Here is a 72,089-nt window from a genome sequence, read left to right as displayed (position 1 = left end):
TTTTTTTATGATAGTAAAAAAATAAAAAAAAAATAAAATTTTATTATTTTGTAATTATAAAATTAGTAATAACATTTTTATTATTATAATTATTATTGTAGATAATTTTTTAATTAAAAATTATATGTTTTAGAAAATGGTCAAACTGAGAAAAACACTTAAATTTAAAAAGTAAGAGTTAATTGAAAGGTAAAATTATAAAATAATGATTTTAATTTAAAAAACAATTATTTAAAGAGTAAAATTAAAAAAAAAATTGTGAACACAAAAAAATATCTTCTTTATATCTTTATTAGCGTAAACACAAACGCTAGTAAAGATATTAAGTTAAAAGTATGCATGATATTATATTAGTAAGTGATGATAATGTAATGGTATTTAGTTAATGTATATAAATTAAATTATAAAATTATAGAGAAAAAGAGAAAAAACATATATAAATGGTGTTATAAAAAGTTTGTAAAAGTAATGGTTAATTTTTAGAAATTTAATAAATAATTATATTTCAAAGGGCAAAATTGATATTTTGAAATGTGAAAAAAAAAGGAATTTCTTTATATATTGTTATAGATATATAGATATAGATTATTATTATTATTATTTATTGTTACACAAATGGTTTGATTCAATTTACGATTTATTTATTTCTTTATCTTTTGTTAAGAAAAATTTCATTTATATATAAATATAGATTATTATTATTATTATTATTATTATTATTATTATTATTATTATTATTATTATTATTATTATTATTATTATTTATACGAATTACTTGATTCAATTAATTTATTTCTTTCTTTCTTTATCTTTTTCTAACCACTAGATGGAGAAAAAAGAAAAACTAAATATCCACATTTAAAAGACAGATGAAACAATAGATTAAGAAGGATACATAGTAAAGATTTATAATATTTTATAGTAATGGATATGATGGAATGTTTTTAGCATGTTTTCCTTTACCTCACGTTTTTTCCATGTTTAACATTAATAAAGTTAGACTGACGCATTAACATGCCAAACATAAGAAGAATTGAAGAATGTTTGTCTGTAAGATTTTAATTATTAATAGTAAATGTATGAGAGGATTTATCAACAAGAGGAAAGGAACTTCTAGTGTTGGAAGAAAATATTTAATGTTTGTTATTATAATAATAATAATAATAATAATAATAATAATAATAATAATTATTATTATTATTATTATTATTATTATTATACATAAACTGGATTCATCATTTTAGTATACATATGTTTTTTTTTCTAAGTTTACCCTTCATTAAATAACCCCTTACCAATTTTAGTGATTTTTTTTAATTCTAATGTTTTTCAAATTCCAACCTTTTTCTAATTTGATATTTTTAAATTAAAATAATTATTTATGATAAAATATTATTTACAAAATAATAAAAATTAAATTATAAAAATTATTTATATTTATTTTCATATTAAAAAAATTGTTATTTTCTATTATCATAAGAAAAATAAACGTGTTTTCACTGGCAATAATATAAAAAACAATAATAGTAAACATGGAATCAAATACCACTGATCAAATTTTAGGAATATTAAGAAAAGGAACTATACTTTCAATTACAGATTAAAAAGTTCCATCAGGTGTTTTTTATTTTTTAACTAGTGTTATACCCGTGCGTACGCACGGGTGATGTGTTTTTTTTTTTTTTAATTTTATATTTATAAAGTAACAAATATTAATTATCTTTTGTAATTAATATTATATATATATATATATATATATATATATATATATATATATATATATATATATATATATATATATATATATATCATTGTACAATATTATTGTTTATACGAATAATAATAATAAATATTGTACTTAGATATTGTTAGAATTAGTATTGGTTACATACCAAGTTTAGATATTTTTTAATATAAATAAATTTATATTATATTTTTTAGTGGATTGTTTTAAAATTGTTTAGAAATAATCATAAATATCTTATCAGTTGAATAACAAAATATTATGTTTTGTAATTACTTACTAATAAATAAATTGGTTATAGCTATGATTATTTTGATTATGTTATTTATGTATTAAAATGTCATATGATTATAGGTTATTATAATCTTTGGACAAATATATTAATTAAAAGTTTAAATATAGTTTAAATATATTAATTATAATCTTTGGACAGATATATTAATTAAAAGTAATAGATGGAAAAGGATGTTTAAAGAGGGAAAAAACTCTTTGGTAGATTTATTTGTGTTCTAAGAGAAAGTTTCACCTTAGGAAAAAAAAAAAAAGAACTTCATGACTATATAAAAAAATTGTGCACTAAATAATACCAAAATTTGTAACCTTGTTTTAATCCTATTTAAATAAGTTTGTTTGTATATAATATGAAAATGTGATGGATCATAAGAGTAATAATAATAACCGTATAAAAATAATTAAATATCTCATACAAGTACGGTTAATAATAATAATAATAATAATAATAATAATACGATAGTGTAAACATATTATAGATTATGGATCTCGTACAAAATAATAATAATATAAAAAATTTAAATAATTATTCACAGGTATCTTTTGCAACAAAATAATTAAAAATAATAATATTATTTTATACTAACATTTTAAATAAAAATAATACAAGGGTAATAAATATTTCTAATTTTCAAAAAATATAAATTCAACTTCCAATTAGTAATAAAATATTAACATTAATAAATCAATAAATAAAGAAATATAATATAAAAATTGATTACATTTATAATAACAAATAGTAGTAAAAATAACACTAATAATCAAATAAAAGTATTAAAATAAAAGATAATTATTGAATAAAATTATAATATCAATGATAAATATATTACAACTTAGGGAAGATAATGTGAATTGAATTCTTGATTTTTTATATATGCATGTTATTTTTAAAATCAAATATAGACATATTATATATTATATTATGTATTATGAATCCTTTACAAAACAACATCAATAATAATAATAATAATAATAATAATAATAATAATAATAATAATAGAATCACAATAACATTAAAATAATATTAAATATTTGTTAATCCTAATAATATTAATAATATTACAAATAATAATAAAATAATAATAATAATAATAATAATAATAATTCGAAAAGATTAAATTTTTAATCGCTCGTATTTTCGGTTACGAATTAATTAAAAATAAAAAATATTATTTTACACTCATTCTAATTTGAATACCAATACTTGTAATAATAACACTAATAGTTTGTTATACCAATACTAATAAGAATAAGAATAATAATAATAGAACAGTATATGCATATTGTGGTTGACATCAATATAATAGTGTAAACATATTGTAGTTTATGAATCCCGTACAAAATAATAATAATAATATTATGAAATAATTAAATAATTAATCACATGTATTTTTTGTAATAAATTAAATAAAAAATAATAATAATATTTTACACTAATAATAATTTCAATACCAATCCTAATAATAATATTAATATTGATATATTGTGTGTTATACCAATACGTAATAATAATAATAATAATAATAATAATAATAATAATAATAATAATAATAATAATAATAATAATAATAATAATAATAATAATAATAATAATAATAATAATAATAATGATAATGATGTAAGGATATTGTGCATTATAGATCTCATAAAACATAAATACAAAACAATTGAAATTGAGCTTAAAATTTATTGATAGAAACACATAGAGTATGTATCCATTGCTAAACTAAAATGTAAACATAATAATAACAATAATAATATAATAATGATAATAGTGTAGAAATAATAATAATAATAATAATAATAATAATACAAAGTAATATTAATATTAATAATAATAGTGATATAATAATGATAATAGTGTAGAAATATAATAATAATAATAATAATACAAAGTAATATTAATATTAATAATAATATTTATAGTAGTAGTTGAATAATATCAATACTAATAACAATAATAAATATTCATTAATACTAATAATAGTAATATATTATTAGTTACGTGAAGAAAAAAATATTATTGTATGATTAAAATTTATAATTAAACTTTTGAGTTATACATTACATATGTTGTATTAAAATGAGATGCATATTCACTTTTGTTGTTAGAGTAAAATGTATATATTTTATATTATGGATCCCTCACAAGTAAAACTGCAATGGTCAATGCTGGTCATGTGTACTCTGAATATGCGACCAACTTCCTACAAGATGCGGACTCCAAGTCAAACACGCACCATGTCCTTGAATTTGATAGAAATACCACAAGATTCAGAGTGGAGGAGATGGTCAATCCTAGAGAAGTACGTCCTGTAGGAAAATTTGTAGTCAGATTAGATGAAAGGTGGTGCGATTGTGGAAAGTTTCAAAAAATACATCTACCATGTTCACATTTTATTGCAGCTTGCAAGCATGCACATCACGACTTCAGCGTGTACATAAGTCCCCATTATAGGCTGGATGTCATCATGAAAGTATATGACAATTTATTTGGTGAGTTAAGACATGAAGAATATTGGCCACCATACCATGGGCCACAGGTTTAGCCTCATCCTGCCACAAAAAGGAGCGAGAGGGGTCCTCCTAAATTAAGTAGAATTAGGACTGAGATGGACATTAAGGAAGGAAGGCAATCAAAAAAGTGTTCCTATTGTAGAACTGAAGGACACACAAGAAATCATTGTCCTAATAACCCTGCACTTAGATGATCCACATTAAACCACTTAGTTTATGTTGTACTTTTAATTGTGTTCAATAAATTTGTACTTGATTCAATTCAATGGTACATCTTTTCTTATTATCTTTTATTGTTACTTATTTTACATAAATTAAAAACAAATAACAAAATTATTTAAAATACAATAATGAAATGCTTTCAAATTATTTTACTTATTTCCATCATTTTTAAAATATTTTTTACAAATTTTCAAAGTTTATAATATACAATTTTTTAAAATTATCAAAAATTAAAAGATAACTGTAATTTCAATATTTATAAACATCTATTAAAACAATTAATACTACACAAATTATAAAAACAAATAAATTAAATTGATGTTTATATTTTCAAATTGCACATAAAAAACTTACTACACAATACAAAATCTATTTTTAAATCAACAAATACAAAAAAAAAATATTTTTTTTCTTCTTTCAAATAATACCTAAAATAATTAAAAACACAATACTATATCTATTTAAAAAAATATATATTTAACCTTTAATGTAACATTTTTTACAAAAAAAAAAAACAAAAAATAACTCTTATATATATTCTATTAAAAAATTTTAAAAATATTAATTCTAATTTATTTAAAAAAAAACCAAGTTCAGAATTCGGATCCCTGGAGATCGAATTCTGACTTGGAATTGAAAAAAAAAAGCTTAACGATTGGAATTTGGCTCCCAGAGGACCGAATTTCCAACTACAATCAAAACAATGCTACGTATGTAAATATAAGGCACAGTGTGCTATGCTGGTAAATAAAGGAGCAAACAGTGCTCTTTTGGAAAAAAAATCATTTTTTTTTATATTGATTTCTTAAAATTAATGTAGTACATCATATAATCTTTGTAGTCATTTATAGTATTTTGTTGATTTACTTGTGATTGATGTAAAGAATGACATTAATTAATGGATGGGTAGAAGTTCTACTATTAAGATATTTTTAGTTTATTAGATTACTTTTAATTAATTGTTATTGTGTAGTTAGGCTTGGATTATTATTCTTTATTTATTATTGTTTAGTAAACCAATATTAAATAAAAAATGTGTTTCCTAAGGTATTATTGATTATTTTTTGATAGACCAATATTAAATAAAAAATGTGTTTGCTAAGATATTATTGCACTGGTCAATTTATTTGTTTTCTTTTAACTTAAGATTAAGAAAATTGTTATTTTTAAATGAAATGTATATATATTTCATAATGAAATGTATATATATTTTAAAATGCAATGTAGATATATTTCTTATTATGAATATCGTACAAAATGATAATACATAATATTAAAATATTAAAATAATTAATCATAGGTATTTTTGGTAATAAAATACTTTAAAAAAAATTATTTTATACTACTCTTTTAAATGAAAATAATAAAGTGTATATTATTATTTTTTTCTGAATGATTAAGATTAAAAAATAACATTTGAATATGACTTTGTTTAAATTTTAAAATTGACATATATGATCAAATTTTTAAATTAAATTTTTTAGTTAAATATTATATTAAATGAAATACTTTAGTTTTTTATTTATTTGTAAATTTATGACAAAAAAAATAATGGTACTATATTCATTTAGTTTGTAAATATATTACAAAAAGATATTTAGAAATAGAGAAAAAAAACAAAAAATACTTTTAAAAATGAAAAGATAAGACAAGACAAATAAATGTAAGTAACATATGATCTAATAATACAAAATTTAAACTATTTAAAATATTGGTGCATCATAATGACTTAATGACTTTGTTTGTTTTAAGTGATGAATACTACAAATAGATAAGACTATAGATCAATACTACAAATAATAAATAATGATATGACTAATATTTGACAATGACTTTGTTTGTTTGTTTTAAATTATAAATTTGACACTATAATTGATTAGTGTTATGTAGTAAAATAATATTATTATATAATTAAAATTTACAATTAAACTTTTCAGTTATATATTATATTAAAATAAAATATGTGCGTGTGAGTTATCGTTAAAATAAGATGTAGGTATGCAATATGATTTTTTGCAAAACAGATACAGCACAAAAAGTTAATAGTCAAAATTTTAAAATAGAGAATAATTAAAAATGTATTGACATATGGATTCAGAAAAAAGTAAAATTAAACTTAAAATATTTTAAATAAAATAACATGTAAACATAATAAAATGTAAATATATCGTGAAATGATGTGATTCCTAATAAAAAAGTTAGAGTATCATGATTTTGATACTTCTTTACATTTAGAGGCCTTTGCTGTTGTTTTTTTATAATTTTTGTTTCGAGAAAATTGTATTATTGTTATTACATTTATATAAATACATTTTATTTATATATATATATATATATATTATATATATATATATATATATATATATATATATATATATATAATTATATATAATATGAAGGTGTAATATAGAAATAAAAAGTTGAATAGTATAAAATAGATTTAAATAATTGTATTATTATATGCATTTTTAAATGTAAACATTTTGCATATTACAATATATAATAATAATAATTAAGTAGATGTATAATTATGAATTTAAGAAATTATTTTATATAATGTTGACATAAATAAATAATTGAAATGATTATTTCTTGTGATTAAAAGTTAAAAATAATAATTAAATATTTGTATTGTATTCTAAAAGCTAATTACATGTTTGACTAAGGAATTTTGAATATTATTTTAAAATTATTTGAATTCAATAGTTATATTACAATTGTTTTTAAAATTTGTAATTATTTTTTATATATTTGGGCAACTATTTGTACATCAATGTTCACGATCCTAACTGCTTCTGCTTTGCCACTGATTCTTACTTAGTTGTACATTTGGCACCCCACATAAATTTGGCAAGCTACTTTCCCTTTGATAATAATAATAACAATAATAAAAATAATAATAATAACTTTACTAAAACTACAAATATTAATAATATTACTAATACTATGATTAATTGAAATAATATACTAATACAAATGGTAAAACACACATTAAATAATTATTTATCATCTAATTAAACAAACACATAAAACACACATATAAAGGAATTATAAACATGATTGTTTGTATTATTAATCATCACTCATTATTAAGTTCACCAACAACTTGATCAAACCACATACTCATTCATTCAAATTTGATAACTTGAAAGAAGAAGAAAAACTTAAGTGCTACTAAATAGGTAGAGGGTTCTATGGACATTTATATTTGTTGCCATAAGTCAAAGGATCCATGTATCATTTGACACACTTTTCTTTATTTATATAAGTTCCAAGAGGAACACATATACAAGCACAACTTCATCCTTGAGTGCAATTGGCACCTACTCAACAATGGAAGGAAATCTGAAAAAAAATGCAGAGAAAAGTTTTCAATAATTACTTCAGTTTATTTCAGTTAGCATTTAAAAAGAATGCCATTAATAAACATAGGTTCTCTCACATGCATCATGAGATGTTTGAATGACTAACATTGTTAAACGTGCTTTAGATCAAGGTTTTCATTGACCACAAACAAATTTGATAAGTACTTCTGACTAATATATAATTTCAAACATAAGGTAGCTTGTGTCTTTATTCTTAAACATAATTAACCAATTCTAATCCATGTCATTTGAAAGTACACCGACCAAAATACATTAAAAAAAGGTGACAAAAGTCCTGCCATTCAATAACAATAGGCCCTGCAGAGGTTGTCTGAGAGACATACCCTTAATTGACTTCATTCTATTACCCCCCACACTGATTCCAAATTCTCCTATCAAGACATTCATCATGCTGAACATCTTCTTGGAGCTTTAGATTGATTGCCAAGTCAATGTCAGCTACCCCTTCCAATATTTCTTGCACCAAGAAACATAAGCTAAAATTTGAGTACTCTATAATTTAGAGTCTTACATTGCTTCTGTGAAGCAAGAATCACAAAATAGAACAGTTGTAACTTAAACACATAAGGTGAAAAGGCAGAAGGCAAGAGAATTAAAGCCTTCAAAAAGTCTACAAAGTGCTTTATTCACAACAATCATGAAGAGAAAAAGCATCAAGTTAGTTCCCGATTTTAATCAAAAAGTAATCAATTGGGGAGACGTCATTCCTCACCTAGAACAGGGAGCCATTCAACTTACTTTCCTGAATTCATGTATGTACATCTTCATTGAAATTCCATTTTTTCCAGCTGCGATAGAGGTTGTATGACTGCCACATGAAGATGCACAACACCATCATCCTTTCCTCACACCGCAATCTGCACCATAATCTGCACCATAGAAATGACCAACTTTTAGTCATGATGAGAAGAACCCTTTTGAAATAAACTATATTAGAAATGACCAATCTTTAGTCATTATGAGAAGAACTCATTCAACAGAAACTATGATGCACCACAAAAATAATGAACAAATTGGTTTATTTTAACCCCTACATAATGCACAAACTGAAAAACACTAATCATTATCAGAGGTAGAAAAGCTCGAATTAACGCACAGTAAGACTAAATTTGAGGTAGAAAAGTTAGGAGCGCAAAAAAAAAGTGCAATAAAATTTTAAAATAAAAAATTAGTAATAGAGGTGCATAAAACTTTGGATTAATAAGAGAAATAGAAATAAAACTAACAGTATATTTAAAAAATATGCCTACATTGGAACCTAATCTAGGATGAATCATTCCACAATATTGAGGAATCTTTTGCATTTTGATATTTAACCACTGAGAGTTTGTCAAGAGTTTATATATACTTCTAGAATCAGTTGTAATTGTAATAATTAGTTACAACTGATTAGAAACATAAACACAACAAAAGTAGTACCAAATGCATAAAACCTATGCATAACTATTGGCTTGTAAAACTAACAATAAACCAAATTATAGTCCATGAGTAGTACCAAATGCTTCCAGTATTTTAAATATCTCAAATGATCACTTTTGTAGGAATACACTACATTAAAAGCATTAAACGAAGTAGCAATACAACCAACACACAAAGCCTGCAACATTTCAATATTGAAATATACTGATGTTGTTATAGTGAAAAAGTCAAGATTTAAAGTAAGTTCATGCCCACTAATACCCTTGCATTAAACAACACGTGGAATTGAAGTATAATATCATCCTTTCCTCTGAGACTTGTCAATAGATGATGTAGAATTGCCAACATTCAGCTGCTTCTTCCATGGGATTTTAGTAGTTTCTAAACACCACATGACCATGCATTTGATGTTGCACCATCATAACCCCTATTATTAACAAATTGAAGAGCAATTGAGATGTATAAAAAGATATATAAGGAACCATTAAATATCGCAAATATATTGAGATGTATAAGGAACCATTACTAAAATGTCTTATTCATATGATTGATATACTGCTGCTATACACAGTTAGTGAGAAAATGCGCCACAACTTATTCATACGAAATCAACAAAACTACTTATTTCTTGTTAAGCTTGCTCTTCACTTTATTCGAACACATCCTGTGTTTCCTCCAATACCAGTTTCTACTTGGAACTTTACAACTAATCTTGAAACATCCTCTGAATCTACCATCCAACTAAGTTTTAACTAAACCAAATGAAACCTTAAATTCAATTAAAACATTAGAACCAAATCATTAGCTTATATGAAACTCAAGTGGTTTCAAGTCCAAACAAATGCACGAATCACATAACTTCTCAAGCAATTACATTTCTAAAATAATAGTTACAGATTACAAAATCACATTCAATAATTATACACTAACTCCCAATTAAATCACTAAAGCTAATTCAATACCTCCAGCACATAGAAACTCCAAAATCCAATATCCCATTGGCTAACAAAATGCATCAATATCGAATGTCATGAATCAAACTTCAAGAAACAACTATACAATTGACATCCCAATCACGAATTGAAACACCCACAATTTGGTCTCAACAGCTTATGACAAAAACCAATAGATTTAAATAACTAAAACATTTCTCCCAAATTTTCACAGTTCCATCCCTACCCTGGCTACACATATACAAAATAATGAATATCGATAAAGCAAAAATATACTTAGATACTAAAACAGAACCAGGGGAGATCAAGTAGAAATGATGCACCTGGCAAATTTATTGGTTCCGAGGGAAAAACACAACCAACAACAACAATACCATGTGCAACACTATGTAACCTGCAGTATAAAATTAATTTGTATCATGGATCATAATTTCTGAAAATGAATGATATTCTTCACAAATATGAATGCCCAAAAATCATAAGAACCAAGCACCATGCAGATGACATAATAAAATGCATATAAGATGAAAGTTACCACTTTAAAGCTTCCTCCACAAACTCTAATTTCCAGAAAATTCAAATCTGCAGCACAAGACAAACAGGAACGTGAGTAGTACACTTAACCTAGGCCATCAATCCATTGCATTAATCAAAAGCTAATAAAAAAAAGGAATACATAAATTATGCTCTCCATTCAACATCAGAAACTCATATTTCAATTTCAAACTAATTAGTAGCCTTACCATCAATTAAATCAAACATACATTCAATAAATTTCCAGGATCTCTTTTCAAACATCTCGAAACATTCAACCCTTCAATTGCATAAATCCATTAGCCTCAATCAATTTAAATTTAGCATCCAAAATACCCAAAAATTAAACAAAATCATCAATTTTCACTAAATGTATTATAAAACCTAAAACACTTACCATTAAACTCAAGATGAACACCAATGTAACCATAAAAAATAGCTGCAAAAAACATTAGCACATACAGAAAAATGAAACAAAATCACAAACCCTAAAAAAATACCTTTTGGGGAAAAGTTATAGCTAGTATTCCACCTTTCTTAACAAAGTCCTGTAACAATAATAGAAAGAGAAAAATCATAAGAAAAATGTAGAAGTAGAATCCATAAATCTCTACACCAATGTAAATTCACACACATACGAACAAAAATAAACACTAAAAATTATAACCATAATCAAACATAGCTCTCGAAAAAAAATGTACCCTTTTTACTAAAAGAAAACATTGTCTTTATTTCTGATCAAGAAAACTGTAGAACAAAAATACAAACACCAATTAATAATACACAATAAAAAGGATTTTTAGAGAAGCCAGCTTAATAAACGATTTTCTGTAGCCAAAAATAAATCTTGTTGGATCCAAAACTTCAAAAATGAAAAAGAAAATAATCGTACGCACCAACTTGATAGTAGTTGACGATCTTGATTGTTGATGATCTTCTTGGCATCGATTAAGGCATCATAGTAGTTTTGAAGGGAATCAAACTCATGATAAAACCCTACACCATCAAAGAAGAAGTACCCAAGTTTAGTAGAAAACAAAAAAACACAAAACAGTGAAGTGAGGGTGAGTGAAGCAAAACCCTAAATAGTGAAGTGAGGGTAGTTAAAACCAGACGAATAGAAACCTCGTCAATGCACCACCGAAATCGGCGAACAAAACATCGCTAATGCACCACCAAAATCGAAAATCCACACCATTGCCCTTTCTTCCAAGTGCACGAACCACACCAGACACAATTTTAGTGCACTCTATTGGCTTCAATGACAATTTGAAATGGAGAAATGCAGCAGATAAATCCATAATCTTCCATTTTGAAAAAAGGTAGATATACGTCAATCAATCATAAAAGAATTGAGTAGCATAGATGAGCGGGAAACAAAATTTTACAATAAACCCATCGATTAGAATGAAATTATGGGGGTAAAATCGGAACTGAATCCATGGGCTGAAAAAGGGCAGAAACCAACTTTTAGCACAGGTAAAAAGACAATAAAACCAAAGAATGGAACACGTGTCAGATAATTAGATAGGGGTGTTAGGGTAATATCCCTAGTAGTTTCTTTTCTTAGTTTTTAAGTAGATACGTTATGGATCAGTCCTGTAGAGTGCCGGTAAAGATCTTGCTGGATTCAAAACATCAACCTTTTATTTTAAATTACAAATTCGTTGACATGGTTTGTTAATACAGATTTTCTTAAAATCTGAATTTATTTGAAGCATTTAGGATTAAGATTCATAATTCTCAAAAATTAAAAATTTGATTTTGTTGACATTTTAAAATAATGTTAATACTAAATTTACTCTTATTACGTATGCTTTAAAATCATTTTATCATTATTTAGTAATTAAAAGACACATCTATATAGTACTTAAGGGGTATAAACAAGAAAAGAAATTCAAAGATAGGTCTTATACATATTTAAATAACTAATGAAATAAGAGCACAAAAAATAATCCATTTATAAAATTAGATATTAATATCACAGCAAATTTGTAGTTTATTGATAAACATGTCATTAGTTAATGAATTTTCTTATTAACAAAGACTTAAAAATAAATTTTATTTAAGATGTAACTCGCCTAAATATTTATATATCTTTCTTTATATGTTTGCTTCTCTCAACTTATTGTTGTTGAGGAAGGAAAAGTGTTGTACCGTCTATAATTCTTATAGATCGGATTACGATAATTTTAAGGTTGGACAAAAAATCTAATTTTTATGATCCAATCTATTATTTTTATGATCCAATCCATTTAATATCCATTCTATTAAAAATCCAATCCATTTTATTTGATTTGGATATCAATCTAATCTACATTTTATATATTTTATGGATTGGATATCCATTCTTGAAATCTAGATTTTCAAAATGGATAATCCAAAATATCCAATCCAAATTTTCACTTTATATTTTTTGTTAGGTTAGGCTAAAGGTTGAGACGGACTAGCCCAAATTTAGTCGTATTTGATTAAGTTGGCGTTACCTTATACAAAATTTGGTCGAATTAGGTCAAATTCTGTCAAGTTGGTCCCGATCGTGATTTGACCCAATTGGTCCTGGAAAAAATTTGGAAGTATTTGGCCAAATCTGTCAAATTCTTTGGTGTCAGCCCTATGAACACAAATTTGGATCCACATCCATTATTTGGATCCAAAATGGATGTGGATTAGATTTTCGATAGAGCTGACACCATAGAATTTGGCAGATTTTTTGTCGAGGCCAACGAGGCCAAATTTCAGCATGGGATGAAGTTGGATGACTTTAGAACGAATTTCGGTCGGGGGCGACGTGACCAAATTTGGGCTAAGGTCGACTCGACAAAATTTCAGGCGAGATTGACTTGACTGGATTCAACTGAATTTTGGCCAGGGTGTATTTTGCCTAATACGACCAAATTTTGGCCAGAGTCGACTTGGCCAAATATGGCCACATTTGGATCAGGGCCTGATCAATCAAATTTCGGTTAGAGTTGACTCCACTAAATTCGTCGGTCGGGACCGACTCGACTAAATATGGCCAATTTTCAATCACAGCCGACTAAGTTGAATATAGTCAAATTTCATTCGGGACTTAGTCGACCAAATACGGCTGAATTTGGGCAAGTGTCGACTTGACCAAATTTTGGTCATGACCAACTCGACTGAATTTGGCCAAATTTAGGTTAGGATCGACTCGCCTAAATATGACCAAATTTCAGGCGCGATCAACTCTGCCGAATATGACCAAATTAAGTCAGGACCAACTCGGTTAAATTTTGGTCGAGGCCAACACGACCGAATTTTGACCGGAGCCGACTCGACTGAATTTGACCGAATTTCGGTCGTGGCTGATTCAGTTGAATACGGCCAAATTTCGATCGTGACCAACTCATTTGAATACGACCAAATTTCACACTAGGCGTCTCAGCCAAATATGACCAAATTTGGGTCAGAGCCAACTCGGCCAAATCTCAATCGGGGCCAACTCGATTGAATTCGACCAAATTTTGACTGAAGCCAACTAGGCTAAATACAGCCAAATTTTGGTCGTGGTTGTCTCAGCCGAATACGATCAAATTTTGTCTAGGTCGACTCAGCCCAATGCCGTCAAATTTGGGTCAAAGTGAACTCAACCGAATACTTTCAAATTTTGTCTAGGACCAACTGGGCCAAATTTCGATCGAGACCAACTTGACATAATTAAGCCAAATTTTGTATAGGGTCACGCTAACTCAATCAAATACGACTAAATTTGGACTAGTCGGTCCCAACTTTTAGCCTAACCTAACCAAAAATATAAACTGAAAATTTGGATTGGATATTTTGGATTATCCACTTTGAAAATCTAGATTTAGAGAATAGATATCCAATTCATAAAATATATGAAATATATATCAAATTGATATCCATATCCAATAAAATGGATTTTAAGTGGATTGAATTTTTAATAAAATAAATATTAAATGGATTAGATCATAAAAAAAATAGATTGGACGTGCGACGTGAAACATGTGACGTAGGACGTGAGACGTGAGACGTAAGACGTGGGTTGTGAGACGTGGGACGTGAGACGTAAGACGTGGGTTGTGAGACGTGGGACGTGAGACGTGGGACATGAAACGTGGGACGTGGGACGCGAAACGTAGGACATGAGACGTGAGAAGTCAGACGTGAGAGGTGAGACGTGGGACGTGGGACGTGGGACGTGGGACGTGGGACGTGAGACGTGACACGTGAGACATGAGACATGAAAAGTGAGACATGAAAAGTGAGACGTGAGACGTGGGACGTGAAACGTGGGACGTGGAACGTGAGACGTGGAACGTGAGACGTGGAACGTGAGACATGGGACGTGGAACGTGTGACGTGAGACGTGTGACGTGAGACTTAAGATGTGACACATGACTCGTGAGATGTGAGACGTGAAACTGTGACGTGAGACTTACGACATGACACGTGACACGTGAGTCGTGAGATGTGAGACGTGAGACGTGACACGTGGGACGTGGGGCGTGCGACATGACACGTGGGACAAGGGACGTGAGACGTGAGAGACGTGTGACGTGCGATGTTTGACGTGCGACGTGCGACGTAAGACATGTGACGTGAGACGTGCGACATGCGACGTGGGACGTAGGACGTGGGACGTGGGACATGGAACGTGGGACAAGAGACGTGTGATGTGAGACGTGAGAGACGTGCAATGTGCAATGTTCGACATGCGACGTGCGACGTGAGACGTGAGAAGTGAGACATGAGACATTAAACGTGGAACGTGAGACGTGAGAAGTCAGATGTGAGACGTGAGACATGAGATGTGAGCCGAGAGACGTGAGAAGTCAGATGTGAGACGTGAGACATGAGATGCGAGCCGAGAGACGTGAGACGTGAAACAAGTGACGTGACACGTGAGACGTGTGACGTAAGAGAAGATACGTGTGACATGGGACATGAAACGTGAGATGTAGGACGTAGGACGTTGCACGTGAGACATGAGACATGAGACATGGGACATAAAACGTGAGACTTGAGACGTGAGATGTGAGACGTGGAACATTAAAGGTGGGACGTGAGACGTGGAACATGGAACGTGGGACGTAAAACATGAGATGTAGGACGTCGGACGTAAGACGTGAGACATGAAACGTGGGACGTGGAACATGGGACCTGGGACGTGAGACATGGGACGTGGAATGTGAGACGTGAGACATAACAAGTGAGAAGTGAGACGCGAGACGTGACACATGACACGTGGAATATAAAACGTGAGACGTGGGATGTCAGACGTGAGAAGTGAGACGTGAGACATGAGACGTGTGACGTAGAACGAGAGACGTGAGACGTAGGACGTGGGACGTGACACATGAAACGTGAGACGTGGGACATGGGACGTGAAAAAAAGACGTGAAATGTGAAACGTGAAAGGTGACAGGTAGGACGTGACACGTGAGACGTGGGACGTGGGACGTGAGACGTGCGACATGGAATGTAGGTCGTGAGACATGAAACATGGAACGTGGGACGTGGTACGTGGAACGTGAGACGGGAGACGTGGAATGTAAGACATGAGACGTCGAACATGAAACGTGGGACGTTAAACGTTGCACGTGGAACGTGAAACATGAGACGTGGAACTTGGGATGTGAGACGTGAGACCTGGAACGTGGGACATAAGACGTGAAAAGTGATACGTGAGACGTGGGACGTAGGACATGAGACGTGACACGTGAGTCGTGCAATGTGCGACGTGACCCGTGGGACTTTGGACGTGAGACGTGGGACGTCTGACGTAAGAGACAAGAGACATGTGACGTATGACGTGAGACGTGGGACGTGAGACATGGAACGTGAGACAAGAAACATGAAACGTGAGACATTTGACGTGACACGTGAGAAGTGAGACGTGAGACATGTGACGTAAGAGATGACATGTGTGACGTGAGACGTGCAACGTGCAATGTGGGACGTGAGACATAAGAGGTAAGACGTGAAACGTGAGACGTGAGACATGAGACATGAAAAGTGATACGTGAGACGTGACACATGGGACATGAAACGTGAACGTGGAACATGAAACGTGAGACGTGGAACGTGGGACATGAAAAGTGAGACGTGAGACGTGAGAATTGGGACGTTAGACGTGGTAACGTGAGACGTGAAACGTGAGACATGAGACATGAAAAGTGAGATGCGAGACATGATACATGGAACGTGGGACGTGAAATGTGAAACCTGAGACGCGGGACATGGGACATAAAACGTGGGACGTAGAACGTCAGACGTGAAAATTGAGACGTAAGACGTTAGACATTAAACATGAGACGTGTGACGTGTGACGAGTGACGTGAGACGTAGGACGTCGGACCTGAGACGTGGAACATGAAACGTGTGACATGAAACGTGAAACGTGAGATGTGAGACGTGACTCGTGAAACGTGACTCATGAGACGTGAAACATGAGAAGTGAGACGTAGGATGTGAGACGTGAGACGTGGGACGTGGGACGTCAGACATGAGAGGTGAGACGCGAGACGTGAGACATGAGACATGGGACGTGTGACGTGGGACATGAAACGTGAGACGTGGAACGTGAAGCATGAAACGTAGTACGTGGGATATAAGACGTGAAAAGTCAGATGTGTGACGTGGGACGTGAGATGTGGGACGTAAAACGTGAGACGTGAAACATAAGACATGAGAAGTAAGACACGAGACGTGAGACGTGAGACGTGAGACGTGAGACGTGGTACGTGAAATGTAGGACATAGGATGTCAGATGTGAGAAGTGAGACATGAGACGTGAAACGTGAGACGTGGAACATGACACGAGACGTATGACGTAGGACGAGAGATGTAAGACGTAGGACGTGGGACATGAAACGTGAGACATGAGACATGAACGTGGGGCGTGGGAGCTGAACGTGACCCTGAGAAGTTAGACGTGAGACTTGAAAAATCAGACGTGAGACGTGGGACGTGAGACGTGGGACGTGAGACGTGAGACGTGGGACGTGAGACGTGAGACGAGATATGTGGGATGTGAGACGTGATATGTGGGATGTGGGACGTGAGACGCGAAACGTGGAACGTGAAAGGTGATAGGGGAACGTGGGACGTGAGACGTGAGACATAAAACGTGAAACGTGAACGTGCGATGTAGGACGTAGGACGTAGGATTTGAGACGTGAGACGTGAGACGTTAGACGTGGGACGTGGGACGTGGGACGTGGGACGCGGAACGTGAAACGTGGGACGTGAGACGTGAGACGTGAGATGTTAAACGTGAGATGTGAAACGTGAGACGTGAGATGTGAGACGTGAGACGTGGGACGTGAGACATGAAAAGTGATACGTGAGAAGTGAGACGTGGGACGTGTGGCGTGAGTCGTGTGACATGAGACGTGACCCGTGACACATGCGACGTGCGTCGTGTGACGTTAAACATGACAGGTGGGACGTGTGACGTAGAACATGGGACGTGACACATGAAACGTGAGACAAGAGACGTGAGACGTGAGAGACGTGCGACGTGCGACATGAGACTAGAGACGTGAAACGTGAGACATGTGACGTGACACGTGACACGTGAGAAGTGATACATCTAGCGTGAGACGTGTGACGTAAGACATAAGACGTGAGATGTGTGACGTAAAACATGAGACGTGCGACGTGAGACGTAAGACGTGATACGTGTGACGTGAGACGAAAGACGTGAGACGCGAGACATGCGACGTGACACGTGAGACGCGATACGTGTGACGTAAAACGTGGGACGTGACACATGAAACGTGGGACAAGGAACTTGAAATGTGAGACGAGAAACGTGAGACATGTGATGTGACTTGTGAGAAGTGAGACGCGATTCGTGTCACGTAAGAGATGACACGTGTGACGTGAAACGTGAAACGTGCGACGTGCGACGAGGCACGTGAGACTTTGGACGTAGAACGTGTGACCTGAAACGTAAAACGTGAGATGTTAAACGTGAGAAATGAGACGTTGGACATAAAACGTGATACGTGAGACATGAAAAGTGGGACGTGAGACGTGGGATGTAGAAAGTCGAACGTGAGACGTGTGACGTGGGACGTGGTAACGTGAGACGTAAGACGTGAGACGTGATACATCAAACGTGAGACGTTAAACGTGGGACGTGAAATGTGAAATGTGAAACGTGAGACGCGAGACGTGGGACATAAAACGTGGAACGTAAAACGTCAGACGTGAGAAGTGAGACGTAAGACGTAAGACGTAAGACATGAGACATGGAACGTGTGACGTAGAACGAGAGACGTGAGACGTAGGACGTGGCATCTGAAACGTAGGACATGAGAAGTGAGACGTGAGTCGTGAGACGTGGGACGTGAGACGTGAGACGTAGGACGTGAGACTTGAGACGGAACGTGGGACGTGGGACGTGACATGTGAGACGTGCGACGTAGGACATGGGACATAAAACGTGGGACGTGGGACATAAAACGTGGGACTTGAGACGTGAGACGTAGCATGTGGGACGTGAGAAATAAGACGTGAGACGTGAGACGTGAGAAGTGAGACGTGAGACGTGAGACGTGAGACGTGGGACATGAGACATGGGACGTGTGACGTAGGACGTGGGACTTGAGACGTGAGACGTGAGACGTGGAACATGAAACGTGAGACATGGGACGTGAAACCTGGGACGTGGGACGTGAGACGTGAGACGTGAGAAGTCAGACGTGAGACGTGAGAAGTTAGATGTGAGACATGAGACGTGAGACGTGGGAGATGAGACGTGGGACGTGGAACGTGAGACGTGGGACGTGAGACGTGAGACGTGAGACGTGGGACGTGGGACATCAGACGTGCGACGTGGAACGTAGGACGTGGAACTTGAGACGTGGGACATAAAACGTGGGACGTGGGACGTGAAACGTGTGATGTAAGATGTGGGACGTGAGACATGAGACGTGAGAAGTGAGACGCGAGATGTGAGACGTGAGACGTGAATCTCTAAATCTAGATTTTCTAAATCTACACTGCCTATGTTGGGTCTTCTCCAGATTTCACACATCATCACCAAACCTTTTTCGGACAGTCCCCTGTGGGTCAGGGTCAAATGTTTGGACATTCACATCCTCAATTTGGCAACCCATCAAACACCTCATTCAACACGTCCCTTCCTCATATGGTTTCTTCCCGCATCAATCAAGTTATGGTGATGGTCCATCACAAATGTTTGGCACCACAACCATGACACCACCATCTGCCTATTATCCAAGATCTTCATCATCAATGTCATTCTATCCTCCGCCAATGCCTTTCTAATCACCACAAATTCCGCAAAATGTCCAAAGTCATCAAGATAAAGATGATGATGATGATGATGATGATGAACCATAACAACAACAACCACCAAGACGTTCCAACAGACCCAGAAGAAGACCAATATGTAGAATTGGAGGACATAGATGACTGTTTTATTATTTTCAAGTAACTAAATTATTGTATTTTATTTTTTAATCAATTTAAAAATATATTAATGTTTATTTTTATTTTTATTTAAATTTATTATCATTTATTGTTCAAAAAAAAATCTTAAAATGAAGTCGTCATCTACAAAGACGACTTCACGAGCGCAACACCAGAAACCGACCTCCTGCTTGACGACTTTGATTTTTAAATTTGAAAAAAAAATGAAATCGTCATGATGGAAGACGACTTCACTCTCAAAATCGTCTTCCATCCTAGCGACTTAACCCAGTTTCGCAAAAAAAAAATTGAGAGACCCTTTTTTACAAGTTCGAGTAAAAAGGGACCCAAAATACAAAAAAGCCACGATTTTGGCTATATGGAGTCGTTTTTTTCTCATCGATGCTTCTAACATACTAATTATATCATTTTTGGAAATATGACAAAAATAAAGTAATTATCATATTATACCAAAAATTAAATGACAAAATCCTTAAAAAAAAAGTATTTTAAACACTTGATTAAACAAATTATTTAAAAAAATCAATTAAAAATATTAAAAATTTTGAAATAAATACATTTTTATTCAAATAAAGAAATAGTTTTGTAGTGAAGGTTTTTTATTAAAACTTTAGAACCATATCAACAAAATTAGTTCAAAATGTTATAAAATTGTAAATAAATTAGTTAGACTTTTTTTTAAATATATGGCTCGGGATAAAAACTTAGTTATTAGAATTATAAACAAGGGTAATGCTATTTTAATTCTACACTTATTCTCTAAATCCTAAATTCTAAACCCTAAATCCTACACTTATTCAACTTCATATTTTAATTCTAGACTTTCAAAGGAATATTTTTTATTTTAAAATATAAAACAAATTAAGATAAATCAAGTAAAATAATTAAAGTATTAATATTTTGTTAAGTATTAAATAAGTGTAAAAAGATTAAAAGGTGTATTTTTATAATTTTCTATAAAAATTCCCGTTAGCTGTATATTATCACTCTATCTATTGTCACATCAAAATTTGAAAAGGTAATAGAAAAGGCATTTAGATAAAAAAGCATTTGCTTTTTCCGTGATTGGAGGAGATGTACTCTTCCAAGTCAATAATAAAACGATGAATGGCATTGTTCAGCCAACAAATTTTGACTTCTTTTATTAATAATTTTAAGGTTAAAATACTCCCTTATTCATATTTTTAAAAAAAATCTTAAATAGATTTTAAGAATTTTTTTGGGTTAAGTATGTTTTTAGTCCCTAAAGTTTGACTCAAAATTGGAATTTGTCCCTGGTCAAAACTTTGATAAATTTTGGTCCCTAAACTTTAAAAATGAATGAATATAGTCCTTTTAACCCAATTTTGTTAATTTTTTTTTACGTTTTGAACGCATTTCTCAGTAAATATTGAGTCGAGAATGTGTCAAACGGCGTAAACAACTCCAATATTTACTGAGAAATGCGTTTAAAACTTAAAAAAGAGTTAACAAAATTGGGTTAAAAGGACTATATTCATTCATTTTTAAAGTTTAAGGACCAAAATTTATCAAAGTTTCGACGAGGGACGAATTTCAATTTTGGACCAAAGTTCAGGGACTTAAAACATACTTAACCCAATTTTTTTAGTCTCAATTAGGTTTATATTTTTTAAAATGTGTCATAATTAGGTTCATCCCGTTAGGATGAAGTTAACGGTGTTAAGGATGTGTCACGTGTTAGCTCCACATTTTTTTGAATTTTTTGAATTTTTTTGAATTTTTTTGAATTTTTTTTTGAAAATTATTCATGCCACGTGTCATGTCAATATTGTGTCAAGTGTCAAGTTAGTAAGGTAACACATGTCAAATCATTGTTTGAATATCAATGTGGTCCATATATTTGTTATTTTTATTACATTTCAGTCCATTTTTTAAAATTTTTTTAAATATATTTATTTTAGCTTTTTACAAAATTGTTTTAAAATTGTATATTTAAATTCATAAAATTGTTATTTTTAAACCAACTCTAACATTTGTATATAAATTATTTAAAACAATTTTGTAACAAGTTAAAATAAATATTTTAAAATTTAAAAAAAAAAATAAAATAAACTTAATATTGTTAAAATGTTTAATAAAAATATCATTATAAAATTTATATAAAAGTTAAATTTGATATCAATTTGGAGAGGATGAAATTGAAAATTAAAAAAAATGGACTGAAATATAATTAAAGTAACAAATATATGGACCAAATTGAGATTCAAACAATGATTTGATACGTGTCACCTTACTGACTTGACACGCGACACAATATTGACATGACATGTGGCATGAATAATTTTCAAAAATAAAAAATAAAAAAATTCAAAAAAAATTCAAAAAAAATTCAAAAAAATGTGGAGCTGACACATGGCACATCTTTAACACCATTAACCCCATACTAACGGAATGAGCCTAATTGTTACACATTTTCAAAAATATGAACCTAATTGAGACTAAAAAAATCTTAGGATCTATTTGAGATTTTTCAACAATGAACTAAGGGAGTATTTTAACCTAACTTTAAATAAATATATTTTCTAACCTTTTAATTTGGTAAAAGAAATCCATAGAAGAATAATAGATAATATTTTTTTATTAGAAAACCAAAGTAAAATAAATAGTCATTGAAAATCTTATATAAGATTAAATTATAATATATATATATATATATATATATATATATATATATATATATATATATATATATATATATATATATATATATATATATATATATATATATATAACAAAATCACTTTATTAATTAGTTTTATGAAATTACGTTAAATTTAAAATTTATTATTTTGTAATATTGAATTAAATTTAAAATGTTATTTTTATTTAAATTATTCTTTTGAAAGCCTCAAATATTAAAATAAACATTTTTAAAACCATAAAATATTTTATATTCATATTTTAAAAACTATTCTAATGGCCAAATCAGCCAATACTATTGTATATCTAAAATTTTAGTTAAAAAAATTAAAATGAATCTTTGTCAAAAATATAGATATTAGCCTTGGATTTTTAAAACTAAACGTAACAAAACAAAAAATGAAATACTAAAAATAACATTTAATCATACACTTCTTTTTTTTTTTGTAAAATTACAGCGGATGAAATTGTTTATTCATCAAACTGTGGCCTAGAAAGCAAAAGAACTTTTAGAAAGCATTATTTTGGTTTTTGCTTTCTTATTTGCAAATAGAGATCTTTGAAAACTCATTTTGAGGTTTTATTAATTTATTTAAAATTAATAATTAGTACCAGTGAGAGAGTACATGGATTATGAGCAAAACTGTGGAACCCAGTAAAAGAAATAGCAGCAAAACTGAGAAAGAGGACCACTAGTTTTGATTTAAGACTTACAATTAATGAAGGAAAATAGTTTGTACTACACAATCACCTATTTTCCAAACATCTACCTAAACAACAGCTACAAAACATTAAAAGCAATAACAACAATACAATTGCTATCAACATCTTTGTTGTATAACAACATAGTACACCAATGATGACACTTCAAATAATTAGCTAACATATCTTCTCTCAGTTTCATTTTCTTGGTCAGCACTGTCCACCTTCGCCCATCTGCTAATACGCTTTTGAGCAATGGTAACCTGCACAGAATGTTATGATCATGTTCAACTAAACCATTTGGGTAAAACAAAATCAAGCATTTATTCAATAAGATCTCTTAGCTTATGCTGTAAATTTAACCATAGAGCTAGTTAAATAGGTTGAAAAGTGCTTGTTTTGATTTCTTTCTTCTGCAAGTACTTTAGAGATGTGTATAAGCCACATGCATACCTGCTCCTCCCAATCAGTTTTGTATGTGATTACAGTTAGCACTACCGTTTGAATGAATGTTCCAAACAACATTCCAATCCAGATTCCCTGCAAAAGTGAAAAAGTTTGTTCAATCCATCAAACAGCACAAACATGTTTAATAGGTTAACAGCAACAAAAATAGGTGATAATGAGCACGTACCTTGACTTGCATATCGAGAAAGTTACCAAGTACAATACCTACAGGAATACCTATGATGTAATAACACCCCAGATTCACATATGCTACAATGCTTTGCCACCCTGCTCCTATAGCCACTCCTGTTCAAATCACATATCTCACTTCAGAAGGGTATACACATTGGTACTCACAGATTAATTAGCTTTAGTGATTTTGAAGCAACAAGGATTCAAATCTTAAATCAATTGAAGCAATAAGAGTGAGGAAATGGTGTAAGAAACTACCTGAGAGTACAGGTTGAACACTGTTTAGTAAAATAGAGACGGATAACAAAGGTGACAAATCCCCAACAGCAAAGGCCACGTCTTTATCTGTGGTAAATATATAAGCAAGTCTTTCTCTGAAAAATAAGAAGAATAAGAACAGAAAGAATCCGATGGCCAATGATGTGAGCACAGACACAACTATTGAGAACTTTGCAGCTTTGGCACTTCCTTTTCCAAGTTCATTTGCTACTCGAACACTGCAAAAACAAAGTTACAAGCCAAGTTTTCAGGGTAATTTTACAACAGGAGAAAAATAAAATAAAATGGAAGGACGAGGTTGATAACAACAGTGATTACTGATTGCATTTTCAACGTTAGGAAGGAGAACAGCGCCATTACCTTGCTGCAGCCATGAAACCGAGTGCTATCATCATTTCCCATCCATTGATGTTGAGACTGTAAACAGTAAAGTTTCATCGTTAGCAGTAAAGAGAAAAGTTCTTCCCTTAAGCTAATACCCCTAACAATATAATGTAGAAACACAATATTTGAATTTTATTACCAAAAAAAGAAAATTGTTCTAATGCATTACCATATGGATAGAGCATCGATTGCAACCTCTGCATTTTTCATGTTACCGGTCAAAAGAACGAGTATGGTGTTGTACCAGAGCTCAAGACTGTAAAATATACAACAGTTTAACGTTAGTTCACGATGAATAACATAGTAACAATTTAGATTCTCTGAGAAAAGTGCTTCGTTAACATCTTTCTTTCACACCCTTTTATTACACTCTCGGTGTGAAACATCAATGGGAGAAGAGAATAATGATGCGGCAAAATTTGCACTTGAAAGGAAATTGATTGCAAATCAAAGATTGATAGTCAAAAAGGAAATGGGAAGTAAGCCTGGGATTCAGAAAGTAATTGAAACCATGAAACGACGAAGATAGCATTGTTCAACTCTTTGATGTATATTTTAAGTCTGACTTAAGACATTGAAAAGAACTGAGCCCAATTGAGAAGAAAGCTCACCATAGCATGGCACCAGCAGAAAGAGACATCTTGACAACAGGCCAGAGGTCTTTGAATGCGAGAAAGGAGAAACCTTTCCATGTATCAGAGCACCAACCACAGGTGACAAATATGAGTTGACCAACGTTGGGAATCCAGTATGCCAAAATTGTTGAAATCATTGCACCAGGAAGCCCAAAATTGAAGTTCATTGTCAAAAGCCAGGAGAGAAACACATGAATCACTATCGAAAATGCTGCCAAGAATGCAATGATGACATTCTTGCTCTGAGATTGCAGGAAAGTCTGACAAGTGAATGAGATAATGAAGGCAAACATGATAGGAATTGACCAAACAGAAATGGTTCCTGCCACTTGTGCTATGCTTTCATCTTGGCCCAAGAGCGTTAAAAGTGGGTTTGTGAAGAAGAACACCGGAAGAAGACACACTGCAGTAAAGAACAAAACTATCCATGATCTTTGGAGATACACTCCCATCATGCTGTATTCTTTTGCACCAAATGCTTGCCCACAAAGTGTTGACAATGCACTCGCCATTCCTAGCTGCAATATCATTATACAAACAAGAAATTCGAGTCATTCTATTGTAAGTGTAATTGCAACACAACCCCAATAGAGTGTCATAAAATAATATTCATATCTGCACACCATATATAGGTTAAATATAGTTAAATAATCGAAATAAATACAAACACCCAGAAAGTAACACAATTTTAAATACAGCGATGGTATATTCCACTTAACAATCCTTGTTTCTCGTGTCACCTGGTTCAACCAATCACAAGAATCCAATCTATAACACCCAAAGAGTCTGTTCTCTGATTAATAACCAATAAACAACGATAGTATTGAACTTTTAAATAATGAAACAGAGGAACTGATATCAGCTTCTGAGTCACAATATAGTACGAAACAGAAGAACATTTCACCACCAACATGTATCTTCCTTTCTCAACTCTTGCATGAAAAACTATCAAACGCTATATATATCTATATATTATATTAATACTTTACAAACCTAAAGAGAAAACAAAGAAACATACACTCGAATGAGGATAAGACAAAAGCACCTAACTTTTTCAACTTTTTTCCAATACCCATGATTAAAATAAAAGAAAAAAAAAAATGGAAAGGTTTGATGAAGAAGGAAAAACGTACGAGAACCCCATTGGCGAACCTAATGAGAACGGTGTAAACGAGAGCAAAAGCAGCCAATTCCCTTGAGCCAATATGGCCAACGAAGGATTGGCTTATAACATTGAGACCAAAGGTGGAGAACCTGGTGCATATGGCTGGTGCTGCCACTACCCACATCAACTTGCTCTCATTCCACACCCTCTTCCTCAACGATAACTCCTCTTCCTCTTCATCTTTTCTTCCCTCTTTGCTCAACAGCTTCTCCCTTAGATCCCCCTCCATTCTTTACCCTTTCGGTTTTCCTCGCTTGCGCCAACCCAGAACTCTGTTCGTTCTGGTGAAAGAAAGAAAGAACGAAAGATGAACAGAAAAAGATAGAGAAAGAGAAAGAGAAAAGCGTTACAATGAGAAACAAGAATCGATGTTCAATTAATAACTCTGTTCAGTCTGATGGTGACCTACTACGGAGTCCCGCGTACGTTGGTAAAAAACACCGAATCTGTGGAAGAAAAACGTGAACTTTTTTCTAATTATTAATTATCTTACCACTTTATTCTATCTATCTACATTAATTAATTACTATTATTTATCGTTATATGTATAATTTTTTTTTTCCAAAATTAAGTTTAAGATATGATTATTTTCTTTTTTTCTCGTACAAAAATTTTATTGTCTAAAATACTGTCCCCAATCAAATCACACTTCTTATCACTCGTAAGATCGTATCTCTGAATTCAATCTTATTTCAACAAAAATTAAATTTTTCAACTACTACCCATAGACAAACTACTCTCCCACCTAAGTACGTCGTTTCATTTCATGGATTCATAAAAGAAATAATATAAATATGAAATATTTAACTCAATAAAATAAGATAATATAATCAATGTCGGCGTGAAGATTCACATGTTTTCCAATTTCAATAATATTAAATATGGACGTAGGTATGAAATGTAAATGGTAAAAAAGTAAATAAAATAATTAAAACGAAATAAATATACATAATAAAAGAGTAGTTAATGTTGTATTGAATTTTGAAAATGATAATTAAATAAAATTTAATACAGTTTTTATGTTATATAAAGCAATTAATGCTCTAATGTATATAGACACGCATATTCATTTTTGTAGTTTTTGAGTAAACATTAAATAGTTTTTTCAATTAAAAAATATATAATTATGAACAGAAGATAAAGATATTTTTATTAAGATAAGTAAAAAAATGGTATTGATTAGTGTGAGATGTGGTGAAAAACGGTGGCGTGTGCGGCGAGGAAGACTTGGTTGGTTGGTGCGATGCGAGGCGATTAATATGAAATCAGGAGTGACGTCATACGTCATAGATATGATTGGCGGCTGAGGAAACATGTAGCATCTACGATGTTTAATGTTTTGTATCTTTGTTGGATATAACTATTCGTCTTTGCCACCACTTCTTCTAATTATAATACTAATTTATGGCTTAGTATTGATACACGCACACCTTTTTATATTTATCACCCCATAACGTGGCAAATTTGGTTACCGTGTTGGTAAATATATTTTGTCTTTCCGAATAGATAAATTTCCAGCGGAAACCTTGGGTGGACATATTTTCAGTCATAAGCAACCACATTTGAAGAGGAAACATGGCAGAAAAAAGATGTGCGGAAACAGCTCGAATCTAAACCACAAGTAAAGAGGTAAAGAGTGTATTCTTTTTGGGTGAACAGTTCCTTTTCGGCGTGTTGGCGTTATCATTTTGTCCTGTATAATTAGTCGTATAGTATTCAATTTGGGGTTAAGGTGTTAAATAAGTATGATTTTAAAAAAATGTCAATTGCATCCTAATTTTTGAAAAAGTATTTCAATTAGGTCCCTTTCAAACAGAGTTGATTTAGTCAATGTGCCACGTGTCAGTCTTTGGTTTTTTTTATTTTTAAATATTTTTTTTAATTTTTTTTTACATTTTAAAAAAAAAAATGTCACGTACCAAGTCCATGTGTGTGACACGTGGCATTGTCAGTGTCATGTGGCATTGTCAGTGTCACGTGGCATTGTAATGCCACGTGTCAGTGTCACTGTCAGATATCATTGTGTTGATTTCAATTTAGTCCTCATGTATGTCTTTTTTGTTTCAATTTAGTACCTAAGTATGTGGATCTGATTCAATTTTGTCTCAATTTTTTTTAATAATTAAAATATTTTTGTAATCCATTTTTTATAAGATTAAAAATAATTAAGTATAAATATTTTTACAAAATTAAGTACTAATATTTATATTGTTCCCCTCAATTTCAGACCAAATTTATTATTTATATAAATATTATACTAATATTTTTTATTAAAACGACTTTTTAACATATTACTTTATTAATTACTTTTTTATTAAGTACTCATGTTTTGTTAATTTTTTTTTAAATTGAACAATATTGTCTCTTACTAATTTAAAACCAAAATTTCTATTGGTTTGAATGTTATACTAATTTTTTTTATTATTAAAAATGACTTAATAAAATGACTTTTACCACTAAATTTTAATATAAATATCAAATACTTAATTTTTGTTAAACTTGTATACTTAATTACTTTTAATTTTATAAAAAAATGGATTTTAATTATTAAAAAAAATTGGGATAAAATTGACTGAGATACACATACTTAGATACTAAATTGAAAAAAAAACATATATGGGACTAAATCGAAATCAACACAATGGCATCTGATAGTGATACTGACACGTGGCACTGACAATGCCATGTGTCACACACAAAGACTTGACATATGGCATTTTTTTTCAAAAAATTTAAAAAAAATTTAAAAAATTTAAAAAAAATCAAAAAAACTACAGACTGACATGTGGCACGTTAACTAACGACGTTAGTCAACTATGTCTGAAAGGGACCTAATTGAAGCACTTTTTTCAAAAGTTGGGATGCAATTGACACTTTTTTTAAACCGGGTACTTATTTGACACCCTAGCCCCAAACTGGGTACTATACGACTAATTATACCTACAATTATATTATTGTAAGGGACTTAACTACAAAACCAATAAACATAGTAAAGGGCTGATCATCAAAGGAAAAATGGTTAAATATATTTTTTGTCTCTCATTTTAAAACTTTAGACCAATTTAGTCATTCATCTTTCAAAATACATAGATTTAGTCCTTTTAATCAAATTTTGTTGGGTTTATTTGATGTTTCGTACGTATTTCAGGATTGTATTTGAGTTGTTTAAACTGTTTGACACATTTTTATTTTAATGTTAAATCAAATACTATTATAAAACGCGCTTGAGATGTCAAATAAACTCAATAAAATTTGACTAAAATGACTAAATCCACGTATTTCGAAAGATGAATGACTAAATTGGTCCAAAGTTTCGAAATAGACTAATTACAAAATTCATTGAAAGTTAAAGAACCAAAAACATATTTAACCCAAGAAAAAACATCATAGTTGGTCGGAAAAAAAGGACACTTGGCACAACATCAGAGAGACATGGATATGCATAAGGGTGAGAGAGAACAGATGCCTAGCAAATAATTAGGTGGCTTCGTGTGGAAATGGATATAGAAAAGGGGTGCGTCACCATGGTGGGGTGTGGATTATTGTTGTTAGTGTTTTCTCTCTTTCTTTCTATAGTGCTATGTTACTCTTTATCCCTTATGTTCTGATTTTTTCTGTTAATGTAGTTGCAGGAATCATGACTCTATACTTCAGGTTGTGTCTCTAGTACGATTATATGAAGACAAGTATACTACCAAGAGTTCCTCCTATGTTTTTGGTTTCATTCAACCGCACAATCATCTCAAAACAGAAACCTCAAGCTTTCGCCACTTCTTCCCACACCAAATATCAAATCTTTGGCTCAATCGGTTCTGCCTCAAAATTAAGAGAATGACTCCATCAAAAATGCCACTTAGAAGAGAAATGAATCTATATTATACTTGTGACGAGAAATTTACACCATCCCATAGATGCTCTAACAAACACATTTCTTGATGCAAGTGCACGAATCAGAGACAAAAGCACTAGACCCGGATCTCCTCCAGTCATAGATTCTCTAGTGGAAACAAAGCACCATCTATCATTCAATGCTTTAAAAGGAGCCAATGGATTAGGAACCTTGAAATTTCAAGGTTAGATTCATGGTGTAATGATCCAAATTCTTGTAGACAAGCAACAACGATAATTTTATGCAACCATGAGTTGCTTAGTTTTTGAAAATTACAATTGAACCTGCTCTGAATTTCCAGGTTTTGGTGGGGAATGGTAGTACACTGACTGTTAAGGGGTGTGTTCGTAACTTCCAAGTGACAATCTAAAATCTTTTATTATGTATATTAGCTTCTTTGCTAGCTATCGTTGGTGCTGATTTAGTGTTGGGAACTTCGTGGCTGACTACCTTAGGACACTATATAACATACTTCAGTACTCTCACACTGAAGTTCTATGTGAATGGAATTTTTGTCACATTGCAAGGCGACAAATGTGATCAATTAATATAAGCTGAATTTCACCATTTAAGACAAATGCATAATACTCATTTTTTTTTGCTCGAATGCCACCCTACTAATTGGCTTCAAGATCACCTACAAGATCTCTCCTCTGATCTTGCACTAGAGTTGGCGGCATTATTGCATAAATACAAAATTGTATTTGGTACTCCTACGGGTTTACCACTAGAAAGAGATGACAATCATGTCATTCATTTGATTCATGGAGCCAATCCAGTGAAAGTAAGGTCATATAGATACCCTAACAAGAAAAAAAATCAGATTAAAAAGGTGATACATGAGATGGTTGAAGAAAGTCTCATACAACCCAACAATAGTCCTTTTTTTCTTCTCCAATCGTATTGGTAAACAAAAAAAGATGGGACTTGAAGATTTTGTACAGATTATAAAGCCTTAAATGCTTTAACCGTAAAAATGATTTTCCAATGCCAACGGTGGATGAGTGGTAAGATGAACTATTTAGGGTTGTTAGATGAACTGTTTAGGACTCATTATTTTTATAAGCTTGATTTGCGATCAAATTATTACCAAATTTTGGTGGGACCAGAAGATAGAGTGAAAACCACTTTCAGGACCCACCATGGTCATTATGAATGGTTAGTTATACCATTTGGGTTTACTAATGCCCTTGTCACTTCTAAAGCCTTATGAATAAGATTTTTCAGCAGTACTTAAGAAATTTTGTTTTGGTTTTCTTTGATGATATCTTAGTATATAGTCCATGTTGGCACTCTCATTTACAACATTTAGAGATAGTCTTACAACTTTTACAATGTCATCAACTTTTTGTCAGATTATCTAAGTGCTCCTTTGGAATGAGGGAGATTGATTATTTGGGGCATACCCTTTATGATTGTGCTGTCACAATGGATAAGAACAAGGTCCAAGCTATTTTATCATGGCCCGAACCTGCAAATCTGAAACAATTTAGGGTCTTTTTAGGGTTGACATGGTATTACCAAAAATTTAGCAGCAACATTGTTTGATTTGTTGAAGAAGGATAACTTTTTATGGATTGTTGGTATTTGTTAAAGGCAGTAGTAACCAGTGCCCTAGTGTTAGCTCTTCCAAACTTCTCTCAATCTTTTATCTTGGAAACTGGTGCTTTAGGTACTGGGATTGGAGAAATTATAAGCTAGAAAGAACACCTGATTGCATTTTTTTTCCAAGAAGATGTCCACACAAATGCAAAAGCAGACTACCTATGCACGAGCAATGTATGCTATTACATAAGCTTTAGCTAAATTCAGACATTACTTCTTGGGCCATCATTTTGTAATTTGAACATACCAAAGAAGTCTAAAACGTCTCACAGATCATCAATCCAAACTACAGAGCAACAGAAATGGTTGTACAAGTTTTTAGGATTATATTTCCACATTGGATACAAACTTGAAAAGGATAATAAAGCAGCAGTGCAAACTGACAGGAAGTTAAAGCAGTAGATGGAGGATTGCTCATTTAATAAACATACATATCCTATTTTTTTCTGTTAAGGAAAGATTGCTATATTGGAAGAAAAGAATTGTTGTGCCTTTTGATTCTAGTATTATCAAAGACATTTTAGTATAATATCATGCTTCTCCAATTGGGCGCTTGCTAGCATCAAACAAACTTTAGCTAGAATTCAAAAGGAGTTCCACTAGAAGGGTATGAAGGATATTGTCACTACATTTATGCAATAGTGCTTGGTTTGTCAACAAGCAAGTTCCCAAAATATCACTCTTGTAGAGTTGTTACAACTCTTACTCGTGCCAGCACAAATTTGGGAATTTGTAGCCATGGATTTTATTACCTGGTTGCCTAATTCTTTTGGGTTCACAACAATCATAGTAGTGGTAGATTGTTTATCAAAATATGGTCATTTTGTTGCTCTTAAAACAGACTACAATAGTCACAATGTGGTAGAGGTGTTTTATGCAAAACATTATCAAACTTCATGGTATACCTAAATTTATTGCCTCTGATCGAGATAAGGTATTTACTGGTCAATTTTGGCAGATTTACTTTCTCTCTCTCTGTAGTGCTTTGTCACTCTCTACCCCTTCTGCTTTGAATTTTTTTGTTAGTGTAGCTGCATGAATCATGACTCTCACCGAGTCTTGACCATTTTTTCTATTGAAATAAACTCACACTCAATAGTAAAATAATGCATCCATTTTCCCCATTTCTATCTTACGCCTCAAACCATTACAAAATTGTTGGTTATTTTCTATTACAATTTGTGTTTTATGGTAGAGGTCACATAAGTAACATACAAAAATTTCTTTCTCGGTCATTATTTTGTTGAAAATTCAGTTTGCGATTTTAATTTTAGTATTAGGATAATGATATTCCAACAAAATTTTTTGACAAGTATTTGACACAGCTTACGTGGCAGCAATTTTTTTAATTTTTAATAACTGAAAATGTTTGTTCGCACGTGCAGCTGAGAGGGAAGCAAAATGACATTAAATGTCCTTTAGAGAGAGAAAGTGAAGAGAAAAAATGGGGGGAAGTGAAGCCGGTCCGTTGCGCAGTGAGAAAGTGAAGAGAGAAAAGGTGGAAAGTGAGGCGGCCGGAGTTAGTGGTTCAGTGACACAAAGATTCCAGCAACCATTTCGCCGGTGGTGGTGAAGGCTCGTTGTCAGTGTAACCGAAGACCGTCCCTACCATCCAGAAGACGAAGGTTTTGGAGCGGGTAGTGTATTTGGAAGTCTAAATCGACGCTGCTTGGTCGGCGGCAACCGTTTGGTGGTCGTGTCCGTTGTATTGTAAGTTTCTTTTGGTCCCATTTCACATTTGCTTAATGTGTTGGTTGATGATGAAATTTTTCTCGTTTTCGTGATTTTTTGTTTTGTTTTGCGAACAAGTTGGTATTCTACATGTTTGTTTTTGATGTTGTTGGGGAAAAGTGATTTGGTGGTGTTAGGGTGAATGTTAGTGAATATTTGAGAACCCATTTTTGTCGTTCGGTGTTGTCTGTTATAGCGGTTTAGGTGCTTGAAAATTTGGAAGAAACCCCATCTTTTGTAAGTCTGTATGTGTGTCCTCGTTTGTTGTTGTCTGTAATGTTAAATTTTTGGCAGTTTCATCATTTGTATTTGATTTCTAGGGTTTCGTTACTGGGAGGTTAAAAATGTGAGGTTGATCAACCATGTCATGTATTCTGTGTTGTGTAAGAAATATATTCTGCTTTGTGACTACATCCCCATAATGTCGGTTTGGTTACTTTAGAGTTCTCATTTGTGGGCCAGTTTGATTATTCTCATAAAACTTTTCCAGTAAATAAGCATAATTGTTGGTCATTACCAAAAAAAGAAGAGAAAAATATTATGTGTAACCTTTGAATATCATCTTCTGTTCAGGTAGTTTGAGGGTTAGTGAAAGATCCTTTGTCCATGAAAATGTAGTGGTCGGAGTAGTTGGTCATCACAAAGTTATGGCTGGTGAATGTGGATTGAATGAGAAGGTATTTTTATGTTGTAATTTGTAGACTGGGTTGACAGGAATTTGTTGTATAAATTTAAATGAAGTATTAATTTTTTAAAATATTTTGAATGTTAGGCTCGATTGCGTACTTTTTGTTTAGGTTGTCACATATTACTAGTTTGTTAAGTTAATAGGTCGTTATTATTTTGACACTGTAGGCTCATAATATGGGATTACTTTTTGGGATGTTGATGAAGTGTTCGGAAGATGACTTCCCAAAATTTGAAGTTCACTGCGAGATAACTCTCATTCAACCCAACTTGTGAGTTTATCATTTCTTGTTTAATTGCACTGCAGTTTGGTGATGAAGTGTGTTTATTTACATATATTTGTGGTGTTGTTTAGATACGATTGTGGCATTATTGTTCTTCAAATGATGGACTTGTGGGATGGTCAAAAGAAATTTGATGGCAATAGCATGCCTATTTATACTAATGTAAGTTGTGGTTAGTCCACGATTTTTTATTATAATTTTTGTTAAAGATTGATGTATTTGCATTAACATATTTGTGAGTTGTTGGGTAGGAACAACTTCAATTGATTAGACATCAATACATTTGGCGTTGGATTCTAGATGTTGACAATATCTACAGGCAACAAGTCCTGCAGTACTACGATGCGCTTTTATAGAAGATAGGTGTGCATTAAAAAGGATGGGTGGTATGATCTAGGCTATGAACTTTTTTAAAATTTTTTGGGAAGGCCATTCAATTGTTGTACATATTAACTGGAACAGTTAATCACAATACATTCTTACTTTGTTGATTGATATTTGTAGAGTTTTTTTAAAACATTCAGGTCCAGTGTACACAGTCTGTTTGACTTAATGAATATTCTATAGTTGAATGCATAGTGTAAGTGAGTATTTAAATTTTGTAATATGTAGTTTATATTGTGGGATGACCACAACCACCCACGTGAGTCCATTTATATGGTTCAGCTACCAATAATTTTATACTGTGGAATGTGTGGATGACAATTTTATGTCAAGTTACAACAGCAGGTTGAAATGTTTATTAGTTATTGTAGTGCAAATAGGAAAAGCTAGCACTAGTCCCCCACATACTACTGGTTTAGTCCCCAGTTAATGTATGCAATATATGTGTGACGGAATTCAATATTGTAGACGTATTTAACAACTTTTAATTCATTGTACATTACTGATTAATTTCAACTCCACTCCACAAGTAGTTACACTTAACTCCCCACTTACCATCACAGATTTGAATGTTGTCTCTACTAAGTCTACATCCAAACAAATTACTTCATTTGGAATGGATAATAGAGGGGAATATTTGTTGGGAAAAATCAAACACAAATGATGTGTTTACACATTTTAGTAATTGTGTTCACGTTTTCTGCAGTTTTGTTAAAAAAGTTTGTCATTACTCCCCACATATGTATGCATAAGTGCCCATATATGCGTCAAATGTTTTTTACCGGTTTATGTAGTTGACAATGCACAAAATTAATCGAATGCAATGTTAATTACTTTACTGGACTTGGTGATTGACTTCGTTATTGACTTACATGATGGCCATTGGTCGACTAAGGCGATTAAAGAATAGTTTTTATTCAACGTGGAAGCACTATTGAAATAGTCCAACTACACTCCCCACATAGGGGTGAGTAACTCCCCTTTTTAGTTGGATGATGACAAATAATTATTTTGTTAAAGCATGAAATATGAATAAGGTATTTACCAAATTGAAATAATTTTTTTTGTTTGTCCTGTCCTGCAGGTTTAGTCCAAAAACTTTGCTCCAAATCCCCACTTACAGCGTGCTTACTCCCCACATCCGCTTGATCTGTTTGTACATTTCTGTACATTTTAAATCCACCTACTTCCGTTCGTTCAATTTAAATTGGTCCATTAGACGTCGTGATTGAGCAACTTCATGGTCAACGGTCCCAAAAATGCGACTTAAGAATAGTGTTTAGTGAATGTTCAATCAGTATTGGAAAAGGTCAGGTGTACTCCCCACTTAGGTACGCCTAACTCCCTGCTTTTCTATGAGGTTTATCTTTGGGGTTCTGTGAGGGTCGAGTCATATTAAATTAAATTATTTTAAAATGGATAACGCTTCAGTCATGCAAAGGAATTTATTTGTTAACGAATGAAATAGGAATAATGCTTGACCACATTTTATTTTCGTTTTTTTCTATGTCCTGCACTTTTGTTGAAAAATTTTGCTTGAACTCCGCACGTACACCTTCCTTACTCCCCACATCGGCGTCAGTTGTTTATACAGTTTTGTGGCCATATTAAATCCACCTACTTCCGTTCATTGAATTTAAATTGGTCAATTAGACGTCCTGATTTAGCAACTACATGGTCAACGGTTTTAAAAGGCGACTTAAGAATAGTTTTTCTTCAATGTTGAAGCAGTGTTGCAAAAGTTATAGTGTACTCCCCACTTAGGTACGACTAACTCCCCGCTTTTGTATTAGGTTTATCTTTGGGGTTCTGTGAGGGTCGAGTCATGTTAAATTAAATTATTTGAAAATGGTTAATGCTTGAGTCACGCCAAGGAATTTATTTGTTAACGAATTAAATAGGAATAATGCTTGACCACATTTTACTTAGGTTTTTTTCTATGTTATGCACTTTTGTTGAGAAAACTTTGTTTGAACTCCGCACGTACACCTTCCTTACTCCCCACATCAGCGTCAGCTGTTTATACAGTTGTGTGGCCATATTAAATCCACTTACTTCCGTTCATTGAATTTAAATTGGTCAATTAGATGTCGTGATTTAGCAACTACATGGTCAACAGTTTTAAAAGGCGACTTAAGAATAGTTTTTCTTCAATGTTGAAGCAGTGTTGCAAAAGTTAAAGTGTACTCCCCACTTAGGTACGGCTAACTCCCCGCTTTTGTATCAGGTTTATCTTTGGGGTTCTGTGAGGGTCGAGTCATGTTAAATTAAATTATTTGAAAATGGTTAATGCTTGAGTCACGCCAAGGAATTTATTTGTTAATGAATTAAATAGGAATAATGCTTGACCACATTTTACTTAGGTTTTTTTCTATGTTATGCACTTTTGTTGAGAAAACTTTGCTTGAACTTCGCACGTACACCTTCCTTACTCCCCACATCGGCATCAGCTGTTTATACAGTTGTGTGGCCATATTAAATCCACCTACTTCCATTCATTGAATTTAAATTGGTCAATTAGACGTCGTGATTTAGCAACTACATGGTCAACGGTTTTAAAAGGCGACTTAAGAATAGTTTTTCTTCAATGTTGAAGCAGTGTTGCAAAAGTTAAAGTGTACTCCCCACTTAGGTACGGCTAACTCCCCGCTTTTGTATCAGGTTTATCTTTGGGGTTCTGTGAGGGTCGAGTCATGTTAAATTAAATTATTTGAAAATGGCTAACGCTTGAGTCACGCCAAGGAATTTATTTGTTAACGAATTAAATAGGAATAATGCTTGACCACATTTTATTTTCGTTTTTTTCTATGTCCTGCACTCTTGTTGAGAAAACTTTGCTTGAACTCCCCACGTCAACACCCTATACACAGATCGGACAACCAAACATAGACATAAAATGCTCATTAACCAACCATATCTCTGAAAAGAACAAAAATCACCAACAACCACATCCACAGCCAACTATACACATCCTCTGCGTAATACGACCGAAAAACGTTACCTTTGGCTTAAATAAATTAAATGGCCTCCGCCAAAACGTCGTGATTGTACGCTTGGGCTGACGAATTCCTTGTCGTCGACGACTTCTTCTACGACCTCTCTCCGATAGCCCACCCAAACGGCGTCAATGAATGCAATTATCCACCACTAATCTGCAGTGCTTAACTCTTCTCACTCTCGCATTGCCTGATAACGACCCACCACCCCCACCAACCGAAATGGTTGCCGGAATCTCACTTTCCCCCTTCTCTGTCTTGACTTTCTCACTTCGAAACCACCCCGACCTCACTTTCCCCCTTTTCTCTCTTCACTTTCTCACTTCGTCGGCCTCAATTTCCCCCTTCTCTCTCTTCAGTTTCTCACTGCGCAACGTCCAGGCCTCACTTTTCCCCTTCTCTGTCTTCACTTTCTTTCTCTAACGGACATTTAACTTCAGCGTTGTTTCTCTTTCCGCTGCACGTGCGAACAAACATTTTCAGTTATTAAATACTTGTCAAAAAATTTTGTTGGAATATCGTTATCCTTAGTATTAATGGTTGCATCGAATGTTAGTAGTAAGATTAAAAGTTTCAATTGATTGTTAGAGAGTAACTCTATTTACCTTTCTTTCCTAAGAATTTCCCAAACTTTCTGACTATAATATTCATATTCTCATTGTCACTAATTTTAATTATCTCCTCGTCAAACTTCACACCTTTGTGAGCACTACTTTTCAAGGTTATACTCTTCATTTTCTTCTTTTGATTTTCTTGCTTGTTTAACCTGTTCATTTCAATCTCAAACTCGATGAGTTTGCCAAACAACATAGTTGTGGTTATTGTAGAGAGATCCTTGGATTCTGAAATGGTTCTCACTTTTGGTTTTCAGCTCCTATCAAGACACTTCAACACTTTAATCTTCAACTCCTTCTTGACAAATTCTTTTCCTAGACCAATAAAATTATTTACGGTATGAGTACATCTTTTTTGTACATCTCTGTTATGTTTTCTCCAGGTTGTATTCTAAGATGTTCATACTCTTGAATCAGTGCATATTTTTATTGATATAGCTAAATATCAACGAGATACATAAACGAAAAAAATACCAAATGTTGATATCTGTAAAAAAAACAAAAACAAATCGAGAATCAAATGTCTACACAGAGTCTGAGAAAATATAAATAAATAAACATCGGATGTTTACCTTTGTAAGAAGAAGTAGAAAAAATTTCAAAGAAAAAGTTGGATGTCAACATCCATAATTTTCGGGGTGAGGTTCAATTACTCTAATTAAATAAGAGAAGAAAAAAAGTAAATTTATTTTAATCAAAAACAAAATGAAAATTTAAAAATATTTTAGGAATATAGGAGAACTATTTGAAGGTGGAATTTTCTCCTCTGTTTCTTCTCCCAAACACTGAGCTCGAGGGCTTCCACCTCCAGAATTCCCCGGTGTCAGAGCTCGTGTCCCCCTCGTCGTGGCGGTTGCAGAAACCGAACTCTCCCTCGCTATCATTTCCGGCTAGGTCTCCGCTGCCGGCGCCGACCAGGTTCAGTTTCTCCCTCTCCCTCTTTGTTTCAATTTCTCGATTTCGTTTTCTGATTCGGGTCCTGATAATATTCACTGGCTCAAGAGAGAACTGAGCATGTTTTTCGTTCTTGTTTTTTCACTTATTTCCCTTTGATGTTGGTTTGAATCGTTGACGCCTTCGATTTGCTGATGGAGTCTGGAGTTTCTGTTTTCATTGGTAGAGACGATTTTGGTGGAGTCTGACAAAGTGTTGGGGTTTCTGGTTGATGATTGGAGGAAACTTTGAATCCTGGAGTTTTAAAAGGCTATTTAGTCTGATTTAATTGCCTAAGTTCATATATTCGTGGTTGGATTAATGTAGCATAATTTTCATTGTTATTTTGGTATTCTGGTTTTGTCTATCTGATAGATGCCTACTGCGTCGTGTATTTATGTTTTCTCGGTGCTTAAAGCGTTTCGAAACCATTTCTTTTGCAGTTAAAAACTAAGGGGAGGAAGAATTGGTATCTGAAGTTTATCATTTTTGTATTTGTTGTATGTCCATTTTTATTCTTATAAAAATAGTAAGAGTAAAAAAAAAAAAGAAGCAATGTTTGACTTGAGAGTATTCCAAATGGTCATAATGTTCTTAACACTGAGTACATATCTCTCATGGATTAAATGCCTATGTTAGCATACATGCTTTGTAGACCTAGACACTGTTTTTGTTTCTTTGGATGTTGAGAAATTACAGATGGGATAAGGAAGCTGCAATGTCCAGTGATGGATTTGCAGGAGCCTCAGCAACCAACCTAATTGAAATGCTTTTTGAGATGGAGGTAGTAGCTTACGTGGTAACAAAATATTCTATTCTGTTTTATTAATTTTCTAATTCTAAAATAGAAATAAAAGATGATTAAAACACTCTTAATCATTAAATTGTATGCTTGTGTTGAATGGGACAATAATGTTCCACTTAAGTTGGCTGTATTGTTAAACATGCTATACCTGAGATATTGTTCATGTCGACTCTTCAGGCCTTCATAAATTGTGCTTTTAGAAGCGGTTCAGTGGGTTAAGGGATAAACTATTTAAACTTCGTTTGTATTAAATGTTGGACTTTTGGGGAGATGGAACAGATACTTAATTGATAGTTGAACAAATTGTGTTAGCTTCTTTTGTTTTACTAAGCTTGTATCCTTTTTGCAGAGCAAAGTTTCTGGCCTATTCTACATACCATGGGAACCAGAGGAGTGATTGGGGACAAGTGGTCCATGAGAATTCTTTGGGCTTGTGCTATTGGAAGTGCTGTCGGTAAGTATTTTGAACCCTTGGGCTTGTGCTATTTCTTTTCTCATTGAAACTTTGTTCAATTACAATCTTGTTTTCGTAACTACAATTGTCTAGGCCTGTATATGGTTGCTGTAGAAAGGCAAACACAGAACAGGGCGAGGATGCTGGCTGAAGAACTAAGGGCAACGGAATCAGGGGGGAGCAATGGCGAAGACAGCTGAACTATGTTACGCTATATTTTGTGATAATTATGTAGTATCATAGAGCATATGCCGAGTTTCAGATTTTCTGAAAGGTGTTTCTCCTTATGATTTTAAAGGTTTAAGCATCCATTCTCCATTTCCTAATAGTATCGAGAATTTTACCTTTGGGGAACTATTCATGGGGATTTTCATTTCAAATGCGTTATGGAAAGAATTGAAATAAGCTTTGTAACCACATTTTTAACATTTTAGCAAATTAACTAGTCAAGTTACTTTTAAATTATGTGTACTTTAATGATTGATTTAGCTTACTGAAAATAGTTTCCCATCTTGTAACCATCATGTTGAAAAGCGTCTGCCCCTATATTGTTAATTTTGTCAAGTCATACATACTTCTGCAGTTTAAGTTCTAGGTGACATTTTTTCTTACTACTGGCTGACCTTTTGTCATCCAAGTTGAAAACGTTAACATAAGGGGTTTCACTTACGTCTTCAAAGGGTTTTTCGGGTCTGTATATTTCGTTGTTGGTATGTTTATTTCTAATATCACATTTGTTTTATAACTTTGTTATTGAGGGACCATGAACACTGAAAGTTGTCCATTGTTATATGGTAAATATTGTTTAATAAGAAAGTATAAAACATGATTATATATATATATCAATCAGATTTCGGTAGATGTAAGCACTTTGTTTTGTTAGACAAATGCAAATACTTTATTTGCTTGAATAGATGCATGCACTTTGCTTATATACTTTGTCTTGTTAGCTTTTGGTAAGCTATTGCCTTTGATAAGGTGCACCAATACTACGACTTGTGTCACGATATTTTACGTATGATATTTTACAATATCTTATTAATATTTATCAATAAAATATTTAATATATAAATCAATAATATTTTTATAATGATAATAACTTATAAATTTTTATGTTAAAAATATTTAATACACTTGATTTTAATTTGGATTCACACAAGAATAATTATATATTTCTCATATTTTTTTAAAATTATATATTTTTTAATATGCATATATCACATGTCATATCTTATTATTTTCAAACTTAGCATATCGATGTATCTGTTGTATTTATATATATATATATATATATATATATATATATATATATATATATATATATATATATATAGCTGCAAACACTTTGCTTATATATTTTGTTTAATAACTTTTTATTTGGACAGAAACAAGCATTTACATTGTAAGTTGGATAAATGTAAGCATTTGAACTTTGATAAGTTTTTTCCGTATACATAGTTTGAAATATTTTATGGTACATGTCGAATATTTAAAAAATGTTTATTATGTGTTTTCAGATAATGGTTGTCATTTCATTTCTTACAAGAAGATCTTGCGTTAAAGTGTTTATATATTTCTTTGAAGTACGCACTTACAATTGTTCAACTCAAATAGTTTTTCCAAAAAACACAAACATTAGCTCTACTAGTTGTTAGGTTTATGCTTTTGATACAAGCTGATATGAGAACTTCATAACAAACATCACAAACACGTTTGACAAATACAAGAACAAGATTGGAATTTAAAGAGATAGAGTGACTTATGTGAATGAAGCCACTAAATGGAAGATGGATGCTATGACTTGAACGAACTTCAGTTGAAGCTTTGGAAATGGTGAAATCCGCTCTACTTGGAGTGGCTTCAAGATTAGTGATATTGAGTCGTCACTTGAAGTTCATATTTAAGATAAGACTCACATTTAAGAGAAACATTCGGCTCTCAAACTACTAACGTATTATTTTAGAAATCAAATCTAAATTTACAATAGGAAAGACACTCTATTTATAGTTTTAGATGCTAGATAATCGGGGAGAGGGGAGAAATTTGAATTCAAATTAATCCTAGTTAACTCCGTAATTTGGTGCCACTAATTATAGATCTAATAAGATCTAATTTACATACTTAAAATGTGCTAAATATGTTATGTGCCACTCTCTAAAAACTCAAGATGTGTGGTATTTCTCCTGAGTTCAGATTCTCTATTGGTTTTTTTTGTGTTATTCTCTACTAGGCATTAAAAATACATTGTACTGGTATTTTAAATATCATTTTAATATATTTTAAAACATTGAAATTAGTGGTAATCATTGTATTATGACAACATAGTATAGAAACAATACACAAAAAGCCAATAGAGAATCCAAATTCTACTTCTCCTTTTTTGTTTCCAAGGTGTGCTTCTCTTTTCAAATAGGCTAAAACATGCGCGCCTATCTAATTCACCCAAAGGCAGCCAACCTCAATTGCTATTTGCACCCCCTTATTGGACCTAAATGTAAAATAAAGGAACGGGCTCGAACTCCTATCGAGTAATGCTTCAGGTTAATGGGGCTTCTCACTACACCCCCAAGCCTTCTCCTGTACCCCAATAATTATCCTTTTGACCCTAATTAATTTTTATCTCTTAAAGTGGGTGAAAGTAATGTAAAAAAAATTTACTACGCCACTGGTGCTTTCTTTTTATCTATGCAGAACTGCACCCCCAACCCCCAAATATTTTCACACGTTCTGTTTCTTCTTTTCGTTCCACCACAATTTTTTGCGTTTTCTGAACTCTGGTCCCTCTGGTCTATGGTCCCTGCCTGTCTGTGCTTCAAGCTCGGAGTGGTCGCTGTCTCTGATTCAAGCTCCCAACAGTTGTCATTGTTTTTTTATTTTTTTTTTAAACGGATGTCAAAATCTGCTTCAGAAATTTGTGAAACGAATGTCGACATCTGTTTCGTTATTTTTTTGGGTTTTTTTGTGATCGGATACCAAAATCCGTTTCAGGAATTTGTGAAACGAATGTCAACATCCGTTTCGTTATTTCTTTTGGTTTTTCTATGAAACGGATGTCAAAATCCGCTTCAGGAATTTGTGAAATGGATTTCGACATCCGTTTCTATATTTTTTTTTGTTTTTTCTGAAATGGATATCAAAATCCGTTTCAAGAATTTATGAAACGGATTTCGAAGCATATTTGATGAAGGTGTATATTATAGTTATGGAGGTTGCAATTTCTCTTTTTGCTTACAATTTTTTTTTCTCAACTTGCACTTTCCAGAAAATATATGGTAAAAAAAATTGGTTTTGTTCAATCTATGTCCATCAAAATTGCCATGTTTTTAAGCTAATTTTTTCTCTTGTAGCAGCAACAGTTTGATGAAACAAGAAATTACCAAGATGTCGACAAAAGAATCGGATGTCAACACATTTATGATATTAATTTTCAACCAGATGACGTGACTGGTGGTGAGCTGAGAGACATATCAGTAACGAAGTCTCTTGGGATCTATGATTCTTCTGCGACGGAGGAAAACCCAAACGGATTTCGAAATTCGTTTCACAAATTCCCGAAACGGATTTCGATATCCATTTCAGAAAAAACAAAAAAAAATATCGAAACGGATGTCGAAATCCGTTTCACAAATTCCTGAAGCGGATTTTGACATCCGTTTCATTGAAAAACCAAAAAAACATAACGAAACGGATGTTGACATCCGTTTCACAAATTCTTGAAACGGATTTTGATATCCGTTTCACAAAAAAACCCAAAAAAATAACGAAACGGATGTCGACATCCGTTTCACAAATTCCTGAAGTGGATTTCGACATCCGTTTCAAAAAAAAGAAAAAAAATAACAAAACAAGGACAACTGCTGGGAATTTGAATGAGAGACAACGACCACTCCGAGCTTGAAGCACAGACAAGCAGGGACCATAGACCAGAGGGACCAGAGTTCAGAAAACACAAAAATTTGTGGAGGAACGAAAAGAAGAAACGAAACGTGTGGAAATATTTGGGGGTTGGGGGTGCAGTTCTGCATAGATAAAAAGAAAGCACCGGTGGCGTAGTAAATTTTATTTCATTACTTTCACCCACTCTGAGAAATAAAAAATAATTAAGGTCAAAAAGATAATTATTGGGGGTACAGGAGAAGGCTTGGGGGTACAGTGAGAAGCCCCCTCAGGTTAATCTTCTGGACTCCTAAGTTGAGATACTAGGTGTTGAGCTATTTAAGTTCTCATAATTTCCCTGAACTTGAGAGAATTCGACCACGAATTCAGAAAGACCTACAAAAGAAAGAAATCTTGTATTTTGGGATCAAAAGAAAACGTGTCTCGTCTTTTTATGGAGAATGAGGATATTATTGCACACATGTTAGGTGCAAAGAAACGTTTGTGTTCCTCCATTTTGCTTTATGAATATTTTTAGAAGTTCATCATCCAAAGAGGAGGGAATTTTCAAAACTGTGATTTTCACACTTTATTTGCAAAAAAAATGGTTTTAGGGATTTTATACTCGAAGATTTTATTTTCTCTAAAAGGACATTGATTTATGTTATGTTACTTTAGTTGCCAAAAGTCCTTACATTAAAAAACTTTACAAAAACTTAAAGTTTTGTATCAATCATTATTTTTCTTAGGTTTAAATACATCGGTCTCAATTTTCGTATCTCAATTTTCGTAAACCTTGTTCACTTCAATCATTTTTTGAAATGTTAAAAAAGATCTTAATTTTTATAAATTATGGTCAATTTAATCCTTTTTCTATACGTCGTTTAATTTTTTTTAATGTCACGTGTCACTCTGTGTTTTTTTTTAATTTTTAATTTTTAAAAAAGTTGTTCATGTGTCAAGTTGGTATTGTGACACATGATAGTGTTAGTGTCACGTGTCAAGCCAATGTCACTACCACGTGTCAAGTCAACGTGTCAGTGTCTCGTGACTTATATTCAATCCAATCCACATTTTGGTTAATTTTGTTCAATTTCGTGTCAATTTTTGTAAATTTTATTCAATTCAGTTTCAATTTTATCCTTCTTCAAATTGACTAAATTTAATTTTTATATAAATGTTATAATAAAATTTTTATTCAAATTTAAATTTACATTAAATATTTCTTTCATTATTTTTAAATCAATCATAATTATATTATTTGCAAGAAATTATTAGATTTATGTTTGATGTTTGCTACATGTGGACAACCCTTTTAAAATTTAAAAAGATTAAAAAGTGACACGTGATGGTTATTGTTCACATTCCATTAACAATCTAAATAACTTTTAAAAAAAAATCAAATTGTACAAAAGTTATAATCACTTTTAACATTTAAAAAAATGAAAATCAAAGTGCAAAAGATTTAATGAAAATTGAGACCAACCATGTATTTAAGTCTTTTTTATTATATCTTCTCATAGATCATTATTCTGATACGAGGATAGTTTCATATTATTTCAAATTAAGTACAATGACAATTTATATCTATATCGGTTCATCCTCCATCCCAAATAATTTCTAAAACAACTATGATAAAGTTTTAAACTTTAAAGTACATTATCTCATTTACGATAATAAATCATAATCTTAAAATTGAAACTTCTTTTTTCAATTTTTTACCTTTTACATGTTATAATGTGAAAAATGACTCTTGTAAATATTATTTTTACATAATACTGGTAAGTACTTCTATCTTATCGGATAAACATGAAGTTATAAGGATAATGATACTTTAATCCATTTTTTTTGATCAACTTTTAATTCATTATTCTCATCACCCTTAGATCATCACATCACATCAGACAAAAATTTAAAATAAATAATTTAAAGGTGATAAGAATAATAAGTTAAAAATAAATAAAAAAAGTAAATTAAAATATTATTATTCAAGTTATAATGCACGTAAAAAATTGTCTTTTGTGTTATGTACAAAAAGTATGAAAATTGTCCTTTTTATTTCACACAACTCAATGTGGATTGTCCCTAATTTATCTATTAAGTTTAATGTAAAATCCTTGTTTTATATTAGTGGGGCATGCCGTCTTGTCACACCCAATCACCATCTCATTTAGCATATGTGTTGTAATTAAAAATATGTTTCTGAGTCATAGAAAAATTATATTTAAAATTTAGATTAAATATTTTTTTTAATTTTTTAATTTTCAAAAATCGAAATTAATTTTTTCCAAAATTTTTATCCAATTTAATTTTTTAATTTTAAAAATTAAAATGTTTGAATTTAATATTTTAATATTATTAATCAATAATTAACCAGAATAATAAATAAATATTTTAGTTATATGTTCCTGTGAAACATAGTCAAAACTTGTATATTTGTGATTGCGAATATTTTTATATTTTATCAATTTTAAATTAAACTATTTAAATTTTAAAATATGAATTTTAGAAAAGTAATCTTTTGTAAAATTATTTCAATTTCATGTCTAATATATATAAAATTAAATTTTAAATTATTAATATTTCTTTCACCGATAATTTGTTTTGATAACTTAAATTTAAAAAGATACTCATTTCATATAAAATATATTGGTGAATCTGATATCATGATAGACATCGTACAAACAAATAATCATTACTTGCAAATATCTATTTAGTATTTTACACAAATTTGACTTGTTGATATTGTGAATGATTAATGGGTATATATATATATATATATATATATATATATATATATATATATATATATATATATATATATATATATATAAAACTTTTTATTATACGTTTCAAACCGTATAAAAAATGTAGTTGTTCAGCATAAAATCTTTCTAATTAGAGTTTGATTCTCGATTATTTGTATAAAAAATGGTGTAGAATGAAGGAACCTAAGCAATCCAATTTTTCTTGATGTAAAAAGACAACAACAGAGATTAAAGTATGGTTTTAACTTTCATTAAACAAAATGATGGAGATATCTCAAAACATCAAAGTTAAATACACAGTTTAGCTAGGACATGGTTGGTCTAGTGTTTGATTCTTCGTTCTCCACCATTGTCCATTTGTTAACACGATTTCGAGCTATCACTACCTGTGACATTGATATACGAAAAGCTTAATTCCACTGCAAATGGAAAATCAACAGTGATAAGCAACACAAAAATCGATTACCTGCTTGTCCCAGTCTGTTTTCAATGTGATTGTAATAAGCATCACGGTCTGAACAAATGTTCCAAACAACATCCCAATCCAAATACCCTACAATTATGTTTTATAGAATGTGACATAAAAGTTTGAATGATTGTGTAAGTTTAAAAGAATTTGCAGAAGATGAATGAATCACCTTGACATTCAAATGGAGGAAATGATCAAGAAGCACTCCAACAGGAATACCAATGAGATAATAACAGCCAATGTTTACATATGCAACAATGCTTTGCCACCCAGCTCCAACAGAAACTCCTATTCATAAAAAAATGTCACAGTGCATAATTGCTTCAGAATATACAGTTTTATATATTTCTTTGTTTTTTTACAAGCAATACACGTTAAATACAAATAAGATCGAAAGTGGTGTGATAATCTCTTACACAAACGTGTTCCCTTGATACCAAAACTTCGGATAATAAAAAACCTTTCAGAGTTGTATCAGAGGGGTGTAGAAGGAATGCACATAAAAATAGGAAGAAAAGAATACCAGAGAGCACAGGTTGAACACTGTTCATCAAGATGGAAAATGAGAGCAATGGTGATAAATCACCAACAGCATTAGCCACCTCTGGGTCTGTAGTGAAAATATAAGCAAGTCTTTCCCTCAGAAACAGGAACATCAAAAATAGCACGAATCCAATCACAAATGATGTCAGAACTGTTATCAGAATGGAAAATTTTGCAGCCTTTGAACTCCCTCTTCCAAGCTCGTTTGCAACCCTCACACTGCACACAATAATCAATATGAATCTTAATTATAAGTATAAATTTCTTGTACATTTTTTGAGTTTTGCTCTTGATATACATTGCTGTACCGTGTTATAATGTTCTATTTGTTGTGATGCAATGTTAACCTATAATGTCTTTATAAAAATATTTCAAATCTGTAAAGTGTATATCGTTTATTTATTTTAAAATGCTAAAGATCAGTAACTGCACATTTTAAAAGGATGGAAAAAAAAAGGATAGTGGACTAAAAACTAATTTCGTGTATTGAGAAATAAAATCAATAATATTAAATTATACGAAGAAAAAATTTATAAAGACAAAAAAAAAATACTCATTTTACATTAACTTAAACGTATTAAAAAATATATAAAAGGGTTCTACATAGATAAAAAAAATTAATAACATAAACAAGTAGCATGTAACATTTTCTTATACATTGTCGTTCTAATAAATCATTATAAACTATAAGTTCTTTAATTTTCATAATTAATTATAATAAATGTCGTACAAAATTCACTACAACAAAAATCATTTTAGACAACAACATAAAATTATGATCTAAATTATAAAAATCATGGTCTAAAGATTAGACCACATTTTTTTAGATGTGGTATAGGTGAGTGTGGTTATAAGTAATAGACAACGGTTTTTAGTACGACAATGTTTTTGAAACCGTTGCTTAAAATCCTTACAATAGACAACAGTTTTTCAGGTTGATTTTAGACCTCACTTATATTTTTAGACCACATTTTTACTGGTTTTGTCCACATAGTTTAAAGCAACAGTTGTATAATCATGGGCTTTCATGATATTTATACAACATTTATAAAAATGTTGTTTATTATATGTTTAGGCCACATTTATTTAGTCGTTATCTAATTTAGTGTGGTCTAAACTACAAAATGTTGTAGTGATTCATTCATGCCTGATAATTTAAAATATTTTTTGTTATATCTATTTCAGACTAAAATAGACCTAAATTGCTTTATGGATCTTGTGATATAGTTAGACATAAATATTATAAGGAAATAAATTAGGTTAATGTTTTGTTGTAAAAGTCTCTTTAATTAAAAAACCTTTAATTCATTAAAAAAAAAACTATGACAAACCTAGAAGATAAACTTATTTATGTAAATATGAAAATTTAAATATTATTTTTTTAATATATTAAAGTTATATATATATATATATATATATATATATATATATATATATATATATATATATTAACCAAATTTTAGTTCTTAATAGTTTTTTTTAGTTTCAAGTGATTTTTAGTTTTAATACTTAGTTTTTTAATTATAGTTTAAATTAATTTAAATTTTTTACTACGTTAAAAATATGCTTATACAGTGATATGGACACTGTATTCAAATTTGTGGTGCGATAATACTGGTTAGTCGTAATAAAGAGAGTAATAATAATGGTAGTTAATAATTTTTTGATATTAAGAAAATATCTTTATCAAAAATAACAATACTATATTTTTTTATTTTAAATTTACAATAAAAATCTTATTTTAAAAATGAATATAAAATGTTTGTAATTAAGTAGAAACTAATTTTAATTCTCATTTTGTTGAACACATTTTGTTTCAAAAATTAATTGTAAAACTAAACATAAAAAGCCAACAAATAGAGAAAAGAAAACTTAAAAAAAAAAAATACCCTGCAGCAGCAAAGAAACCAAGGGCTATCATCATTTCCCATCCACTGATGTTGAGACTGCACAAAGTGATGCAAATATACAATGATACTATCATTAAATAAACAGAACAATATGAAGAAACAGAGGATTATGTACTATAAGTACGAAATTCAGTTACCATATGGCCAGAGCATCAATGGAAACTTCTGCATTTTTCATGTTGCCTGTAAGAAGAATCAAAACTGTGTTGTACCAGATCTCAAGACTGTAAAAGGAACCATAGTTAGTGCTATATCTCTTCTCTTTTATTTTCTTCTGCAACGCAAATCTTCATCACTCAAGAAAAACAGTAACCAAAACTTCTTTTTCAAACACCTTAACTTTCGAAATCAGTAAAGTAACAGTTTGTTAACCAATATATTGTTTGTCCGACAGTTTGTTAACCGATATATTGTTTGTCCGACAGTTTGTTAACCGAAATATTGTTTGTCCGACAAGTGGGAGAGAGTATAGATTCAACTCCTCTATATTATAAAATTAGTCTGAAAGATTTTGAAACATAAAGTACAGAGAGATTATGCTTTCAATTCTCTTCGCTAACAAAATATTAACTATTAACATTTTTTCGATATAAAAACTGTTATGAAAAATGTCATGGAAACGGGTTAAAATCTTACCACAACATAAGACCAGAAGAGAGGGAAAGTTTGATGACAGACCAAAGATCTTTGAAGGCCAAGAATGAAAAACCTTTCCATGTGTCAGGGCACTTGGTCATGATAAACACAAGCTGGCCCAAGTTCGGAATCCAATATGCCAGAAGTGTCGATGTGAGTGCACCGTTGAGGCCAAACTTGAACTGAACAGTTAGAAGCCATGACAATAAAACGTGCAGAGAAATTGAAACTGCTGCAAGGTAGGCGATGATCTTGTTCTTGCTCTGTGATTGCAGGAACATTTGGCAGGTGAAAGAGACAGTGAAGGAAAATATGATACCAATCGACCACAGAGAAATGCTTCCAGCAACTCGAGCAATGGTTTTGTCTTGGCCTAGAGCCTCCAACAAAGGGGTGGTGAAGATGTAAATTGGAAGAAGGAATATAGAGGCTGTGAACAACACTATCCATGATCTTTGAAGATACACTCCAAGCATGTCATACTTTCTGGCTCCATATGCTTGACCACAAAGAGTTTCCAAAGCACTAGCCATGCCAATCTGCAATTTTCCATTAGAAAATGTTGGAATTTTTTTCACTCACAAGGTGAAGAGAAAAGAAAGACTTACCAATACCCCATTTGCAAATCTGACCAGAACAGTCATAACAAGAGCATATGCAGCTAGTTCAGTTGAGCCAATGTGGCCAATGAAGGATTGAGTAACCACCACAATCCCAAAAGTTGAGAACCTTGTGAATATGGCAGGGCCTGCTACCACCCACATCTTCTTGCTTTCTTCCCATACCCTTTTCCCTACTGACTCTTCCTCTCCCAAAGAATCCTTCTTTAGCTCATGCAAAAGCTTCTGCTTTAGCTCTTCTCCCATGGTGATTTCAAACTCGTTCACTCGTTATCCAGTACAAAATCAGTGCATCACTCTGTGGTTAAAAATGCATGTTTCTTTCTGAATTCAACCATTAAAAAAACTGAATTCACTAAATTTTTACATTAGACGTGGCCATACCATCATTACTAATATAAAGGAAGTTCTTCTGTATATATTGTCTATTGAGAGAAAAAGTTATGAATAAGAGATAAACAAAGAATCAACATCCTATTCTTAAATTGTAGGGACCTAATTAATTAGGACCTTTTGCCAAGACACGGTGGAATTATTCTGTGTGGACAACGAAACATTAAATTACATGCTGCCACAGTGTTTTGTCAATAAATTTACCTTCACGTCTTTGTATATGTTTTGTCTGTTTACTAGAGTTCACCCTTTTATTGTGTAAAAGCTGTAATATAGAGCCTTACTTTGGAGGGAAGAAAAGTACTCTGTGTGAAATTATTATTATATGTTCTGTCCGAAAATGATATTTCAACAAAAGAATTTGACAAACTTTATACGATATTAACGTGGCAGGACATTTTTACAATTTTTATTACCAAAATATAAGTTAACATGTGCTGCGAAAATAAAAGAAATTGAAAATAAAGAGTAACTTAGAGAGAGAAAATGAAGAAGAGAGAAAGGGAAAAGTATTTCCTTTATTTTCGCAGCACGTATTAACTTACGTTTTGATAATAAAAATTTTAAAAATATTCTGCTACATCAGCATTGTCAAAAATTTATCAAATTATTTTGTTGAAATATTAATTTTTGTATGTTGTTAATGCAAAATAGTTTTAGCATACAGGATCACGACCACTCTTCCAATAGTGAGAAAGTAATCAAAATAATTATATTTGGAAGCAATGCCTTTTTAATCCCCTATTTTTGTTCAATATAGCCAAAGTCTCTGTAATTTTATACTGATAAGTTGAACTTTTTAAACTTTAAAAGACACGTAAATAAATTTAGAGATGTACAGAGTAAAACCGATAGAAAAAACAAAAAATAAATTGATTCAAATAATTGAAAAAAAAAACTAAAAGTTTTTGGATTGTTTTGCTTTTTTTTCTTCTAACAATCAAATTATTTCTGTTTGAATTTTTAAAATCCAGCCAAACAAATTAAATCACATGTCTTTGATATCTCTGAACAAGGGACAAGTACATGTTGATCCAATCCACCATGAACTTAGTGGTATCGATGTACATCTTAGTATATTTAGAATTATGGGTAAAGACGTATATCCCAATTCATTTGGGCTTAAGGGTACGAATATAAATCTTAGTACATATGGAATCAGTACATATGTACTTTCCTGTTAGGAGTGGCAATTAGGGTTTGGCTTGGTGGGCCGGTCCGTAGGCTCGCATAAAATACACGAGACATGCTTAGAAATTCAACCCGCAAGTCCGTCACAGTCCGACCCACAATGGCCTGCGGCCTGCATAAACTTAAGTTAGTTGGTTTGGTGTTTTCATGTTCTAGGACCACTTTTATGGACTCTTTTATGTTGTTTATTGCACTTGATATGATGTCCAGGACTTGTCTGTTACACTTGTTTTGATGCTCCAAGACTTCATTTTATGGAGTGTTTTTTATGTTGTTTATTGCACTTGTCCAGGCTTTGGTTTATTGCCCTATTATAATGCTCCAGGAATCGTTTTACTACACTGTTTTTATGTTGTACGGGTGCTTTAAAATTCCCAAAAAATGCTTTTAAGTTAAAAAATAAAAATAATGTCCCAATTGTGTAGGCCAAGTGATGTGCGGGACGGACCGGTGATTGCAGCCTACATAAATTGTGCAGTGTGGGCTGGGCCAGCCTGCAATGTGTGTGCTTTATGCGGGTCAGTCCGTATTGTCATCCATAATCCCCGTACATATGGACTCAGGCATACAAGTATACATTGTAAATGGGATACAAGGACTGTAATAGTGGACAACATAAGTGAGTGTAACAACAATTACAATTACGATAAGATATTTATAGAATAGTTTTATTGGTATTTACAAAAAGAATAAAAATAGGTACAAAGGTTAACTTCAGCAGAGTGTAGGTACTCACCCTCTAAGAACATTACTAAGTAACAAGTAACAATTCAGGGGAGCTCTGCCAAAAAGAGACGAAGATTAAAACTTTTCTACGGAAGTTTCTTGAATTTCACTCATGAACTTTTCTAACTTTTCTTAAATGTTTCTTAAATGTGACACTATTAACTACGTTATCTCACTTATTGCATTTTTATGTTATATGAATTGATCTTTAGATTTTTTTATTTATTCGTATTTAGTGTTGTTAAAGATATATAATTTTAGTTGTTAATAATATTAAATATTTAATCTTATAATTCAATTAATTTATTATTTAATATATTTTGAGCAACATATTTTTTATTATTATAATTTAATTTAAAAGATGAAAAGAAAGAATAAAATTTTTAATAAAAAATGAAAACTAAAAAAACAATAAAAACCAATATGCACATAGTGGTTTGATTCGATTCAAATCATTTTTTTTTCTTTCAAACTAAATCAAACCGAAGCCTATATTATTTTATGTTTGATTTGAATATTTATTTCTAATAAAAAAATCGAAATAAACATATCGCGAACACCGTATATAAATTTATTATTTTCTAAAATGTAGTAAATATGACAAAAATTTAGAAATAAGGGATCAAAACAAACGAGATGTGGGCATAAATAGATTGGAACGTGCACAAATTCTTTGTTGAACATCCATGTGATGTTCCTAAGTTTAAATTGACAGATATTAAACTGTCTTCGTATAGACAGAAACGACCTATTATATTGTCTATTTTAATTCTTTATTCTTAAAATGTTTAATTTAATATTTTTATTTTAAGAATGGTTACGGTGGTGTTCTTTTTTATTTATTTCTGTTCAAAATGACATTGTTATTGTTATAAATTTAAAGGATCAATTCGTTTAATTTTATGTGAATAATGTTAGAAATTGACTTTGACGATTCATTTTTTAAATTATCTTGTGTATAATATCTCATTTGTAAATATAATAAAATATGGATGCTTAATCGAAATATTCAAAACAGATAATGTATAAAATATATTAATATATTACAAAAGACAGAAATATAAAATATATCATTTATATATTCAAACTAAACAACCAAATTTTATACAAAACTAAAACCAACCAAATTTTATACAAAACTAAAACTGAGACATTCCACGACTTTAACTTATAACTCCTCATCTTTCAGAGGTATTTCTAGACCTGCAACTTTATCTATTTACACAAATAAGGTGATCATCACAAAAGAAGAAAAGAAAACACAACAATCAACAAGTGCGAGGGTAAGCTAGCTAAAAAGAAGTGCACATGTATTTATATTCATCATATACTACACCATTTCATTATCACAATAGCTATACTTGCAATCATCACACAAAAATCCTATATATCACCAAACTCAAATATCCGGATAGATATATTTGACATAAGAGATTATTGGAGACATCCACTTATAATAGTATTTACTACTTACAAGATAAGTCTCATTCGCGACTAGGACCAAAATGATCCAGTGACTAGGACCTCTTGTCATTCTTTAGAGTTTTAAATCACTGTTACTTCTAAAATGTCATTTTCTAGAGTTTTACACATAGTCCTTTAGAAGTGTTACTAATTAAATTCAATAATTTATAAATGTAATTTATTATTAGTGTTACTTCAAAAGTATAAGATACAACTATTTTAATAATTAATAACTTTTTACTTTGTAATAATTAATATTTAAATTGATTATTATAGTGATTAACAATTTTTAGTCATTAAAATTATTTATTGTTCATGCATTTCTTATAGTATGAGATAAAAAGCTCATTTATATAAACAATTCAATATTTTCAATTTTCAATTTTCACATTCTAATCAAATACATATAGGTCAAATTAGTTTAACATCATCATATTCATTTGTTTTCAGGTGCGTATATCAATAACTTCTAAATTTTAAGTATTATAACCTGAACCAATTTCTCAATTTTACTAAAACATGAACATATTAACTATTCTTATATCTAATCTTGCACTTCTTTCATAATAGTAAAGAATCAATTAAGTTAAAGAAGTATTAACTTCTTCTTAAAGATCCTAATTCACAAAAACAGAAAACATCACTACACCAACCTACACTACCATATATTCATCTAACCGATTCATATATCTATCACATGCATGTTATAAATCCCTACGTACAAGTTCAAAAGAAAAAGAATAATTCAAGATAAAAGAAAAAAATTAATGTAAATAAAAATATGATCAAATTAGATTGACTATTTGTATTAACTTTTATAAAATAGTTTAAATTAAAGAAAGAAAAGTAAACTCAGAAATTTAAATATATAAAAAATAATAAAATTCATAAAATAAAAATAAATAACTTTAATGATTATTATTTTTAAAACTATATTTACTAAAAGTAAAAATTTATGGGTAATAAGGAGAGGAAAAGACATATTTGTTTTATTCGGAAGTTTTTATGTATAGAAGACAGGGATGAGACATCACTCCCACATTCCAAGAACACAGCACAACACAACACAACACACTCCACTTGTGTTGCAGTAATTAGTAATGCTTTATATAGGTCTCGTGGTATCGTTTTCATCATCATTATAACGAGAAACTTATGTTCTGTGTGGATTGGGACGTGCATTTGGAAAATAAATTTACAATTATTTGAGTTTATTTATAGGTAAAGACAAAAGTTGTTTGGAATAAGAAAAATATAATATAATTTGATTAATATAAGTAAAAGGTTTATGAAAATTTGTATATGATTAATAAAATTTAATAAATTATAATTTTTAATAAAGTAAATTATATGATTTTTTTTTATCTTTCGATATAAATAGAAGAAATGATACTAAAATAAAATTGAAAAAATATAATTTATTGATATTATCATTAATAATTTAAAATTAATTATTATTATTCTCAATGATAACTTAAAATAATTTACAATACATACTATTTAATTTATATCTCCACATTTATTTAAATTTATTTCATTTGATATAATTAATTCATTTACAAAATATATTTATTTAAATAATAATAATAATAATATTGTTATTATTATATAATACTAATTATTATAATAATTACAATTATAATTATTATTAATATTAAAAAAAATTAATATATGTGTAATATTATAATATATTCTATCATATTATATATATATATATATATATATATATATATATATATATATATATATATATATATATATATATATATATATAATTATTATATGTATAATAGAAAGTGATAAATATAAATAAATTAAATTATTAAACACAAAAATAATAAAGTAATGAGTTGTCTTACCTTATTATTTTTTTTTTTATTTTAAAAAATATTAAAATCTGGAACTCATGTATTATCTATCTTTTTAAATCGGCATAAATAAATGAAATTAAACATGTCTGCAATTCATTTTCTATCTACGTAAACAATACTAATGCATATTCAAACACTATTATTTTCGTCGTGGATTCAACACTCTCAAGAGTGGTGCAATTTTCAGTCTTCGGGTTGTTAAACACTGTCATATCATATGTCTCTCTATTGTTCAACCTTCACTTCAACTCATGTCATTGCATAGTAACTCTTATCTATTGCTTACAAAAAATTTCGGTTAAATCTTCATTTTTGCTGGTTTAAATGGATATCATTTTAATTTATTAAAAGAATAAAAAGAGCTACTTATGAGATTAAGTTGTAAAATTCACGAATCGGTTTTCTATTTTTCTATGTGTTTAATAATTAAATCAGATTTGTCATTTTTAATTGTTTTTCGAACTTTTAAGGGATAAAATGACCATTATGTCCATGAAATTTTCTTTTCTAATTCAATAGTTTGTGTATTCCACGATACTTTTTTATTTTATTCTTCATTTTAAATTATATTGACTATTATTTTTTCAGTTAGCTTTCACAACGATTAAAATGTATTATAACTTTTAATAGTAAAAGACATATTTTGAACTTGTAATTTTTGAAAAACTATATACTTTTAATTGGTACTCTTTTATCTCTTCTAAATATTTGTCTATTTAAAAAAATATACGAACAAAAATTAAAAAAGAATAATAAGCTTAAAAATAATAATTAGTGCTCGTGGGGAATATAATCATAACGGTCAGACATAGCGTGTATATATATATAGATTAATATTAAAAAGAACTAAGGATTTGAAAGACTTAAAGCAAATTTAAAAATAATATTTTCCTTTTAAAGACTTAAAGTAATTAGAAAAAAATTGAGGTTTTTTTCCGAAGGATTAAAATAATTAGTATTAAAAAAAATTAGACCTTTTCTTTTGGAGTCTTTTAAGCAAGGATGTTATCTGTTTGGGCTTTGAGTCTATCTTAGTACACTGCACCTACTATTTCATAATAAAATTTAACATATTTTTTTGTTTCCCACCTTCTGATATTGTTATCTTATAGTTAAATACTAACGAGTGTTATGAGGATATTAGTTAAAGTATACTTAATTATATTTAATTTTATCATTTTTATATTAAAAATTAGAATAATTAACTACATTAATTAAAATTATATAAATTTATATAATGGATTTTACAAACACAAAAATGTTCTTTGGAATTTCTAAACAATATCTCTTCCACAAAATAAGTTCTTTGAAATTTCTAAGGTCTCTACTAAAATATAAGAGAAAATATTTGAAGAGCCTCTTAATAAAAGTTTGAAACATTTGAAAGTTACAATATTTATTTTTTACAAAAAAAAAAAACTTTAAAATTTATATAGCCTTTTTCAAATTCTTCTTTGATGAAAATATTGTACTTTTATATGAAAAACTTTTCTCTTTCTTTATAATGTCGTTTGCCACTCCTTCATATTAATTTTTTTTTACGTTTAATTATATTTTAATATTTAATAATATTAAAATATAGTTATTTTATTATTTTCTTACGTTTCATAGGTGTGCATCAAATAAATTATTAATTAAAGTTGTACATCATTTATGGTTATTTTTGTCCTTTAAACAAAGTAAAATTGCATTTATGATGGTTAGGTCAAGATCCATTTAATATTATTTAATTATCTTTTACCTTTTTGTAAGTGTTTATCAAATAAATTATTGATTAAAGTTGTACAATCATTTATGACCATTTTTGTTTTTTAAATAAAGTAAAATTACATTAATTATGATTAAATCAAGATTCATTTAATATTAGAGTTAACTAAGCACTTTTATATAATTCAATGTTTATTAATTATTCTTAACAAATGTCTCCTTAGCAGTACCTTGTTTTATATAATGAAGTTGGTAGTGAAACTAAAACAGGAGAATGTTAACCAGTACCCTTATGACACTCATTGAGGTATAATTAATGATGTTTGATTTTACCATTTTTAACTTAAATAATTAATTTCATTAATTAAAATAGTATAAATTTATGCAATAGATTTATAAAGACAAAAGTGTCCTTTAGAATTTATAAACAATATCTATTACACAAAATAAACACTTTAAAATTTCTAAGGCAGGTAGTAAAGTAGAAGAAAAAATATTTTTTTGTCACTTAAAGAGTCTCTTAGTAGAAGTTTGAAACGTTTGAAATGTATAATCTTTTTTTTTTTTTTAAATCTCTTTAAAATTTATAGCCTTTTTCAAATTCTTTTATGATGAAAACATTGCACTTTCATGTGAAAAAATTTCTCATTTCTTTATAATATTTTTTGTCACTCCTTCAAATTATTTTTTTTACGTTTAATTATATTTTAATTTTAGCAATATTAAAATATAACCATTTATTATTTAATTATTTCTTACTTTTTATAGGTGTACATCAAATAATTATTAATTAGAGTAAAATAATCATTTATGGACATTTTTGTCCTTTAAATAAAGTAAAATTGCATTTATGATGATTAGGTTAAGATTCATTTAATATTACAGTTAATTATGTATTTGTAAAATTCAAGACATTAATTAATCTTAATGAATGTCTTAGGATGGTTAGCAAGACCATTCAAATATTCTTTCATATTGCACACCTACACAAGGATAACAACATTTAAAGGAGAACACATACAACATTTTGTATTCTTCATATATTTTCTTACACATAATACATCATATTATTAATCAAATAACATCTTTAAATCTTTTACCTATGTATTTACTCATGTGCATAATATTTTTTAACTTTAAAACAAATCAATTTCATCGTATAAAGGTGATTTGAGAGATATAATACAATTCTTTTTCTAGCGAAATTCAATAACCCGTGAGTTTTTGCACAAATTTATAGTTAGTGAGAATACATCTATGTTCTCACTTGGAAGAATACTTCGTTTGAGAGACTATAGTTATGACTTAAAGAAAATAATAGATAAATATATGATCTCTTTATCTTATTAGTTAACTGTATTTGCTAAACTAAAAATACCTCATTTAAGTGAAAATATACAAGAAGCACAAATATGCAACAACTAAAATCTTCGACAAACTTACCAAGATATGATTTTAGCTATTCTAATGTTCTTAACAAATTTAAACCAACACCGCAATAATGCTTCAAAATTTAGATAATATTAATCTAGTTCAAAATTATCATTTCAAGCTCAAAACTCATATAACCAAATTATAACTCAAGCATGCATGAAATCATTCATCCTCTTTACCATTTTAACTCAAGTATCTATTATAATAGATATACAATCCAAATATATATAACTTGATACGATCCTGTCTAGGAAAGAGATCGTCTATGAATTTGAATATTCCAACAATACAATAAAAATAAATCAGAGAAAAACGTGGAATAAGATAGAGATGAAGGACACCACAATCTAACAAGATGAGGGACGCCACAAAATTTGGTTTTTGTAAAAAGCATAGGCCTAAGCCAAGAACAAAGAGAATTCTCTCTTTAATGAAATAAAATTCAATATATGACTAAAATATGTCTACATTAGTTTTTGGTACCTCTATATATAGACACATAAGTTTAAGAAAACATAAGAACCCTCCAAGAAGGCTTGTGCCCAAAAACATAAAAACATAAACTAATGTCTAAAAGAAAACCCAGAACTCAACAACATATAAGCATAACTAATTTCTAAAAGAAAATCCAAAGTCCAAAAACATAAACAAATTTTCCTTCAAATGTGCTCCAAGTCATGTCATGATCTTCATATCCTTTGAATTTCTAATTGTTTGTAGCATCAAGAACTTTGAATAAATTTGACCTTTCAATTTCTTGTTCTTTGCCCTTGTAAGTCATTTAAATTGTAAAGGTTCATCTTCAAGTTCTTCTTGTATGAAATCTAAGGATAGTTCTTTATCGTACATACTTCAATATATCATTTGATTTAAAAAATCAAAAGAATATATTACAATCATCTAATTTCCAATAACTTTCCCTCCTCTAATTTTTCAAATCATCTTTAACATTTTAACTTTCAAAAATCTTAACCAAACTCAATATCCGAATCAATCAACTAAATTAAATCAAAGTTATTAACTCACTTATCTTTGATCTTTTGCTGCCAAAGAAAAAAATGTCAAACAAAGTTAGGAAATTCTAACTTGCTTCAAGAGATCTCGAAACATAACAAGATAGTATCATAAGAGAGATTATTCTATTTGTCTCACATTCCACATGCAAGGAGAGAAACTATACATGCTAATCATATAGAAGAAAAAAAAGGAGAAAACATAATTTATATTCTATAAAGTCCTCATTTAATATATATATATATATATATATATTCCATCGAGTCTTCCAGATTTAATTGTAAATATTTCAGTCTAAAATCATTATTATTATCGATAGTATGGATTGAGTTATATAACAGCAAACTTCACCTCTAAAATTATAACTTCTATCACTATTGAAAATTAAAATTAATACAATTAGACATTATGTAATAATCCCTTACAAAGTGAAAATTTTATTTCAATTAACATATACTAGCATGATTAATAAATAAACTTATATGTTGAATACATTTTTAATAATTGATTCACTTATTGCGTGTTTTTGAACGTATTGCAAAAACTCATAAATTTCCTTTTCAGACGTTTATTCATCTAGCTTCAATCCATACTATGTTCTTAAAAAACTCCATTAATCTCAAACTCTTAACTCTCACCAAATGAGACCCAAACCCATTCGAAAAAAAAGTATTTTTTATAATTAATTAACACGTATACGAAGAAGTCAAACATCATATAATTTTTACAAAATTTCGACAACATTTTGCATGAGTTATTGAAGTACACAAAAATGTGAAATGAAAGTGATCACTTATGATCACAATCAAGTATGCATCAAGTGAATAATACAAAATTGTCTCAATTGACATTTTATCAAATTTGTGAATAAACATCAATGTACACGTTATAGTCAATTATAAAAAATAATTTTTTCAACATGTTCGATCAAACAATTCAATATTTAATACAAAAGATTATAAGTTTAATCATTTATACTAAATCTCAAACGGGACTTAAGGTTTGCTAATTGTTTAACTAAAATAATAATAAATCTTAATAAAACTAAAATTATTTAAATATACAACAGCTAATAAATCTAAAATTAATCAAATATCTAATATAAATTAAAAATACAATTTAATCACCTAATAAATCTTAAAATAAACTAACAATTGATCTAATAATTAATCAATATTTCTTTCTAAATATTCATTTTAAGACTAAAAAAAAACTAAATTTGATACTAAAAACATTCTACAAATTTAAAGGAAACAAACATGTCAACAAAACCAAGAAAAAAAGTGGTAAGAATTTTTTTTTCAAACAAAATTCTTAAAATCCATAAAAAAAATTTGGTCAAGATAAATAACATAAGGAGAAATTTAACCAAAATCACTTACAAATCAAATCATACCAAACTTCAACGAACATAAACCAAAAGTTATTCTATATTTGGTAAATATTCAAACCTTGAACGAAGTTGGAGGGAACTAAGCACCTCAAGTCACGTTGATGTCATTATGGAGGAGTTATCACCAACTATGGAGTACGGAGGACTTGCATGCCGCTTGAAGGGGTTCAAAACATACTCTTTACACGAAGAAAATTAGTGAAAACGAAAAAGAATCTCATCCAAAGCAGTCAAACAACATGCATTTGCATTAAATGAACCACAACTTACCTTAGGCGGTGGTTAGGAAAGTCGTTGTAGCAGTGGAAAGACTTGGAAGAGAAAGCACAAAAAAAAAAACAGTGCAAAGAAATGTCCTTTGCGCTATGTTCTGGTTCTGTTTTAAAGCAATTTGACATCGCATAAGTGGGAAGCCGACATCCTTTGACGTTAGATCCAGGTGGCTCTGACGTCCTTCGATGGCAGAGGCTGAAGGTGCCAATGTCAAGCGTAGGGATGTCAACGGGGCGGATAGGGTACGGGTAGTAGTTCCCCCGTACCCTACCCACTTGATAAATATTCGTCCCGTACCCGTACCTATATCCGTCGGATATCCGTTATGCGGGTACCCGCCTATTCTTTTTATATCCGCGGGTATCCACGGGTACCCGCAGGTATTTAAAAAAATATTTAAGAAAATAAATATATAACCATAATTAGTGTTTGGATCAACAAGTCTCCTTTCTCCGATTGATTATTGAAAAACAAACAAATAAAAAATCACTAACAATTTATATTGTAGTTTATTTTTGAATGAAATATTAAATAAATTACTAACTTCATCAATGTCCATCTTGTCTAAAGTTTCATGTTGTCCAATTTTAATCTAGAAGAGCCTGAAAACATAAGAAGTTCATTAAAAATTTCTAACAATCACTTAATTAAAATATCTAAGTACAAGTATTAATTTCATTTCCTTCCATGTTGGTCCATTACCAGTATTGGAAACACATCAATGTCTTTACAATATCTAGAAGTAATATACTCTGTTGTGGGGTAAGAATCCGATCACCATTATTGAATGAAGACTCATAATGTTTTTTACTAATATATATATATATATATATATATATATATATATATATATATATATATATATATATAAGGGTATTTTTATGAATTAAAGTTTAGCGGGTACGGGTATCCACGGGTACGGATACTATGATACCCGTACCCGCCCCGTTAACATGCGGGTATCAAAAATACCCGTACCCGCGGGTAGCGGGTATCCATTTTTAATATCCGTTTCTTATCCGTTGCGGGTTTTATCCACGGATACCCGCGGGTACGGATTTTTTTGACATCCCTAGTCAAGCGTGAATTAGACATCTGTCTCGAAAGAGACTGACGTTACCTTTGACATTTTATAATTGAAAAAAATATCACCAATCATTTTTTACGTTGGTTGAAATGATAACGGTGAAAATCCATTTTACACGAGTGGAAGATATCATCGTGTTAAGTAGGGATGTCAACGGGGCGGGTAGAGTACGGGTAGTAGCTCCCCCGTACCCTACCCGCTGGATAAATATTTGCCCCATACCCGTACCCATATCCGTCGGGTACCCGTCTATTTTTTTCATATCCGCGGGTATCCACGGGTATCCGTGGATATTTACAAAAATATTTTAAAAAATAAATATTTAACCATAATTAGTGTTTAGATCAACAAGTCTCCTTTCTCTGATTGATTCTTGACAAACAAACAAATAAAAAATCACTACCAATTTATATTGTAGTTTATTTTTGAATAAAATATTAAAGAAATTACTAACTTCATCAATGTCCATCTCTTGCAACATTGTATAAAGTTTCATGTTGTCCAATTTTAATCTAGAAGAGCCTTAAAACATAAGAAGTTCAGTAAAAATTTCTAACAATCACTTAATTAAATATATAAGTAAATGTGTTAATTTCATTACCTTCCATGTTGGTCCATAACAAGTCTTAGAGACACATCAATACCTCCACAATATATGGAAGTAATTTACTCATTTGTGGGGTAAGAATCTGACCACCATTATTGGATGAAGACTCATAATGTTGTTTACTAATATATATATATATATATATATATATATATATATATATATATATATATATATATATATATATATATATATATATATATATATATAAGGTAAAGTTGAGCGGGTACGGGTATCCACGGGTACGGATACTATGATACCCGTACCCGCCCCGTTAACATGCGGGTATCAAAAATACCCATACCTGCGGGTAGAGGATATCCATTTTTAATATCCATTTCCTACCCATTGCGGGTTTTATCTGCGGATACCCGCGGGTACGGATTTTTTTGACATCCCTAGTGTTAAGGAATATAAGTAGAAGAGATTAATCCTAAGTTTGTTGAGTACAACCAAAATGTTAAAATTACGTACCAACAAATATTTTCTTATTTATCCTTTATCCTTTATTTTAAATTATCTGCAAGTAATTTCAATATTTCTTTATTTTCATGCTAGTTATGTCCCTTTATTATAAAGAAATTTGCAAATTTGGTCTTTTTACGGACTCCTTCTATTTAAAATATTCACATCCACGTTTTTATTAAGCATTTGGAAGTTTGTAACATATTTAAAATCATAAATCTATTGGAGTTGTTTGAAGAAGAAAATACGAACTATGTTCATAACTTATGTGAATTTCATATTTAGGTTGATGAGTTGAGAAGAATGTGTAAAACCAAAAAACTAAAGACTTAATTTGTAAACATGTAAAATATAAAAGAGAACACTTAGAGAGAGAAAGAGAAAAAGTTAATTGACAGACCATATCTATTTACTTCTAAAAGTAATGAAACTTAATTTGATAAAAAGAAAAAAAAGAAACTCAAATGACTGAAACTTCACATAATTTAAGTTGAAAGATCTAAAAGAAATATTTAACCTTAAAACCAAGATGAGTCAACAAATAAAATTAATTTTATAAATTAAAGTAATAATTGAATTAAAGCAAGTCAATGATTAAAGTATTGTTGAGAAAGGAGAGAAAGAGAATATAAAAGGAAAGAAAAACATGTTACTTTATTTTGGATGTGAACTTAACTTTGAGGCAATTGAGCGGCAACTATTCCTTTGTCAGTTCCACTAAAACCGTAACTCTAATACTTTCATCTTTGGTTGCTCCAGACACTCTCGTTAATCATGGATCCAACTTTTATAGATAATACGTTTGATCTATAAAATAGGAGAAAAGTAATATATTATTAATAAAGTACAGTTATTTATTTACAAACTAATTATGTATAGGGAAAGCTAACGCATTATATAGTGGTTTAGATACTTTATTATTTATATGGAATTATTATAATGGTGTATTTTATTTGGACATTTAAAATAATATTTTTAATTATTTGAAATTAGGTTACCTTTTTAAAATAATTTTTATGCATATACGTTGATTTTTTTGTTTGACGGGTCTTCACATATTTGTATTATCTAATTTCTTTTATATTTTATTTGATTTTCATCCGCTTACTCTTAAAATTTCATTAGATTTTACCAAGTTTTAACATATTTGTATTTAGCATTTTTTTATTGTGTTTAAGCTTTATGCTTATATAATTTACCTTTAGATTGTATTTACATGACGAGGATAGTGAGGATATTGAAATCGAGAGATTGAAAGAGAGTGTCAAGATAAATATATTGAATGTAGGGGTTGGTCGATACCATCTCGATCCAAAGAGGTGGGATTGACCGGTGTCATCTCGGCCCAACCAAGACATATGAACGGTTGGCACCATCCCGACTCAATTGGTAGACGTTGAAGGATGACCTCTTTGCACAACAGCCCAACAAAGCATGATTGGGACATTGGCAAGACAAGAAGGCCGGGAACATCCCGGTCCAGTTGGCAGTTGGCAGTTGGCCGTGTATATCCCAGCCCAATAAGACTATGGATGGAAAATGAAACTGTTTTGTAGAGGTGCAGAGAAGCAACGCGTAGTCTTATTAAATAAGGGAAGAGTCGGTGTTTGGCGAAGTACAGACGAACAAATCTCATAATAGAAAGAACTGATCTTTGACAAAAGTACAGACGAACAAATCTCAGAATGAAAAGAGCTGATCTTTGACAAAAGTACAACCGAACAAATCTCAGAATGGAAAGAGTTGATCTTTAACAAAGGCACAAACAAACAATCTCGTTCAAAAAAGGAGATAGTTTATCTTTGACAAAAATGCAGACACACAATTTCAGTCAATAAGGAAATAACTGATGCGTACAACCTTATTCAGAAAGAGAAAGAATTGATCCTCGAATACAAATGGCCCACAAATAACAATAGCAGGTCTGTTAAGAAATTAGTATAAATCAAGGCCTAGCGAACACGTAAAGGTATGATTTTCTCACTTTACTACATACACCACATATTGAATCACTATTTGACTTGAGCGTTGGAGTGCCTGCAGGTACCCGCACCCTCGGAGTTCATACGACAGGCATATCCAGGAGGAGTCCGGAGAAGAACAGAAGGAGGTTTGACACAGAGGATTCTTGTGATCGTCTGGTTCCATACTAAAATAGTATCGATCAAGTACATTGAAAGAGAAAGATATCAAGAACAAAAATAAGAAAGAGATGATTACGCGGGAAATCAAAAAAGGAGAATCATAATGAAAATGGAATTGAGGTAAAGCTAACAAGCGGAAAGTGAGGAATGATTGAGAATTCAAGAAGTGCATAGAGAAAGATGTTTGCTAGAAAAAATCGAGAAGATGGACAACACCGGATGAAAAGGGAAATTTATATAAGATAACTATTCCAAAACATGGACTTGATAAGCATGACGGACACAACATGAGCCATTTTTGAAGTGGTTTTTACAATTTATGTAAAAAATTATTTTATTTTGGCTTAACTATCATAAAATGATAGAAAATATAAATAGTCTATTAATGTACAAAAAATGGGTGTGATAAATTGCAATTACAATTAAAACACTCTAAGAATGTCGCGAACAAGAAAAATTACAAATCCATGTTGTTGAAATTTTGGTCACCACTTTTGTAGATTTTCTTTACCAATTTGTGTTTTCTCATTAGTAATTTAGTTTCCTTGTGATTTATATTCTTGAACTTTACATTTTCGGTTTGTCAAGCAATTTCACACCAACATATCTTCATCTTCTTCATTCTCATCTTGTACATTCATTCTCCAACATTTCATCTTTGTATAAAAACACACAAAAAAAAATGACTATTGTGAAGAAATGTATAAATTCCTAATTGAAATTCACATTAAAAGATAATTCAATAAGTTCAACACGTTTATGAAATTGATTCATATAAATGATTTAGATATCAATTTTATTTTAATTGTAAAATCTTAAATCAACGCATCCTAATTCAAATTGAAAAATACTTTGTTAATTCAACTAACCAAGAATCCACGTGAAGTTAATTTACTAAAAAAAAACAAATTAAACAAATATCAAACCAAAATCCTCTATAAACACTATATTTATGTAATTTAACTAAGTACCTTTTAAACTAAGTCTATATCTTCTTTCAAAGGTATTGGCACTTCCTTTATTATTGAAAAACTATCAACAAAATTTTGGTAAAAGTCATCATTTGCAACAAATGTGCCTTTGTTGTGTATAATGATGACGGTTAGCAAATTCAAGTTTATTATTTGCACTTTCTTATATTTTACACAACATGCAAAAATTACATACATATAATGAAATTACTTAGAAATTGGTTATCTAAAAACAAATATTTAACCTAAAGTTTCCATCATTATGAGGTCGTATATAATGCATACATGTTTTATCTATGCGTGTTTACGAAGACAGAAAGAGTAAGAGAAATAAATGCAGATAAGTTAAAAATTTGACACGTGAATTTATAAAAATCGAGATAAAGTTTAAAAATCACACTTAAATTGATAAAAATCTAAACGTGCAACTGTCCACACTGAATTGTAAAGAAAAGTAAGGAAATAAGTTTAAAACTATTAAAGAAAAATGTAATCTATTAATTAAAAATATAATAAAATATTTAAATTTTATTATAACATAATAAATCATTCAAAAAACATAAATAATAATTATATATTTAATTTAATATAAATTTATTCTGAAATATAAGTTCTTTATTTATTAAGATTGTATAATAACTCTTATTTAATTTTAAGTTTATTTTATCTTTAATTTACATTTTCAAAATTTATATTTACATTAAATTATTTTAAAATTTTATTTTATAAAATAGTGTTCAAATATATTAATGTAAAATTAAATTTACTACTAACTTCCCATTCATTTTCAACTTTCTTTTGATCTAAATAACTCTACTCTTTAGTCTCTTTTCCTTCTTTTTTTTTTCTCTCCTGCAGATCCTTTTTTAATAAAAAAAAAAAAAAAAGTGCAAGTACTTCAACTAGAACAAGAAAAAAACATTATCCATGAATGTTACAAATAGGGCCGGATAACAACAAAATTTGTACCCAAAAATTTTTTGGATAAAATTTATAACAGATACTAAAAAAATATCTTTAATGGATATATGTCAATAATGAATACAATATTTAATAACTTATTTGTTTATATAATAAGAAGTATATTTATCATGGTATCTTACTTATGGATATCTCCATAATAATTTATATTTATATATAAAGAAGATTATTTTTTTTTGGAAACCTTTTTCCTTCTTCTAATTTTACCTTTTAAATAATTGTTATTTTAAATTAAAATAACTGTATTTTCATTTTTACCCTTTAAATAAGTTAATCTAAATTTAACTATTATATAAATTAAAATAATTATTTTACTATTTTATCCTTTTTAATAATTATTTTTCTAAATTCAAATAATTATTTATAATAAAAAAATATTTAATAATAACAAAATATACAAATTATTTATTTTCATAACTATTTTTAGTAAAATTATTTTATAGTTTAACAAATATTTGTTAGAATAAAAATAATGATCACACATGCCCCATACACATGATTCTACTAATTATCAGTAAATTTTATTTATGTTTTTTTTTTTTAATTTAAGTGATCAAAATAAAACTATTCATAAAAAATAAATTAATCATAAAATAATAGTTTAAAATTTGATTTACATCCTAAACTTCAGATATTTTTACCTTTTTCTATTTAAATTTAAATATGAAAATTATTTTTTAAATAATTATTTTTAAATTTATATTTTGGTAAAACTTATTTAATTTAACCACAAATTTACATTTTGGTAAAACTTATTTAATTTTTAAACTTATTTAATTTATAGATAATTTAATTTAAATTATAATTAAAAACTCAACTTTTTATCTAAATTTATATTTTAAAGATTTATTTTAAAATAATTTTATTTAAAATTAAATATATCTGCTAATAAAACAGACAAGACACAAAAATTTGATATAAAATAAACAATGAATAAAAATGCTAGTTTGACAAAAAAAATCATGACAAACTTTAATAAAGTTTGGTTTTTACATTAAGATACTGTTATTTTACTTTTTATTTTTAACTTTCTTTTAAAAGTTTTTCACTCGAGTCAGAAAAAAAAAGACAAAAAGTTGTCTAACTTTGTTAAAAATATTTTTGTCAAAATAACATTCCCCATAATGAATAGATGGTATCCATACTCGAATATTTTACCGTCCTAATTTAAAGCATATTCGTTTCCACTTCTATCTTCTTTAAGAATATAGATTGAAATGTTTCAGGATTTTAACCACAAATGGAAGGAAAAAGCTTACACTCACATCATATCAGATTCTATAATTGGAATTTGATTAAAAATCTTTATTCTTATTCCTTCTTTTAACACAAGTGGGAAGGAATATCTGTTTTTGCCCACAAATGAGGAGAAAATGAAAGTGCAGTGCAGTGCAGGGAAACTCACACTGTCACATATAATGAATATAATCAGAGGAAATAAAAGAGTAAAATAAAATTTCCAAACAATCTAATTTAATATTCATCAACTTAAACTTTACCTCATTAAACAAGTTAGCACAAAGTTATTTCACTTTACATGTGATTTTGAGTTCCATATATGCGACTCTCATAAATACTTAAATTATATTTATGTCTCTATCACCATTTCTATTCAATATTCCTTTTAAAAAAAATATTCTGCATAATATCACGATTGGTTTTATTATATAGTTGAGGTAGCTTTACACGTAGATTATTTCTGTTCTGTGACACATCATCATCACATGCATAAAGTTACCTCAGTCTCAGATTTAAACAATTCTCAACATGTGAAACATGTTCAGTGTCTTTTGTCCTTGTAATGAGGTAATAAAGGTGATTCGGTTACCAAATTGTTGCCTCACTGAATATCTGAATATTAGAGTTATAAAGAAGGACTAAAAAATACGAGTTAATTTTACTTATCATGAATTTGGATCTAATTTGGTTAAAAATTTTTATAAATTTTAATATGGGTTAATTTTTAATTTGGTTTATCTAAAATCTGATTCACTTGAGTTGAATATGTGATGAGCTAGGTTAGTTCATCAACTTGTAAATAAAAAGTCATATAAGTATTATTATTATGTTTGACTTTGTATTTGAATATGCTTAGGTTGGTCTTTTAGCCAACACATTGATATTTTAGTGATTTTGGTTTGTAGTTAGAATTTAACATCCTTTTGGATTGCATTTGGATC

At 30.4% G+C, this 72,089-nt stretch overlaps 2 protein-coding genes and 2 long non-coding RNA genes across 5 annotated transcripts; 1 reads left to right on the top strand and 3 right to left on the bottom strand.

Annotated features, from left to right (window-relative positions):
* Nucleotides 1-8,929: 8,929 nt before the first annotated feature.
* LOC114173584 lies at nucleotides 8,930-12,102 on the bottom strand. The gene is made up of 6 exons (XR_003602525.1): nucleotides 11,963-12,102; nucleotides 11,567-11,614; nucleotides 11,068-11,114; nucleotides 10,856-10,926; nucleotides 9,841-10,006; nucleotides 8,930-9,029 (listed from the first exon to the last, which is right to left on the bottom strand). It is a non-coding gene; the product is annotated as an uncharacterized LOC114173584 (long non-coding RNA).
* An 11,734-nt stretch (nucleotides 12,103-23,836) lies between these two features.
* Nucleotides 23,837-27,382, bottom strand: LOC114194297 (protein DETOXIFICATION 21-like). The gene is made up of 8 exons (XM_028084460.1): nucleotides 26,953-27,382; nucleotides 25,796-26,337; nucleotides 25,354-25,440; nucleotides 25,161-25,217; nucleotides 24,780-25,018; nucleotides 24,517-24,635; nucleotides 24,336-24,422; nucleotides 23,837-24,145 (listed from the first exon to the last, which is right to left on the bottom strand). The coding sequence occupies exons 1-8, from the start codon at nucleotides 27,211-27,213 to the stop codon at nucleotides 24,056-24,058; spliced, it is 1,482 nt and encodes a 493-aa protein (XP_027940261.1). The 5' UTR covers nucleotides 27,214-27,382; the 3' UTR covers nucleotides 23,837-24,055.
* A 12,516-nt stretch (nucleotides 27,383-39,898) lies between these two features.
* On the top strand, nucleotides 39,899-41,828 carry LOC114162699. Of its 2 annotated transcripts, XR_003599292.1 has the most exons (4): nucleotides 39,899-40,092; nucleotides 40,551-40,891; nucleotides 41,262-41,366; nucleotides 41,460-41,828. It is a non-coding gene; the product is annotated as an uncharacterized LOC114162699 (long non-coding RNA). The 2 variants fall into 2 exon arrangements; XR_003599291.1 differs by having other exon boundaries at nucleotides 39,914-40,891.
* Nucleotides 41,829-48,184: 6,356 nt separating this feature from the next.
* Nucleotides 48,185-52,616, bottom strand: LOC114179074 (protein DETOXIFICATION 21-like). Its single transcript, XM_028065282.1, has 8 exons — nucleotides 52,177-52,616; nucleotides 51,569-52,107; nucleotides 51,070-51,156; nucleotides 50,912-50,968; nucleotides 49,003-49,241; nucleotides 48,649-48,767; nucleotides 48,477-48,563; nucleotides 48,185-48,396 (listed from the first exon to the last, which is right to left on the bottom strand). Exons 1-8 carry the CDS (start codon nucleotides 52,432-52,434, stop codon nucleotides 48,316-48,318), a joined length of 1,467 nt encoding a protein of 488 aa, XP_027921083.1. The 5' UTR covers nucleotides 52,435-52,616; the 3' UTR covers nucleotides 48,185-48,315.
* Between the last annotated feature and the right edge of the window lie 19,473 nt (nucleotides 52,617-72,089).

This window comes from Vigna unguiculata, chromosome 1 (genome assembly GCF_004118075.2).
Source record: "Vigna unguiculata cultivar IT97K-499-35 chromosome 1, ASM411807v1, whole genome shotgun sequence".
NCBI classification, from domain to species: Eukaryota; Viridiplantae; Streptophyta; class Magnoliopsida; order Fabales; family Fabaceae; genus Vigna; species Vigna unguiculata.
Note: the sequence above shows the minus strand (reverse complement) of the source record. Positions and strands in the feature narration are given on the sequence as shown.

Bases quoted from the DNA above. Each gene is read 5' to 3' on its own strand.
- LOC114179074 (XM_028065282.1), bottom strand. From the start codon at position 52,434: ATGGGAGAAGAGCTAAAGCAGAAGCTTTTGCATGAGCTAAAGAAGGAT. The intron at 52,108-52,176 runs GTAAGTCTTTCT...GGAAAATTGCAG, and splicing joins GATTTGCAAATGGGGTATTG to ATTGGCATGGCTAGTGCTTT. The intron at 50,969-51,069 runs GTAACTGAATTT...CACTTTGTGCAG, and splicing joins ATTGATGCTCTGGCCATATG to TCTCAACATCAGTGGATGGG.
- LOC114194297 (XM_028084460.1), bottom strand. From the start codon at position 27,213: ATGGAGGGGGATCTAAGGGAGAAGCTGTTGAGCAAAGAGGGAAGAAAA. The intron at 25,441-25,795 runs GTGAGCTTTCTT...TATATTTTACAG, and splicing joins TCTGCTGGTGCCATGCTATG to TCTTGAGCTCTGGTACAACA. The intron at 24,636-24,779 runs GTAGTTTCTTAC...TGATTTGAACAG, and splicing joins TGTTCAACCTGTACTCTCAG to GAGTGGCTATAGGAGCAGGG.